The 71,866-nt window shown below is 41.1% G+C and overlaps 3 protein-coding genes across 13 annotated transcripts; 1 reads left to right on the top strand and 2 right to left on the bottom strand.

Moving 5' to 3' along the window:
* Window positions 1-10,009: 10,009 nt before the first annotated feature.
* Window positions 10,010-35,620, top strand: GNE (glucosamine (UDP-N-acetyl)-2-epimerase/N-acetylmannosamine kinase). The gene is made up of 12 exons (XM_082337041.1): window positions 10,010-10,063; window positions 17,803-18,011; window positions 20,420-20,871; window positions 22,029-22,181; window positions 22,651-22,863; window positions 23,551-23,638; window positions 24,735-24,945; window positions 28,530-28,659; window positions 31,583-31,804; window positions 32,822-33,004; window positions 33,656-33,772; window positions 34,487-35,620. The coding sequence occupies exons 2-12, from the start codon at window positions 17,848-17,850 to the stop codon at window positions 34,720-34,722; spliced, it is 2,169 nt and encodes a 722-aa protein (XP_082193167.1). The 5' UTR covers window positions 10,010-10,063; window positions 17,803-17,847; the 3' UTR covers window positions 34,723-35,620.
* CLTA (clathrin light chain A) lies at window positions 22,365-57,179 on the bottom strand. 11 transcript variants are annotated; one of them, XR_014230735.1, is made up of 7 exons: window positions 56,900-57,179; window positions 49,904-49,941; window positions 47,287-47,404; window positions 46,173-46,284; window positions 41,170-41,406; window positions 40,744-40,891; window positions 22,365-22,392 (listed from the first exon to the last, which is right to left on the bottom strand). XR_014230735.1 is itself a non-coding variant. In XM_082337050.1 (6 exons), the coding sequence occupies exons 1-5, from the start codon at window positions 57,108-57,110 to the stop codon at window positions 35,629-35,631; spliced, it is 591 nt and encodes a 196-aa protein (XP_082193176.1). In that variant the 5' UTR covers window positions 57,111-57,179; the 3' UTR covers window positions 28,357-28,375; window positions 35,584-35,628. The 11 variants fall into 11 exon arrangements, 9 of the variants coding, with proteins under 9 accessions (XP_082193169.1, XP_082193176.1, XP_082193175.1 ...); XR_014230736.1 differs by lacking the exon at window positions 22,365-22,392 and adding an exon at window positions 35,666-35,740; XM_082337050.1 differs by lacking the exons at window positions 22,365-22,392; window positions 40,744-40,891; window positions 41,170-41,406 and adding exons at window positions 28,357-28,375; window positions 35,584-35,740.
* Window positions 57,180-65,007: 7,828 nt separating this feature from the next.
* CCIN (calicin) lies at window positions 65,008-65,776 on the bottom strand (the record flags this gene model as incomplete). The annotated part of the gene is given in 5 exon segments (XM_082336215.1): window positions 65,008-65,094; window positions 65,096-65,320; window positions 65,571-65,618; window positions 65,620-65,697; window positions 65,699-65,776. Coding segments are annotated over 5 exon segments (516 nt in total).
* Window positions 65,777-71,866: the final 6,090 nt, after the last annotated feature.

Genomic DNA, 71,866 nt, shown 5'->3' on the forward strand with positions numbered 1-71,866 from the left:
CCAGCACCTCTCACCCCTCTGGCGCCTTCCATCGCGGAGCGTAGCCCCCGCCCGCCGGCGGTCGGAGGCGGTGCTTGCGGCGCTGGGCGGTCCCGGCGTGGCCCGGGCCACCGGGCCGCCGCGAGAGCGGCACCCGGGGCCGGGGCCTGGCAGCGGCAGAGCCGCCTGGGTAGCGGCTCGGCGCCGGGGACCCGCCGGCCGCCATGGGGACCAACGTGCCGCCACGCCGGGAGTCGCTCGTCCGTGGCCCCCACGTAAGTCAGCGGTTTCGCTCGCCGCCGGCGGGGGTCCCAAGGAGGGGGGCTCCGGCGGTGCGGGCGGGGGACCGCCTGCGGGCGTGCCCGCCGCGCAGGGGCTGTGGGAGCCGCCCTTTGTCAGCGGCTGTCCCCCAGGCGGGTGAGCGAGCCGGGGCGGCGAGCAGCGGCCAGGCGGCCCGCGCCTTTCCTGGGGGAGGCAGCATTCGGGGGAGAGAGCGTTCCGCCGCGCCCCTGCTTGCAGGCGGCCTGGGCGAAGGCAGCCCTGCGGGGGAGGGCGAGCCGGCACCCGGCGTGTGGTGAACCCCGGAGGGAGCTCCCCGAGGCGAGGATGTCATGGCAGGTGCCGTTTCCAGGGCTAACGCGGGACCCGTCTCTACCTCCGTTTCTCCATCTGGCATATGGCATTCGCGGCCGTGCCGGCCAACGTGCTGGCTATTTAGAAGTTCTCTGGAGAACGGTGCTAAATGGTTGCCCATTTGGGCCCATTCTTCTCGGGATTCTCTTTTCAGTATTAAGCCCATAGCAAGCTATGGGGAGCTGGTGACCTTCCCAAACCAAGTGCTCTATTCCTTGTCACTGTAACTTCCTTGTCTATTATCTGGGAGATGAGAGATTAGGTTTGGACTCACCAATGTTGGGGTACTACCTGAAGGGTGGTCTTGACAGGGTTTTAGAATTATTAATCCGTTTTATTTTGCTGATGTACCAGTGGCAATGAGGAATGGCCCCACCATGCCAGCTATTGTACAGGCACAGTGGGAAGAAAGGCACGGACCCCCAAAGGATTCACATCCGAGCAGGATATGGACAGGGGGTGGGAGAAGAGACAGGAATGCAAGCAGGGTTACAAGGGGGCTTGAGTTCTGTGGGGTAATTTTTTAGGTAGGTTTTCTCAGGAGGCATTCAGCTAACAAGTGAAGTGAAAGCAACATTGAGGGAAAGGCAGAGGAGAGGCAGGCAGCAGGGAGAAGAGGGACAGCAAGTCCAGAAAGGTCGGGAAGGTGGCACTGGAGAGAGGGCCAAAGAGCCAGCCAAGCCCGCAGGGGGTCATCCTTATTCCTTGCCAGCACTCACACTGCAGGAAGTAGTTCTGCTGATGCTGTTGCCCCAGGCTGTTCACTTTGCCACCTGTAGAGCAGGTTGTGTGGCTGCCTGTCAGCTGTTTTATGCTACCAGGGGATATGGCTCTCTGCATGCAGGGAGGGTGTGGAAAAGGCATCGGAGGTGATGACTGCCAAAATACAAAACAAAAGGTGTGTGCCTATTATGCAAAGAAACCCTGCCCCATTTGAATCTGAATGTCTTACCATGTCAGCTGGAAACGCCTCTTTCTCTGAAGTGTTTCTTTATATATCCTCCCTTTCCTCTTGCTTCCCAGCCAGCTTTGACTTCAGATTTGGCTGCAGGTCTCTGTGAGATCTGGAGGTGTTGAGAAATATCATCACCCTGGATATTCTCCAATGAAGGCTTCCACCTAGGACTCTGATTTAGGCTTTAAAGAAATGGATTTCCAACAGGCGCTGAAAATATGTCCATTGTCCTTATTTTTAAGTAAGAAATCAATTGACAGCTTTTTTTGCCCTCTTGTAGCAGTGTTTCCCTATGGTGCTCTAAGTCCAAATGTGACACCACTGTGTCAGTACATCAGATGCTAAGGAGTAAACCAACTTAGGGACAGAAGTGAAAACTAACAAAGCTCCCCATTCATATTAAGGAAATCAAGGCTTCTGATGGAAACTATAGAATGTTTGCATGTCCCCCAAGCCTTTAAATTAGAATGTTGGTACACAAAAACTAAATGGACTTTTTGACTTTGGAGCACTCTTCTACCAGAAGATTTCTCACCTCTGCTGCATTGCTCCTTTAGCATATCATACTTAAACAGTCTACCTGCAGCCTGGAGAACTTTAGCTAGTAAGAAGGTTGGCAGCCCGCACTAGGGGAAGTAATTAAGGAAAGGAGATCCCATCAACACTGTACTGCTTAGGGAAAGGGGATTTTTATGGGCTATGTAAAACTGAGACTAGGGCAGAGTCAAGGATCCCTGTAATCTTTTCCATAAACCAGCATGGTTTCATGTGGTAGAAGCCAATCATAGTGATTTTCCCACTAAGTACTTAGCTTTAAAAATACAAAATGTTGCTTTGAAAATCCTGTTCAAATTGGATACTTTTTGTTACAATTTCATTGTGAAAGATTAGGATGGGTCATAGAACTTATGAGACAATACAGGCATGAGAGCATGCTACACAATGTCAGTATTCATAACTGCCTCTCAGAGATACACAAGGAGGTTTCAGAAAGCACAGGAAAAGAGGGAGAGCCTCTCACAACGTGGAGTCTCACTAGCCAAATGGCAGGGATATTCAGGCTGAGTTTCTAATAATATTGCCTCAGCAGCCAGGCCAGTCAGAAAGTCATCTGTAACCACATGATTTTGAGTAACCTTCTACATCCTGGCACATAGAGGGCCTTGGGAAAATAGACTGCTAGTCTCCCAATGGTGTATGGTATTTCCCGGAGGGACTCAGGATAGCCTATGGACATGTGTGCTGAAGTTAGAACATCTATCGGGAGAGTTGCCCTTCCTGCAAAACCAGGGAATATTTTAGCAGTTGCTTTTATTTCTTTGTAATTCTGGACCATCTTTCATTAAAGTACTAAATCAAAGCTTTAATAAAAGAACATGGATAGCAAATCCAGCTGAGAAAGTTAGACTATCCTGAAAGTTAAGTCAGAATAACAGCTGATTCAGATGCTCTTCACATGACTTTTTTTCCAGATAAGTATCAAAAGGAAGGAAGGAAAGAAGTAAATGGCCATTTAACATGTGGGTTTTTTTTTTTTTTCTTTCCTAAATGTCATCCTGAACTCCAAAGATTTGCTCTTCATTATTTACAAGGTCCTGGCTTCCTGTCCAAGTAAAGCGCATTTACAGAAGGTTTGTTGGCTGAAGGCTTTCTATGCACTCTTTAGAGATAGTAGGTCTTTTAAAATTGTGTGCTTGTTTTTACTTTTCCTGGACTTTTGTTTCTTGTTTGGAAAAACAAAACCATTTCTGGAGATTGCTGGTAATGAAAATAGGGCTATAGATACTCCAAACAAAAAATGAGGACATTTTATTCTTTACCCAGAATTAAAAACAAAGACGTACTTTTGTGTAATGCTGATACAAAAAACACTGTGCTTTTGATTGGTATTTGAGCCTTCCATTACATCTCTGTAAGCTTCTTCAAATGAAAAATCTGAAATTGTTTCAGGAAATTATAATAGCCATGTAATAGTTTAGGATTTAAGATTGCTATAAAAGTCACATGATTAAAGAAGACATTTGAATAACTCAGCTAATGATAAAACATATATAATATAGGTGAGAGAGAGGAATAGATATGGGGGGGAGAGAGAGAGAGAGATTGTAATAATAATGTGTGTTACAAGCTTCCAAGACAGGAGGATTTAGCCTTTGCTTAGTCAACAGCTACAGCTACACTTCTTTGCCCATTTTATATTCTCTTTCTCTCAAAATATCCTCATCTGTCTTTGAAACTGTAAACTGACTATATGCTTTGTACTATAACCATCTTCACAATCACATTTTCTTCTTTCATCACATTTTTGTCTTAGTGCAGTTAATAGCCAAAGTAAAAGTCTGCAAACTACGCACAAAACAAATTCTTTTAATATGGAAAAAAGGTGGAAATACATGTTTATTATTATCATTCTTTAGTCCGGACATTAGATCTCTGCTTAACGGACTTTTTTTTGTAATTATGTAGTAGCATTAGTACCCCTTAAAATTAGAAATTACCAGTGAAGACATAATATTTCAAATATTTGTCAGCTGACAGTCGCATTGAAAACACAGCTGCATGCAAGTAGGATGCCATAGAGCCTCAGAAGGTATAAGAAAGATGTAAACACCTTTATCTTTCTTTACATCTTAAAGAGATGCGAGTTGGACAAGAAGAGCAAATGGAAACCTCTAGACCTGTTCATAACATAGGAGGTATTTGTTAATAGTGATAAGAGGCCAGAGTTTGATGCAGTATTCCTCCTTACTGCCAGCCATTTAACTTTCTTTTCAATACTGTATGTCAATTTTAAGTGGAAAAATTAGACAGTCTTGTCACTAAATGATCATTTCTGGCTCCTCCCCTCTATTCCTCCCAGCTTCTGGCCTGTTGGACTTCCAGCTCCAAGACAGCACAGCTCTTGCACCTTTGTTAGAGCTCACAAGCCTCCACAGACCCACATGCACAGCTGCTCCTCTCTGGGCAGACAACACAATCCACGCTTAGTCTCTTTGCACCCACTGAAAGGAATATTAGGGTCAGGACAGAGGGCTGCAAGATTAGAACCACAGCACCACTGGCACATGGTAATTTTGGTATCTTCCACCTTTAAAATTGTGATAATACAGCAGGAATGAAGCAGGAACAATGTAGGTTTAGCTTCCACTGCAAGCTGGATAGAGAATTAAGCTGTCTTGCAAACTTGTCTCTTTAAAGAAATGTAAACAACTTGTTATCGTGATAAAAACCCAAAGTGACCAGAAGTGAGAAAGCTTAACAGAACTTGCTTTCTGGTCTTTCACATATGAGAGCCATTTGCATCCAGATAACGTGGCTGTTTCTTCTGCATGGTTTCCTCGACGAAGTATGCATAGCAACTCTCCCACCTGTAGCTGAGGTGGAAACTGGGATCTGGTATTTGGCAAACTTGCTCACTGTTCTTACCTAGTGATGACAGCTTCCAATCAAGTTGATTCTTCTCTGGCTTTTGTCCAAATACTCTTGAGTATGTACAGTGACTCTATTCATTCCTGTTTGAACATACCCCAAGTTGTTTTAAGTAAACCGTGTTGACTGCTGATCAAGGGGTTTAGATGCACAGCACAGGCATCAGCACAGTAAGAGGAGGAATTCCATCACAAGAATCATCCCAGCCTAGGCTGCCATCATTGTTCAAGACCAACTAGTTTGAAGCCAGCTTGGGTATGTTGAACTGTGTCATATTCTCCAGTGGTTGTTAGATGTGTGTCAACAATCAGCAACAGCAATCATATTTATTCCAGCAGGACTGAACAGGAGTGGAGCTTCAGAAGAAACAGACAAACCATAACCTTAAGAGCTGTTAATCCAAGTAAAGAAAACAGACCCTTTTGAGGAATTAAACAGATCACACAAGCAGAGTGAATTACACAATGACAGCAAAAAGTGGGTCAGTTCCACTATTTTGTTTTTAGAGAGAAGCAGTGGGAAAGAAAAGTTTTGTGGTTTTTTTCCAGCTGAAATTAAGATAAAGGCTCAAATTGTTAGAGATTGAGTGAACTGAAGAAAATCCTGTTGAAGTTGCCAGCACTCTTTCCAGTGCTTTGCAGGAGTTTCAGATGGATACTCTCTCTCCCCCCGCCCCCAACCAAGAAATCCCCTAGAATGGAGGTTGCTTTTCATACCGTCCCTTTATCGCATCCTACAACTCTAGCTAGTTACTGGAAACTTGATTCAAATTTTATAGGATGTAGGCAAACGCAATTCTATCGTAAAACACCAGACATCAGTGTATGCCATCTTTCCAGTAAGAAAGAAGAGGCTGTTATAGAATATTGACAGCTCTAAAGAAAATCCTGTGATATTTTTTAGCTAATTCCTAGTTATTTCAATGAGATTCACAGCTCTGCTTGCTACCTGGGGTTTTGATGCACCTGATTTTAACATAGAATCACAGAATCATTTAGGTTGGAAAAGAGCCTTAGGATCATCAAGTCCAACCGTTAACCTAACACTGCCAAGTCCACCACTAAACCGTGTCCCTAAATGCCACATCTACACATCTTTTTAAATACCTCCATGGATGATGACTCAACCACTTCGCTGGGCAGCCTGTTCCAATGCTTGACAACCCTCTTGGTGAAGAAATTTTTCCTGATATCCCATCTAAACCTCCCCTGGTGCAACTTGAGGCCTTTTCCTCTCATACTATTACTGCTATTTGGGAAATGAGACCAACCCCCACTTTGCTGCAACCTCCTTTCAGGTAGTTGTAGAGAGCAATAAGGTCTCCCCCCAGCCTCCTTTTCTCTAGGCTAAATAACCCCAGTTCCTTCAGCTGCTCCTTATAAGACAGCTCCCTTCACCAGCTTCATTGCTCTTCTTTGGACATATATCCTCCCTGAGACAGGGAACGAATTTTCACATAGTTTTAGATTTCCTCTTCCTTGGCCAGGAATTCTGTGCCTAACAATCTTATCTACATGCAGGTCCTCTTTTTGTGTTAGCATAAGACACGGCGCAAAGATGTGAGACATCTGTGTTGTGGCAAGGAGGGAATAAAAACCCAAATTTCCCTTTGCATAGTAGGTATGTCATCATTGTCTTATCCTCCATCTCTTCCCTTTCTCTGAAACATCACATACAAGCTGCAAGCCCATGATGTGATACTGGCCTAGATAACACACTGCTGTGGTTGCTTACAGTTACTATTAACTGCACAGCTCAGCTGGTAGTTTTAACTGGGAAGAACAAACAGGAAAATGCAGGAAGGTAATAACTTGTTATGCTTTCCCTACTGTGTGTATTCTCCTTGTATCACGTAGTATGTGTTACGTAGTCTTTTCCTATAAAGGATATTCATAATGGAGTGCATTCACAGCAGCTGAGCACTGCTGTGCCAGAATTTTCAAAAGTTTTTACTTTGGCCGTGTCAGAAGGACCTGCTTGTCTGAAAGCACTATGACCCTTACCTTTAAAATTCAAGCTGCTTTCAAGTGTTTCAGGCTGGACAGTACAGAATTGACATGGACAGCTGCTTCTAGTTGCCTTTGAAAATCTTAGCCTAAGTTTTCACTTACTTATACTCAGCAACTGGTTTTGACACAAATAAAATTGATGCAAATGAAGAGTTAAGGGAAGAAGTAATTAAAGCTCCACTTCATGTAGATGTTGATTTAAAAAGACATATTCCTTTGCTTTCAGGAGGGAAGAAGTGCTTAGCCCCAGTGCAGAAGATCACAGTGCTACTGACTGTCCACATTATCCATCTCCTGGATTCAGTCATGCACTGACAAATCCCTTGTCAGACCACAGTTTTGCACCTTTCACCTCGTTCAGGATGGGTTTCCAAAGATCTTGAGACAGCTGCAAACCAAACCAGATGATCTTGGTCCTTCTGTTCAAATCTTAAGCAGTGTGACCTCTCTAGAAAGAAGTAAGCTCTTCATCTCCAGCATTTCCCAACACTTTGTGTATTAATGTCCATTTAGTCCCTGCTGGGCTGTTACCATTTCTGCATAGCTTTTTGATGAGGAGAGGGCCAATGAATTAATGTGAACACTGAGACCCTACTCCTCTAATGAACCCCAGTATTGCCTCATGGCTTAGCAAGGACAGGAGGCCATCTTCACAGTGTCATTAGAGATTTTGAGCAGGAAAGGGTAAGGCTGACTGGAGCAGGCAGATTATGGGCTGAGGCTTCTCCTGCCATCTTGTCTTTCTGGATAGCATTTGTCCCTGCTGGAGAGACTTGGGGCAGGGCTCACTCAGTAACACAAGATAAATTTCATCCTGTTTATGTAATATGTGAGGTCTGTGGGGGAGAAGTAACCAAAAGGAGCATAAAATTTCCCCCTTCTTCTGCAGCTTGTGCTGCAAGATGCTGAAACATCATTAGGCCATTTCTGGAACGACCACATCAAAGAGATGCACTGATGCTGTTGTAAGAATAATTAACTCTCAATGCAGTTGCTTCTAGCTGCATAAGTACTAGTATAATTCAGAATTTGTAAATATATACACTTTCATACACTCGTGATCAAATGTGATTCAGGTTCTTCCTCAGCATTTTGTTTCAGTAAAACCAGCTGTAGATATACAGGCGAGCTTATCATAACCTGAAAGCATTTACAGGAGACAATTCAAACTTACTTAGAATGACATTTCCAGAATGCACATAGGTTTTTAAGCAATATTGAATATGCAGAGAAAATCTGGTGATGCAGAGAACAATGAAAACAACTTAAGTGGGACATGAATTGAACATAAGTTGCCTTCCAGTTGCCATTACTACTTCTGGTCAGTATTTCAAGTTAAGATCCCTGGCAATTTGAGAATTGGGTGTGCTGCAATATTGTCAAAGCACTGAGGCTTTGAGGAGCTATGACTCATTGGACCACAGCTGTCTGAGTACTTTATGAATGTCACCATAAGATGTTCTTTCTGTCTCTCTTGGGAAACAGTCAATTCAGAATTTTAAATTCCCTAGGGCAAGTCTTAAAGGGTTTTTACTTTACTTTTTAAATTACATTTCCATAATTCCTATTTAAGATCTTTTTTTAGTTGAAGAATTCAGTGTTTGTTCCTCAAAGCCTTTCTAAACAAATCTTGGTAACCGCTAGAAAAGTCAACTTTTTCTCCCTAGTAAAGGACAGGAATGCAACCATCCCCATTCCTTGCATCTGTTTTCTTTTAGGTATGTCAGACACAGGAGTCACTGTTAAGACTAATTTTTCTGTGAAGTAGAGAGTGAAAGCAGAAGGGATTTGAGACATCTCAGGTATTCTGTGGATGAACAAAGATACAATTTGGACTGAAAAACTGTGTCAGAGTGCAGGTACCAAACAGCTGAATGTGGCACAGGCTTACTCAGCTGGGTGGTCCTACCACATTAGACTGTCAGGTTTCAGCCACACAAATATGAGATCTATCAGAGGGAGAAAAGTGGGTGAAGAATTCTCATTTTACTAGGATTGTGTGACACCAGCTACCAAAACATTTAATTAGGCACTTCCATAGCAAAATATAGTGGGCATAGTTTGCTGTTGTTACACATGGTGCTACGGTATTGAACCAGGATCAAAGTCACAGTAATCTCACTAATAAGAGACCACTTTGACCCCAAAACACATCCAGTGTGAAAAAACAAAACACATCTCGTTTACAATCAACGGAAACACACAGATGATCAGTAATACTTAACAGCTCGTTTAACAGCTTTCTTGATTGTGTCACATGCCAATTAAGTCAACAGGATTTAAGGAAATGCACATATTCTTGGCTGAATTAACACCAAAGTCATAGAACTCTGCAGCATGCCCAGAAACTCTTCATGAACTACAGGCAGGTGCTCTAACCGTAGAGAGCTATACTATAGTTTCTCACAGCCTGCAAGTTCAGGCAGCCTCCTTAGTCTTCTATGCACTGCTGTGGGCCGTTGCTGTCCTCACTTTGCATCTCCTACAGGCAACTGCACAGTTCATAGTTTTCAGACAGCCCTCATTTTAAAAGCTGTTAACATCATGGTAATTCCCACTGAAGCTGTAACATCATTCAACATTTTTAACTGTATTGCTCAGATGCGTATTACGTCAGCTTATTCCACATATAAACCAACAGCAAGAGGCTGTCCTCATGCAAGGATGTGGTTACTCGTTATGAAGGCAAACCAGCATATGACCCTACAAATACTAACACGGACAGCCCTCACGCTCAGCCTTTCGTCAGAGAGATGTCCAGCTCGACGCTGCTGACGGCTCCTGCCCCATCATTCTGAAGACGCCCGCGGCAGGAGGTGCGCAGTGCCACACCAGGAGAGACGGCTCCGGCGCCGCGGCTGGCCCCGAACTCCAAGGCCCGGAGGCAGCCCGCTCGCCAGCGGGGCCCAGCCGCCCCTCCCCCAGCCCTCTGCGGAGGCGGGCGGGGCGGGGCCGCCCTGCTGGGGGCGTGGCCTTCGTGCCGGCTCGGCCTTTGATGCGCTCGGCTCCAGCGTCTTCACTGCGGCCTCGGCGCGGGGCGAGGTGACCGCGGAGCGAGGTGACCGCGGAGCGGGGCCGCGCCGGCCCGGCCCGGCCCGCGCGGGGTGCCTGGGCGCCCGGAGGGACCGGGGCCGCTCCGGTCGTCCTGCCGGACGGGGGGCTCGACGCGGGGCACCGGCCAACGGCTCGGGGGGGCGGGGGCGGGAGCTCTGCAGAGCGGCCGGTGGCCGCGCCCCGGCGCCAGGGCGTCATCAGGCGGAAAGAGCACTTCCGCTGGGCGTGGCGGTGTCGCGCGGCGCGGCGAGCCGGCGGGGAGGGGGCGCATGCGCCCGCTGCGAGGGAGGGAGCTGGGCGCGGAGCGTGTGCAGCCGTGTGGGGTGGGGCACGAGGCGTCTGGGCCTGCACGGGGGGTGCGAGCGCGGGTCTCTTGTGGAGGCCAGCGGGAGCGGCCGTGCCAAGGCACGTATGTGTCTTGGGGAGATACAGAGTTCTGTAATTCCTGCAGATGGAAACGTGCGCATGAGTCTTTTCCGGGGGAATAAAGAGGATGGCCGTAGGTGTGGGTGTATACACGTGCAAATCGGGGAGAATGGAGGGGTTGTCCACAGAAAGGCACGTGTGCACTTTTGCGTGTTGGAGGTGTGTTGAGGGACTGGCCTTGCACACATGGATTTAACAGGCCCTTAGAGGACTTGACCCTGCACGCGGGTGTGTGCACACATGTATGTTGCGTGGCAGAAGAGTTTTCCATGGAGAGGTGTGTCCTAGTGTATATTGGGGGTGTACAGCAGGAATGGTACTTCGCAGGTGTGGAAGAAAGGAGGTATAGAAGGGCAGACCCTGGACTTGGGTAATAAATGTATCTGTATACTTCAGAGGTGTAGAAGGTGTGATCCCACGTGCACACAAGGAAGGGAGGCAGTGAAGAGGTTGATCCCATTCATGGGGGAAAATGGTGGGAAGGATTTAACACCTCAGCACAGCATAATAGGTGCACAGGGTGATACAAGAAACAAATATGCAGTGTGATAGCAAGAATACTTTTTCCACTTGCAAAGATGTGTTCAACGGGGTTGTTGAAAGACACTTGTATACGGTCACCTGCACAGGGCCACAGGAACAGGCCCTGGATGTGTGTGCATACAGGCGATATGGAAGCAATGGTACTGTGGGTAAAGGAGGGTGGCATGAATACACATACTAGTACGTGGTGTGGGAAGAGATTTGGGCAGAATAACCTACATGCATATCACACAGCAAAGCAAGTGGGAAGATCGAACGACTCCACAAGCACACAGGCATATGCAGAGTGTAGATATTGTAAAGAGGAGTATTCCAGACTCTTTGATTTTGAAAATCATCACTTTAGAAATGTGAATGTAGAATATACAGGTAGTATCATTTGTTTGTGAAACACTGATAAAGGGGTGTCTCATGCACTTGAGACTGCTAACAGAAATAGTTGCTACTTGGTTGTTGTAAAATCTGGTCCAGAATTCTCCCATCTTAAAAAGTCATTGAACCTCTACTAGTCTAAAAGCCTTAAGGTGGGATATGGAAGGGCAGTAGACCAAAACAAGTAGAGATTAATTATTTCAAGTAGTCCTTCATGGAACACTGTTTTATTTCTTCTCCTTTCTGCTGAAGGTTACTAGTCCCAGCAAGGTGGAAGAAGTAGACCTTGGAACAGGAAGATGCCAGACGAGAGAAGGCTGTGTAGATCAAACTCAGTATATAATCAAACACCTAGAAACTAATAGGCAACTGTTAGCGATTAATTATTTGTCAGAATTTCAGTGAACAGTTCTGAAAAGAGGTGATTAGCCTGCAAAATCTGTTAATAAATTCTAAAATCATAGTGGCAACAAGCTTAAAATTATATAGCTAGGACATTACAGCTCTGCTTGAAGGAATATATTGTTAATTATTGAAGGGACTTTGCCATTACTCGTTGACAATGAATGCTGTATGAAAATACAGAATTATTTCTGCATTTGCAGGCTCAGAATTGGTCGGAGTCAAGATGCTATTCTGTCTGTTTTTAAACTGTGATGTAGAAATACATCACATGTTTCTTTAGAAATCATCATCCAACCTAACCTGAAAAACAATAAACTGGTTTAATTAGTGGTAAATTTCCCCATGTAGTTAACACTTGTATTGGATTGTTAATAGTCCTTTTGCTAGGGTAAATATTTTGGTTCTTCAGAAAAATGTGTTAAAACTGACAGCAATAGAAAAACTGTGTCTGCTGCAAGGCCTGTGTGTGGCTTACTTGCAACTTTTTGAAACTATTGTGTTACAGAGGTTTAAGGCAATACTAAAAATAATTCTGCTTTGGGACTTACTGAAACCTAATGTTAACAGAAGTTGAAATGCACAAATAGCATGAATTGCTTTTGATTCTGGTCAGTTCATATGCCTTTGAAATATCTCTACATCTACCTCCAAAATTATTTCAAGAGACCATTATTGCAGTCCAGAGCAATTACAATTAAATGTGATCTGTGCGGCCAGAAAGACGTGTGATCTAGCAATTCAGTTTTGGTAGATCTGTAGTTTTGGTGAACCATGAGATTTTATTTTTTTACAACTTTCAGACTTACTATTTTAGGACATGGTATTTTCTGGATTTGGATTGAAAGGTTCTAGAATTTTAGACACTACTTGAAGATCAAGGAGGACACAAAACTATTCTGCTTCTTAAAAGCCTACTTTGCATAAATGAAAAGAGAACTGCTTTGTCAGAGGGGAAGTGATGGTTCTGATTCAGGAAGGTAACTTGGAGTAAGCAGGCTTTGGGTAAGCTAACTCTTGTCACTAACTTATTCTGTGCCCTTTTACTTTGGCTTCTCAGTTTATATAGTGTAGAATATGTGTGCAGCAGTGGGTGACTGAAGAGTCTTGTGAGAGGTTTGCTTCTAACTATATTAACATTATTCATGCAGTTTCAAAGACAAGCTTATAGGGATGTCAGAAGTGGCCTTCACATCTTGAACATGATTTTATTTGAATTAGTTGCTGTTTTTATGTATGCAATGAAAAGATGTCCTGCTCAGAACCATCTCCAAAAAGAGGCTACTTTAGAAATGAGAAAGCAGCGGTTCTGTTAGATCTGAATCTAGCTAATGTGGTTTCAGGTTTAACTCAATGATACAGGGAAACATGCTCTCTGACCTACCTTTATGCAGCATCTAAAATCCTGCTAAGTACTTTCTCTATATTTTCAACATGAGGTACTGAATTTCTTACATACATTTAAAATATTTCAAGCCTACTGGACAAAAAGAAAGACAAGATTAAATTAAAACAGACATATACACATGTATCTGCAAATGTTTTCAGCATGAGGAAATAATTAATTTGCCTGAAGGATTATCATCTGACCCTGATTAAGATACTACTTTTGAAGTAAGCTTCAAATGTAAATTCAAATGAAGGGGCTCAATGTAAACCAAAGAATATCTGTTACTTTTTGGCTAAATCCATAGAACTCAGCTTAATTGTCATGATAGTAATCAAATGCTGAAATTCCAGGCTGCATCTATTCTACTGAAGTTGGTTACCATAGCCATAGCTGCTTTGCTTGAGTAAATGAGAAATGCCATTTCTTATGAGCTTAGTCATGGCAGACGTCTTTGCTTTTTGCCACTTCAGTTTCATTCTGAAAGGCAGTGTAAACTACTCTCTCAGGAATCATGGTTGTTGGAGTTAAACTAGAAAAATCATCACTGCCAGTCATAGTTTTGCAGAGCCATAATGGATTGCAAGTGGAGACTAGAAACATCTCTTACCTTTGACAACTTGGGACAGATTCCTTATCACCATAACGTGACTATTATACCAAAACATGGTTTCATTATGTGTTATAAAACCTAAACTAATCTGTGTTAAAAATAGGGAAATCTGAAAAGTTGCTGGATTTTCTAAGTTTCGTAAGAGTGCGATGTTACAATAGCCTTTCTTTTAAAAATTTAGTGAAAAACAATAAATGCAATATAAAAGGGGCATGAAATTGGATGTCAGTATTGTCATGCTTGCATAGCAGTTTTCAGAAAGAGCTTCCCTAGCTGTCAAAAGCTGTAGAGAGATTGATACTGCTCTATCTGAGTCAGAGATAAGAAATCCTTGTGCATTAATCTGGAAGAAGTTTAATTGCCATTAAACTGGAGTAAAAATCTGACATAACATTAGACTTCATACCAAAAGGATGGTGCTTACTTAAAATCCAGTTATTTTTGGAAGGAGAACAACAAAAAACTTAGAAATAGCTGGTCTGATACCCTCTGCTACCAACTTAGTGGTTTCTGTTTGAAGAGAGAAGAAATTTGGGTTATTTTTGGGGAGTTACTGCTGTATCCTTTTTTAATAGGCTTTTAGAATCATAAAGTTGTTTAGGTTGGAAAAGACCTTTAAGATCATCATGTCCAACCATTAACCTAGCACTGCCAAGTCCACCACTAAACCATGTCCCTAAGCACAACATCTACATGCCTTTTAAATACCTCCAGGGATGGGGACTCAACCACTTCCCTGGGCAGCCTGTTCCAGTACCTGACAACCCTGTCGGTGAAGAAACTTTTCCTAATATCCAATGTAAACCTCCCCTGCTGCAACTTGAGGCCATTTCTTCTTGTCCTATCACTTGCTACTTGGGAGAAGAGACCAACCCCCACTTTGCTACAGCCTCCTTTCAGGTAGTTGTAGAGAGCAATAAGGTCTCCCCTCAGCCTCCTCTTCTCCAGACTAAACAATCCCCGTTCCCTCAGCTGCTCCTCATAAGACTTGTGGTCTAGACCCTTCGCCAGCCTTCTTGCTCTTTCTTGGACATGCTCCAGCACCTCGATGTCCTTCTTGTAGTGAGGGGCCCAAAATTGAACACAGTATTCAAGGTGCGGCCTCATCAGTGCCGAGTACAGGGGAATGATCGCTTCCTTCGTCCTGCCGGCCACACTATTTCTGATACAAGCTAGGATGCTATTGGTCTTCTTGGCCACCTGAGCACACTGCTGGCTCATATTCAGCTGGCTGTTGACCAACACCCCCAGGTCCTTTTCTGCCAGGCAGCTCTCCAGCCATTCTTCCCCAAGCCTGTAGCGTTGCATGGGGTTGTTGTGACCGAAGTGCAGGACCCAGCACTGAGCCTTGTTGAACCTCATCCAATTGGCCTAAACCCATCAATCCAGCCTGTCCAGATCCCTCTGTAGAGCCTTCCTACCCTCCAGCAGATCAACACTCCCTCCCAACTCAGTGTTCTCTGCAAACTAACTGAGGGTGCACTCAATCCCCTCATCCAGATCATTGATAAAGATATTAAACAGAACTGGCCCCAATACTGAGCACTGGGGAACACCACTTGTGACTGGCCACCAACTGGATTTAACTTCATTCACCACAACTTCTTGGGCCCGGCCATCCAGCAAGTTTTTTACCCAGCGAAGAGTACGCCTGTCCAAGCCATGAGCAGCCAGTTTCTCCACGAGAATGCTGTGGGAAATCGTGTCAAAGGCCTTACTAAAGTCCAGGTAGACAACACCCGCAGCCTTTCCCTCATCCACTAAGCGGGTCACCTTGTCATAGAAGGAGATCAGGTTAGTCAAGTAGGACCTGCCTTTCATAAACCCATGCCGACTGGGCCTCATCCCCTGGTTGTTCCACACATGTCGCCTGATGGCACTCAGGCTGATCTGCTCCATAACCTTCCCCGGGACTGAAGTCAGATTGACAGGCCTGTAGTTCCCTGGATCCTCCTTCTGGCCCTTCTTGTAGATGGGCATCACATTTGCTAACCTCCAGTCAACTGGGACCTCCCTGGTTATCCAGGACAGCTGACAGATGATGGAAAGTGGTTTGGTGAGCACTTCCACCCGCTCCCTCAGTACCCTTGGGTGGATCCCATCCGGCTCTGTAGACTTGTGTGTGTCTACATGGCATAGCAGATTGCTAACCGTTTCCCCTTGGATTATGGGGACTTCATTCTGCTCCCCATCCCTGTCTTCCAGCGCCTGGGGCTGGGTACCCTGAGAACAACTGCTCTGACTATTAAAGACTGAGGCAAAGAAGGCATTATGTACCTCAGCCTTTTCTTCGTCCTTTGTCACTATGTTTCCCCTAGCATCTAATAAAAGATGAAGATTCTCCTTAGCCCTCCTTTTGTTGCTAATGTATTTATAGAAACATTTTTAATTGTCTTTTACAGCAGTAGCCAGATTAAGTTCCAGCTGGGCTTTGGCCCTTCTGATTTTCTCCTTGCATAACCTCATGACAGCCGTGTAGTCCTCATGAGTTGCCTGCCCCTTCTTCCAAAGGCCATAAACTCTCCTGAAACTGCATCAGCTAGATTCAGATCTAACAGAACCACTGCTTTCTCATTTCTAAAACAACCTCTTTTTGGAGGTAAACTGGCTGAGTTCCAGCCGAAGCTCTCTGTTCAGCCAGGCTGGTCTTCTCCCATGACAGCTCATCTTTCAGCACACGGAAATGGCCTGCTCCTGTACCTTTAAGATTTCCTTCTTGAAGAATGTCCAGCCTTCCTGGACTCCTTTGCCCTTCAGGGCTGCCTCCTAAGGGACTCCAACCAGTCTCCTAAACAGGCCAAAATCTGCCCTCCAAAAGTCCAGGGTAGCACTTCTGCTGACCCCCCTCCTTACTTCCCTGAGAATCAAAAACTGTCATTTCATGATCACCATGCCCAAGACAGCCTCCAACCATCACATCACCCACCAGGCCTTCTCTGTTTGCAAACAAGAGGTCCAGCAGGGCGCCTTCCCTAGTTGGCTCACTCACCAGCTGTGTCAGGAAGTTATCTTCCACACACACGAGGGACCTTTGAGGCTGTTTCCTCTCCGCTGTATTGTATTTTTATTGTATTTTTATTTTTCTTTTTCTCTAAAATGTTTTTTTCCAATTGCTAAATGAAAAAAACAATGGCAAAAAGCCAGAAAGGCAAAATAGTAAACGGAGGATTGGTAAATGTTAAAAATTATTACATAGTTTAATCAGCTACTCAACAAGCTGTAGAATTGGATTAGAGAAAACGTCTTGTTACAGTAACTGTTGATGTTTCTTGTAAAAATACTGGGTTTCTGTGACATTTCAATTGTCAGAACCCCTTTTTTTTTCCAATAGCCTCCAAATTGCCTGATGATAATCATCATCCTTATTTGTCTACTTGTCTCCAAAAGTTGTTGTCTTATTGCAACCTAATATTGTATTATTGAATATCTTGATGTACTTTGGCCTGCAAAATAGTATGGAAGGGTTTAGAAGTCAATGTTTAACTCACTTTATCTCACCAAAGTGTGTTTAACAGATACATAAACTGACTTGGGCAAAAACTTTCTCTTTTTGTTCAGAGTCTGTCAGTGGATGTATCTTTTAGCACTTCGTTCCATTGTGTTGTTTTGGAATGTGAGATTTTTTTCTTTCATTTACTAAGGCATCAATAATTTTTTCATTATACAGAAGTTTCCATCTGAACAGGAAAAGGTCATTTTACTGTTTAATTACAGTTGAACTTCATAATACTTAAATATTGTTTATATAGAATTTTTATACATTATTTATTGAAATAGAGGTATTAAAATTAAGTGAGTTTTAACTAAAAAAAAAAAATCTGTCCTTTTCTAAAATCTTCTAATGATAGGTACAGTAAGGTATCAGTTGTCATCAATGGATGAGTTAGTATGTGTCCACAGTTCTGAGCTGCACTTGTGTATGCTGTTCGTGAAGTGCACCATTTACTTACTATAAAGAGTATTACTAATGCTTCTTTTTTTTTCCCCCCTATTATTTCAGGAAGTGTATTTCAAGAATCTTTCAAAACAGAAACAAAAGGAAGTCATGGAGAAGAATGGAAACAACCACAAACTCCGTGTTTGTGTTGCTACTTGCAACCGTGCTGATTATTCAAAATTAGCTCCCATTATGTTTGGTATTAAGGCAGAACCACAGTTCTTTGAGCTTGATGTTGTAGTGCTTGGTTCCCACCTGATTGATGATTATGGGTAAGGTGAATTTTTGTATCTGCCAATCGGTTTCTGGCGTGTTAGTCATGAATGTTAGGTGGCAAAATCCTTGTCATGTACACAACAAAATTTTAAAATTTTTGTTTAGATTTTATTTCATTTTGCAGCTCCTTCTGAGATTGCATGTTTCTGTTTTTTTCAACCAATCTTGGAATTTTAGAAAGTTTTGTGTAAATGGTGTAATTCAGGTCTTCAACAGGATCACGGACTATATGAAGTGAGAAACTCCATTCAGATTTCCCTAAGAACCTGGTGATTATCAAGTGAAAATGTGCTGCAGTTTTTAATTTTCACAGAGGAAAGATAATCTTCAGTCATTTTAAGTTGCAGCTCTTCCACTTTGCATAGTTATTGGAGAAAGTGCTTATATATTCCATATTCTAGGGGAATACTGTTCTTACTTCCAGGATTGTGGAGGAAGGAAAGGGTGGTTGTCTCTTTCTGACAAAATGAATAACTGATAGATGTATTAGATATGGTTTGGCAGGAGAGATTAGGGTCCCCTCTGTAACACTCTGTAAGTAAGCAGTCAGATCACCTGCCTGGGAGGATGGAATGTCTTGGTCGAAATCCCTTGCTTTGGAAGGACTTCCCATATCCTAGGTGAATATTCTCCTATTTGCTGGGGAAAAGGCAGAAGGAACAGCATACATATTCTTGCTGGGGTTATGGTGGTTGGTTGGTTGGTTTTGCTCAGGCTGCATGTACCAAACTGGGCCCAGTAAGTGAAATAGATAGGAAGACGCTTACTTTGCAAGTCAAAATCAGACTTTAGCATAAGGCTTGCAGTATATCAGCATTGTTGAGCTTTTAGAAATGGTATGCGTATCTTCAAGTAAAGACACGTTTTGGACTTTCCAACGAGAAATGTTGGCGCTTTATAAGTTAGGGTGCGAGGCAGTTGTATTATCTCAAACTACTAAGACAGGAAGTTCCACTGCTGCCCATTCTCAGTATAGTGCTCTGTTCGTTGCTTTGTACTGGATGTTGTTTCCATCTAATAACATGACATAGCAAGTTGAATTCAACACCACAAAAATAACCTGATTTAAAAAAACAAACAAAAAAACCCTCTCAAACTTCTTGCCAGGTTAGCATGTTGAATTCCATTCTGTCTGATTGAGGAAATAAGGTAATCCCATTTCATTTGCTGAAGAGGAGAAACATGGCCCTGATTTTTCTATAGTCTTGAACCCTTTGCTGTCTGCAAGACTTGTGCAAACTAATATGAAATACTACTTTTCCAGTTCCAAGGTGTTTAACCCCTGTCTCTCTGATGTAAGTCATTTGTAACACACAAAGCAATAGAGATTTTGATCTGACAAATGTTGTTGCTGTTAGTTGCTTTGTGGTAAGTATTCTTAAACCCTGGTACTGCTTGGGTTTTTTCCAGGACCTAGCCCTGCACTCCTTAATCTGGGGGATCCTAGAGAATTAGCGGGTCTTCAAAACGTATGTGTTCCAGTGATTTGAGTAGGGTAATGAACAGCAGCAGAATTCAAATGATAGTGATCCCGCGAAATGTTTCTTACTGAAACATTTGGAGGATAGTAAAAGAAACAAAATACCAAAAATGCAGTCTTGTTTGTTCCCTAGCTTTTGACCTTTCAGAAGGGAAAGAATTATAGAAGAAAAGAAAAGAAAGTTTTTTGAGATGAATGCTCATAGTAGGGAAAAAGGCAGGTCTATGAAGGGTATTTGTAAATGGAGTTGGGAATGTAATGCAGTTTATGCTATAAAAATCTGAGCCGCTTCACTCAGTCACATAAAAAGGACTTGCCTTTTTAAAAAAACAAATTACCTGACTAGCTACTTGTAGGAAAATATGCTGTGTCTTACAGCAGTGAGCAGAATTGAGTAGATAGATAGAGTTTTCTTTAGTTACACAGAATGGAGATTGCTTCTTTACTGGAGCTGGAACACTTTGCTATCTTTGCTATCTTTGCTATCTTTGCTTAGCTTGCAGATCGTGAGATTTTCATTTCCAGAGTGTGATTTAATGAATGTGATTTAATGTGCAGAGTGGATTTAATGAAAATTAAATCAGATTTAAATCAGTTTAAAAGTGTAATCCTTTGAATAAGACAGTGAATGTGTCAGATGGGTTGAAGACAAAATTGGAAAACTTCTGGGCGTTTTTTCTCTTATTTAACTCCTTATTAAAGATGTCTAGAAAAACTTGATGCTTGGAGTATGAGGGACGATCTTGATATGAATGAGAACATTCTGTTAAAATCTTAAAAACTACTTTCCTCAATGAAGGAGATGTGATAAGCAGGCCTTTGTTCAAACTCAGTACAACTACTCTAATATGCAGTTATTTTGTCAAGCTATGTTGCTGTAAAACCAATTTGTATTTACTCTAACCCTTTTTCTCTTGCCTTCAGTAATACCTACCGTATGATTGAACAAGATGACTTCGATATTCATACAAGATTGCACACAATTGTGAGAGGGGAGGATGAGGCAGCTATGGTGGAGTCAGTGGGCCTTGCATTAGTCAAGTTACCGGATGTCCTGAACCGCCTGAAACCTGACATAATGATAGTTCATGGGGACAGATTTGATGCTTTGGCCCTGGCCACATCTGCAGCCCTGATGAATATTCGCATTCTTCACATTGAAGGTGGGGAAGTCAGTGGGACCATTGATGACTCTATCAGACACGCTATAACCAAACTGGCCCATTACCACGTGTGCTGCACAAGGAGTGCAGAGCAGCATTTAATAGCCATGTGTGAAGACCATGACCGCATCCTTTTAGCAGGCTGTCCCTCATATGACAAGCTTCTCTCTGCCAAAAATAAGGACTACATGAGTATTATACGTGTGTGGCTAGGTAAGCAGTCTACTTTTTATGTTTTTCATATGACTTTCAACACCAGACAAACTCAGTAACTAGGTTACAGATCTGTGGGATCTGTTGACCAGTGGCTCTGAGAAAAGTACAGGAAAGAAACAGACGGACTTCTTGCTAGTCAGTTTAAGTTTGCTTAATTGGAGATAATTATCAAGCATCGACCTGCTGCTTCTCAAAAAATAGTGTATTTGGTAATAGTATCTAGTATTTCTTTCCTTCTACATTTTATTTTTCTTTTGATCTGTGTTCTACCGTGTATAGCTGGAAAGCTACGAATCTGTCCTAGTAAACACATCTGGTCCTTTTGCCAAATAAAAAAAATAACTTCTTAAATGGGTAATTTCTCTGAGCTGAACAATTAAAAACAGAACAGTCTTGCATGAACAGTTATTTTGGTGTAAAGGATGTATTTAAATAGAATCAGAGCTCTTCAGGGCTAATCTAAAAAAAATCAAAGGGAATTTATATTATGATCATTCTTTTGATGAATGCACTGAAACAGGGCAACATGTGCCAAAGGCTTTTGGTGTTTCATATTCATTTACTTACAAATAATTCCTGTAAACAATGGGGTTTTGTGTTTGCTTTTTATCTTTGACAAAGCAATCTCCTATATGGCACATCAGCCTGTGTAGTTGGAAGCTGGAATCTTCTTAGATCAGTAGGTGAATATTTTGCAGATAAACTTTTTTATCAAATGTACTAAAACAAGTATGACTGACTTTTTAAAAAGCAACAGGAATGAAGTCTTTGCTTGAGGATGGAGAATTGACATAAAACCTGAGCAGCTTCAGGGCTTTCATGTTATTCCAGATTTATACGGGTGTGAGAACATGCTCTTGACTCTGGTATAGTCTTGCAAAGTTCTAGAGGTAGGCCTGCAAGTTAACAGTTTGTTAGGGTTTAGGTAGTGGTTTCTAAAGTTATAAGACTTGCTTAGAGAGGCAAGTAACAAGCTAAATCCTAGTGGTACTCCCTTGAGTTTTATTGTAGCATTGAAATTTATGTGTTAGATATCCCATTCAGTGCCTTGACTGTTAAGGCTTTCACATTGCTAGTTTCAAAAGTATGTCCTCCCTTCCTCTTACTATTCTATGCCAATAAAAAAAAACTTTTCTTGGGCACCATTTGGACAGGTGAAGATGTCAAAACCCGAGATTACATAGTTGCTCTGCAACATCCTGTAACCACAGATATTAAACATTCCATAAAGATGTTTGAACTGACACTAGATGCACTCATCTCCTTCAACAAGAGAACACTTGTTCTATTCCCTAATGTGGATGCAGGTAAGTAAAATGCCTTCATGACAGAGGCACACATAACAGATTGTCTTTAAAGCATACTTTGGTTCTTATGGAGTGCTTTTATCCCAGAACCTCCAGCCAGATGGAAGTAGCTGGATGGTCTCAGCATCAGGTGTCCATCCGCTGCATCTCCATGTTCACATTGCTGGAGGACGTTTCATCTTTTCAGTGTGGGGAGGAAGATGAAGGGAAGCTGTGTGACACATGGAAGCACTATTAGTGCCTCTTAAATTAACTAAAAACTACAAAAAGATTTTTGCAGTGGATTTTGGGATCAAGCTTGGGCTTATGTGCCCAGCTCTGCAGCTTACACTGTGAGGATAAAAAAAGAACAAAACCAACTCAGACTGGGCAACTCAATGAACAGCTATTAGCTCCTTTGCATGTTTGGACTTCCCGTTTAACAACAGAACTTGAATCGTTTATTCTACCTCTCTTGTTTTTTCTGTAGGAAGCAAAGAGATGGTTCGGGTGATGAGGAAGAAGGGCATTGAACATCATCCCAATTTCCGGGCAGTAAAACATGTCCCATTTGACCAGTTCATTCAACTAGTTGCTCACGCTGGTTGTATGATTGGTAACAGCAGTTGTGGTGTCAGAGAGGTGGGAGCGTTTGGTACACCTGTCATCAACTTGGGGACACGTCAGACAGGAAGAGAAACAGGTACATGTTTGCTTAACTACTGTAATTTCCTCATGGTTCTCAGGTTTTTTTGTTCCACAGGATAAAGTCAAATGAATGCTTGACAGAGGCCATCTTGCAGTATCAGTGCAACATAATTTTTGACCAATTTTAAAGCTTCGCTGGCTATTCCTGTTAGTGTTGCTTGTGTGTTTTACGTAAGATAATGAGGCTTTTATCTATAGACATGTTAAAATATATCTCCATTTGCAGTGGATTCCATTGAGCAGAATAGGCAACTAATTGTTTTCCTTTATAGCTAGTTTGATGTTTGACATGTATCAAATTTTCACTTTAAAAAATATGAACTCTTCACCACTTCAAGAAGTGACTGTATTGTGGTATTTCACAGATATGCAGATAGGACACAAAGAGCCATTTACTTCCTGTTTTCATTCATGCATTTTAAGTTTAATAATAGAATTCTGTTGAAAGCTAATATTCTACTCTCTAGTGTTTTGTGATGCATGACAGTGTATCGTAGGAGTCACCATTGCTTTACTGGGAGCAAAGGGAGGCACATAACAACTGATGAAGAGCAACGTCAATCTGGCTGGAGTCTTTCCTGCCAGAGCAAACACAAATAATATTTCTTAATTTCTAAAGCAGTTCTTATCCTCTAATGTAATTTGAGGAGCTGACCTATTATGTTAACTTTTTGTCATCTAGGTGAAAATGTTCTTCATGTTCGTGATGCTGATACACAGGATAAGATTCTGCATGCTCTACAGCTGCAGTTTGGTAAACAGTATCCATGGTAAGTACATTCATCTTGCTTCATTGGAGGAGATGTTAAAGCAGTAGAGTAAAAGGCATTTAGTCTTGAGGTGGTTCATCATATTTGATTGGAGTGCTTTTAATGCACTAATCTGAGGTTACAAATTATTTTTCATTTCACATGCCTCATTCAGATTCATAGTGCAATGTCTGGTGTGCAGATTAGTATTTATAGAGCAAAATGGTACTCGTAGTGTTTTGATATAACTAGTAATTTAACATCCAACAGAAAGTCAAGAGGACAAAAGTCATATGCTAGCTTAGACTAGCATGATTAAGAGAGCTTGTTCCATAGGAGCAGCATGGGGGAGGACATCCTGTCTGCCTACCCCTGACTTGTGCCTGAAGGACACAGTACTTCAAAGCTGGATTGACCTCAGGCATGATATGTAGCAAGTCCTGACTGCAAGCTTTCAGGGGAGCTGCAGGATTATAGCAAGATGCTTTCTGTTATTCTTCAGCCAGACAGTATTGACCCTCACTTCTTTAACGTATAAGTTCTCACAAACTTCAAGAGATAATATCTGTCTAATTAAGGACAAGAATCAAAAGTGTATTTCTTAAGAACCTCAATAGAGTAAAAAAACGGAATTCTGTAATACCAAATGTCTGACACCATGTACGATGATATTTTAAAACCAGACTTAGATGTTGCAAACTGACATGAATGTACCATTTATTGTTACGTAGTTGTCATCTGTGTGATAAGTACATCTTGTCTAGACATGTAGCACATACATAAACTTTCCATAATTTTAGAGCTTTATTATGTGGGTCCTTTCATTAAACTCTTTTTTTTTTCTCTTGCATCATTAGCTTTCCAGTTTTCTACATTCCATGTTTCGTATTCCAAAGTGGAGCTAATGCCCAACTTGCACAATCTGTTGTGTCATCTTCAAAAAACTGACACTATCTACCATATTCCATGACAGACTCAAGTAGTGTGAGCTGCAGTATTGTCATAGAAGCAATATATTAATTTTATAATGACACAGTGTTACAGCCTTCTGTCATACAAAGAACTTTATAGATTGCAATATTATTTCCAATTAAATTGATTTTTTTTCATCTTATAGCTCAAAAATATATGGAGATGGTAATGCTGTTCCAAGGATTTTGAAGTTCCTCAAATCTATTGACCTCAAAGAGCCATTGCAAAAGAAATTCTGTTTTCCTCCTGTCAAAGATAATATCTCTCAAGATATTGACCATATTCTAGAGACACAGAGTGCTCTGGCTGTGGATCTAGGCGGAACAAATCTCCGAGTAGCAATTGTCAGTATGAAGGTAAATATTCTGTTGTGCTTTTAGATATCCTCTGCAAACTCCATTGGGCTTTGTGGCTTTGTTCCTACAGATGATGCAAAAGAGCTCCGAAACAAAGCAGTCCTACTGCCTTTTGCTGTTGGGGGGTAAAGTAGATTTTCCCTCATTTGTTGCACTTCTCATACAGTCTTGAAACAATTTGCCTGCTGGTTTGCTCTTCCAAGGCTGCTGTTAAACTAGCAAAGCCCATTTGCTGGTGAATGGTCCTAGCTGCTCCCTCTCTGTGGGAGTCATACAGACCTTGAAAAATAGGACAACTCTCAGATGTGTTGGTTCCCTGTAAAAGGTGACTCAGTTCACCCTGCAACTTTTTATATGTCAAGCAAAAAAGGAAAAGGCTCCAAGAGCAGTCTTTTTACTTCCCCGCTGCTTTACACAGCCATGCAATGGACACACAGAACCATTTTGAGCAACAACCAGCATCTAGCAAAACAATTTACTGACGGAGAGTGGTGGGTTCATGGTGGGTGGGTTCAGGATACAGAATTTTGCATCTCTTCTACCAGGAGAAGAACAGCCAGTAATCAAAAATTCTCAGTATCTTCCTGCATAGAAGCATAATCAGTAACATAGTACTGAGCCTCAGCTGGAACAATGTTCACTGAAATGCATCACACCACAGAGATATAGATCAATTGGAGAGAGAATCAGCAGAAAAATAGCAATAATTGTTACAGACATGGAAGACAGGGAAAAGTTGAAGTAACTAGAATTGTTTAGTCTGGAGAAGAGGAAACTGACTGGGGGAGGGGGAAAGCCTTCAGATATGTGGAAGACTTTTGTGAAGAGAAAAATCAGATTCACTTGTGCATGAACAAGTAGTAAAATATTAAAGCAGCAGAATGGAAAATTATTTTGAAGTTTTTCTTATTATCCAGCTTAGCTGTCAATGCAATAGAAGACTGGAATAGATAGTCTGGAAGGGTATAAGTGTCTTCATTACTGAAATACTAGGAACTGGTGTAAAAAGGTCTCTTAAAACCAGCTGAATTATAGTTTGTTGATCTTGTATGGAAAAGGGTGGTGGATTTGAGTTGTGTAATGATCTTCTAAAATTCATATTGGGGTTTTTGGTTTGGTTTTTTTCATTATGTTGACTGTGTCCTTTGATGTATGAAAAAAGGTGCTTGATGGTTTAGTACTATCATCAGAGTAAGTAGAATTTGATTATCCAGCTAGATGTACATACAGCTAGATATACATACACTAGAATTCATAGAGACTTTAAAGATTTGAGTGAGTTTTGTGTCTGAAGTGCCTCTCTTCCTGTAAAAGTAACCCACTTGAAATAGGTTTGAAGTTACAGCTTTGTAAAGGCTGTATGGAGAGATGTTCACATTTAGGGATACTGTGTGATTTAATGGTCTCCATGCTTAGAAGTTCCTCAAGCCATTTCTCTGGTACTGGCACAGCCGGAAGCTTTCCTTTGCCTGTGTCATAGCACTAATAAGTATGCATTGCTTGCATAGCTTTGCCGTAGACAGCATATTACAAATGTTTGACAGCTACCTTGGAAAGATGAAAGTTCATACTTGGCAAACATAACAAAAACTGAAGTCTTAAAAAACAGCAAGTGAGGCTACCAAAATGGCATCAGTATCAGTCTGGTGCCAGATCACTTGCAAGGGCATCTTATAGTGAAACAAGTAAATACACCCATGACCATCAGCTAATTATCCAGATCAATTAAAAAAACACAAAATTTCTATTTAAACTTGTGAGCTTCAAGCTTATGGGTTAAAAATTACTTGGTGATGGTGTAAAAATATTTGAAATAATTCTTATCCAGGTTGATAAATCAAAGGATAGTTAGGACTGAAGAATTTTAACTCATTTAGATACCCATCTTCCTGTTTGGGGGAAAAATTCCCATAAAAATCCTGAACTCTGCAGCACTTAAAAGATGTGAATGAAGCTCATCTTGAGAAGTCTTTGGCTTTTATTCTGAACAGTATTGGATAATTACTCCTACTGTTACACTGCATACTTCCAGATAACTAGATCAGTTAGACATAGTTACCCAGAAAGAAAAGTAAGTTACCTGCAGAAAGATGAAGGGCTCTGTAAATTGACCTGATATGGTCCAGAATTTTGGCATTCATTTAAAAGGAGGTGTCTGGCAGATCTTCAAGGTCTTAAAGAAAACTTGTAAAAGTATAATTTTTTTAGAAGTAAAATTGATACAACATTTTCTGCCAACACAGCCAGGAAAAAATAGAAATTTAAAAAATCCTTTCCATTTCACAGAGTGTAGCTTGAGGTGGCATTTATGAAAGTTGAAATGTTAGCAAGTCAGAGTGAAAAGGATCAGACTTTCATAATAAAAGTTACACAACAGATGTAAGCATTTAACAGGGAATGGCAGAGTTGAAGGTGTAGTTTTCTTTTCATGAAGAACTGAGTTTTCAAAAACTCCTTTTAAAAGCTGTTGTGTCTGATAATGTTTGCTGCAGCCTTGTCTTCCAAAATAACTTCCTCTGATTCCCCTCCCCCTCGAAACCAAAAGTGAAGAGGAAATATCATAAAAATCCCCAAACCCTATTGCTGATGTGATGCTGAGATGGTGGGATCTAATACTCAAACCATTGATGTCTTGGAATTTTCTGTTACTTTGGCAACAGTGACTCAGCCATGTTGCATATAGACTGTCTTTGTTACTCCTTTTTGCTTAGTTGTATTAATACACTGCTGTTCACTTAGATATATTGTAGCATACTGAGGATATAATACGGAGAATAACATCACTAAGCAGCATATCTTCTGCAGCTTCCTGGCCTAATCCTGCAATATTAACATCACGTTAAGTTCCTTACTACCCACAGATTCAGGCATGCATAATGAATGCTTTCATTACTACTGCATGACTCCTAGGGTTGAAAATAATCCCTTCCTCCTGGACCCTCTGTCCCCTGTACAACATACATCACAGTAGATGGTGCCCCAGAAATATTGAAGCGGCTCAGAAGTATAATTGCTCAGAAGAAAAGTTATTCCTGAAAGAATAGTAAATTTTGCGTTAAAATCTCTAGCATTTCTCTCTGGCTGACTGTCCTCCTGCTGGTAAAAGAGCAGTCTGACACCATGCAAAACTTTCATGTAGTCAACCTGGAAACATTTTCTTCTTCAAGCACTATGGGTTTTCTCTACTTTTTAGCAATTGTTACTCTCTTACCTTTTTTTAACACTTCATAGTTTTGAGCTTAAGTGCATTGCTTTATCACGGTTTGCTTCTAACAACAGTTCCAGTAGTTCCTGTGATACTTCCTTACACAGTCCATGTGTTCCTTACCATATTTTATTTCAGACAGGGGAGGCTGATTACAGAAGCAGTGTAATGCCTAATCTTGCAATCTTGTCTCCCACAGTTGTCAGAAATCTTGCACAGAACAGCCTGTAGAACAAAGATCTAAGGCGTGCATCTGTATTTTTTTTAAAAGACAGAAGTTATGACTCCATTTTCAGGTTGACCTGTAGTTTAAATTGAAGAGAAATTTCATCAAGAAGTACATTTCTATGGGGCGTGTTTTGTTGTTTTTAATTTCTAGGGTGAAATAGTTAAGAAGTATACCCAGCTCAACCCTAAAACTTATGAAGACAGACTAGAATTAATTCTAAAGATGTGTGTAGAGGCTGCATCTGAGGCAGTAAACGTGAACTGCAGAATTTTGGGAGTAGGTAAGTTAACAAATACTAATTTTGTCTCTTCCTCTAAGTTTTTCAACATGAAATGAAACCACTACTGATTAATGTAAAACACCTTTTTAAAACAGATCTTGTGTATTTTAAGCTCTTAAGTTATATTCTTAACATAAAAACTTTTTTAAATGTTTGTGAAAATGAGAAGCTGACTATAAAGGCTGAAGTTGCCCCAGTCTGTAACAGCCATGAAAGCAATCTGCTGAGTTATATCTAAACTGTATCTAAAATGTGCGGTATATAGATTTTATGGATTTTGAAGCTCCCTGCAGTCTCCGAATTGTGAGTCAGATGCTTAGTGTATATTGAAACAGCTCTTGAAACAACTGCAGCTGAGTCAAGGTTCCTCTGTTGTCTGTAAGCCTTTCCTTATGGCTAGGATCAACTGTGCAGCGGAATCCTCAGTTACACTAGGGCAGACTAAAAAGGCTAAAATGTTAGACTAGATTTGCAGCTAACAGAGAGGAAAGCAGCCTTTTTGTTTATGTCTGGTTTACTTACACTGTAGTAGAGTTGCAAGTTAAACTGTGTGTTTATACCAGACAGGACTTCTTCAGTTTCATGATAAAACAACGTTAAGTACACAAAACCATAAGAAGAAATATGTCAGACCTTCAAATCAAATCAAATCTTTCAGACTATCTGTTGGGTCATACACATGACTTAACCACCCAGATTATTTTATTGTGTCCAAATGCTAAATCTTGAAAGCCTCATAGTTCCTGTAGAAAAGATGGTAAACTCTGCGGTAGTCGCTATTGCAAGTATCTAAGAACAGTTTACAGTCAGCTATGTTTATTAGGATAATGAAACCATAAACTGGTTTATAGAGGTTTATATATGGGGAAAAAACTTCCCTTTGTTTGTCATTTTACAAGATTTACATTTCTATTTATTCTTCAGCCCCCTTCCTTCTGTGACTTATTGCTTACTATTCAATTACTGAATAATGAGTGGAAAAGCTGTGCTACAGAATAAGAAATTTCTTAGCTGGCTATTTTTGTTAGCTGCTCTTTGCCTCATTCAGACTCATAGTTTGAATCAGAATACTAGCTGAAAGTGAAAATTCTCTTTAGAGAATGACATATAATTCCTATAGGAATAATTAATGTATTAGATTCTAGTAATTTTGTTAAGGCTAATAATTGTAAGATGGAGAGTTCCTGTAACTTTGGAGAAATTTTTGCAAGACTGAGCAGAAGGAATGGACTTAATTAATCCTGGACTTCTTTTTATTAGTTACACTGGCATTCTTCCAGCTATCATAGATAAGGGTAGAAGTAATAACCATGGGAAATGAATAAGGAGAAAGAGGTACTAAGAGAAAGCAATGAAAAAAAGTGTTTTCCTGTTTTTAGTCCTATAAACTGCTGTCAGCACTCACTAGCTACATAAGCATAACTTCGATTGAAGAACTCCCACTAATACAAAACAGGTTTGCAGAGTAATTAAAAAGTAGGACTGTGGGTAAAAAAAAAATTCAACATCTATTTGTCTTCATGATCAAATAAGTCTAGATTGAAACACCTCTGCAGTTAGTTTCAATTTTGGGTTTTTTGTTGGTTTTTTTTTCACTGAAAACAAAACATTTATATTAAAAACAGCTTTATGAAAATGAGGGAAAAGTAAAGGCTATCAGGCCCGAAGAACACTAGCAGCTGTTACTGAATTAATTTTTTTTCACTTTTACAAAACACAAGGAGACTCAGATCTATACACAAGTGTTACATAGAGGTACTTGTCAGAGCTATCTATTTACTGCTATTAGGCAGTATTTAAGTCACCTTTCTGGAGCTGATAGTAGAGGAAAGAGGATGAAGACATAGATTCTGCTAATTCCCATAGCTGTTTACATCAATTACAGAATTATGGCATTTAGAAAAAGTAGACATGTTTTACTAAGCTATTGCTGAGTTAGCAAATAAGTATTAAATAAGGTTTTGTTGTAATAAACATTTGATTCTTAAAATCCTAGGGAGATTCACAGATTGACATTGGGAATGTCATTTCTATTAGATACTTGCTGACAGGTTCTCAGATTATTTGTTCTTTAAAAAGTCAGATTTTTGGGGGTCTTACAGCTTTAATGTTCAATTCAGCTGCTTGTCTTGTAGCTTTTGTGCTGCTGTTTTGTATTATAATGTTAACCCTGAGACACTCTCTTCTGAATATGTTTAGATAAGTGACACAATCTCTGTACAAGAATAATAGATAAAAATGTTCAAATTTTGTTGTCTAGAGCTAAATACCTCCATAACAGAGTGGCCTACTTTTCAGAGGTCCTGCCAGAGTCCATCAACTTTGGAAGCTTGTCCAGCTAGAGAAAACTGGTTTGGCAAATAGTGCCTATTATTAGCCATTATTCTGTTCAGTAGAGAAATCTCTGCACACAGTGATTTGATTTTTCTGGAGGTTTTTTTCTGGAGTGTATTTTCACTACTCAAAGTCCAGTAATTATTTTTAGTGATTCTAAATCTTGAGAGTTACAGCAAATTTCAGGACAGTTCTGCTGTTCCAGGGTTTGAACAATTTATTTTGTACAGTTTGCTATTGTATGTCTTTCATACATGACTAAAAAGAAACACAAGTATTAAGTGATTTGCTGCAATCTTGCTTGAAGTAGGAACATTAGCTCTCTGAGTAACACTAACCATTATCCATCTAGTTATTCTTAAGATACCAGGTGCATTGTGATTAGAGCAATGGAGTTCTATGAATTATTTTTACATGTCAGAAATTGCACTGCCAGTAATACTTAGAAATTTTTACTTTCACACTCTGCTTCAAAGCCTAGTATTAGAAATAAAAATACTTGTCATTGTAAAGAGAAAAATAGATCTTTTACTTAAAGTATTACACAGACTTAGTTTTGATTTTTCTTTCCTGTATTTGTGGGACTTAGGTATTTCCACAGGGGGACGGGTAAACCCTCGAGAAGGAATTGTGCTTCACTCTACAAAACTCATTCAGGAGTGGAGCTCTGTGGATCTCAGAACTCCAATATCTGATGCTCTGCACCTGCCAGTCTGGGTGGACAATGATGGAAACTGTGCTGCTCTAGCAGAGAGGAAATTTGGTCATGGAAAAGGAGTAGAAAATTTTGTAACACTCATTACTGGTACAGGTGGGTATGTTATAGTTCAATGAAACCCTAAGTCAAAATACCAGCACCATCATTCAGAGACTCTGATGATCTTAAAAGCATAAACACCACCACTGTGCCTGCAAAACCCTAATATATTAGGTTCTTAAACCAAAAATCCTTTTGCCACTATATCTATTTGTTTCTTTTAGGGTACTTCTTAATTTACTCTGGCAAATGAAACATTTTGCATAGTATAAGCTTCCTGATAAAAGAAGTTCTGCTGATAGAGCTATGCAGACAAACCATTTTTTCAAAATAAGGAAAATCTGAGCCACTTTAGCTGGAATAATTTGGCTTTTTTCAGCTCTATAACTTAATTCTCTTCCAGCTGCAGAAATAAAAGCCAGATCAGGGTATGTATCTAGAAGATAAGCAAGCAAATATGAGAGATGATGCTTATTATATTTCAAATGCAAACGTGGGGTAACTTTTTTCCATTGTTAAGTATATAGTTCTTTAGAATGGTGGCAATAATAACTAGCTATAACTAGCTGATGAATCCCCACACAGGGACTGGGAAGGAGCAGCAGAGGATTGCAGATTTAAGTGTTCTGGCTCTTTAGCACACAGGTTTAGCTGTCTAAATACAGCATTACATCACCTCCTCTGAAATGCAAAATTTTAAGGCCACTTGGAAAGGTTAGTTTTGTGCATAGAGAGCATGACTCACAAACTTAAAAGATCGGTCATAGTAGTTCAATACCATCCATAGGCTTTTTAAGAAAGGAGAAGCATTATATACCATTTTGATAGATACATGAATAGGAGGGAGCTATGAGCTTGCTTATTAGGTGTGTCAACAACGAACAGTTCTTCAATAACCAGTAATTTTTGATTTCCAGTACAGAAGACCACTGATGGTGCATATTTCATCTTGTCTGTATTAGAATAAGCAAATGTCAATGTCCTGAAGAACTGGAGCCTTTAAAAACTGTATTTTATCTTTTTTTTTTTATTATTTTTTTTTTAATGGTAGAAGTTTTCATATCTTTGCAGGAATTGGAGGCGGAATTGTTCATCAACACGAATTGATCCATGGCAGTTCTTTCTGTGCTGCTGAGCTTGGGCATATTGTTGTATCTTTAGATGGACCAGAATGCCTGTGTGGTAGCCAAGGATGTATAGAAGCATATGCCTCTGGAATAGCATTACAGAGAGAAGCTAAGAAACTGCATGATGGTATCTATATACTTTATTTTTGAAAACATGATTACTAAATTGCAGTACAGGGAGAAACTTGCAAAGATGATATTAAGAAAAATAGACCCACCATCTTTTTCTAGGAGATGAGAGTAAGTGTACAGGATTCCTGTGTATGGCCAACCTAGGAGCTGCCACTACCTGCATAGTACAATAAAGTTCTTTTTCAGTGATGGCAACACCCACACAAGCCACGCTTGGAACCACTGGTCTCAAAATTACCAGAAGCATGTAGTAGAGTTTAGTCTCTCCTTCTTAAGCATGCTGTAAGGTAATCTGACAGGCATTCTGTGAGGTTTGGTTTCACAGTGATTGTCTTTCAGCAATAGCTTCTCAGTCTTAGATAAGTTGAAGAACATTTTTATTTTATTTTATTAACTTTTGGGGCTGACAAGACTAGTGAATTACCATACTATAGCTGTTTGAGTTTGATGCCCTGCTTCTACAAGTAGTTCCCTGAATAATGTGGATATGACTGCTTTGGCTAAACTCAGGGTTAGACAGATTGCTCAGGATTCAGGCTTCAGTGTTTGAGTAAAAGAGACGTAAAGATCTGCTGTTTGTCACCCTCAATTTCTTGACTCCCCACATCACCATGTTTTTCTCTTGGCTTCTCTCTTCTTCAAACAGAGGATCTGCTTTTAGTAGAAGGAATGTCAATGAAGAAGGAGGAGGTTGTTAGTGCTGCACATCTCATTCAAGCAGCTAAACTTGGGAACACAAAAGCAGACAGCATTCTCAGAACAGGTGAGAACATAGCCCAAAGTGTGAAAACCTCCCAGAATTAGATTTTTGGGGATACAGAAATGGTAATGCACTGTAACACTACAACACAACTCTACACGTTGAGGACCTCTCTGTATAATATTACTAATGGTAATGAAATGTTAAATATAAATGTTGGAGGAAGTGTGAGCAGAAGTGTGTATTAAAAGTCTCTGTTCCGATAAATGAGAGGATGAAAAGTTTCTGCAAAGACCAGTTTAAAAAAGTGAGGTCTCAACATTCTCATATTGGAAAATTTGGGGAAATTTCATTGTAGGCAAGTGAATGGCTAGTCTGAGCAAGCAAAGGCAATTTACATATGGATATTTTACTGGTTTACTAGCTTTAAACACAGTCCTCTTCCTCATACATAGCTGATAGCACTAAGATGGTACAATAATGCTTTCCTATTTTCCCTTAGCTTACAAGAGTGGTAATGCATTGCTTTGTCTTTCACATCCATATCACTACATAATGCATTATTGTGCAATAAAATTGCCTTTTTTTCTTTTACTTTTGAAAGAAAAATTAATGGCAAACTCATATTGTCTGGTAACATAAATTCAAAACTGCCTGCCGTATGGAATAGAACACTTTCCTGGCAGTGTCATTTACTGCTAACAGACCTATTTCAACAACTGATGCTTGGACTGCTTTGAGTATTCTACTTAATTTCTTTTCATTTTATGTTTTCAGCTGGGACAGCATTAGGCCTTGGAGTTGTGAACATTCTGCACACCATGAACCCCTCTCTTGTGATCCTTTCTGGAGTTCTAGCTAGCCACTATGTTAATGCTGTCAAAGATGTGATAAATCGACAGGCTCTGTCCTCTGTTAAAACTGTGGATGTGGTGGTCTCAAATCTAGCAGATCCTGCTCTTCTTGGAGCTGCTAGCCTGGTACTGGATTATACTACACGTAGAATATACTAGGTACCTGGAAGAATTACAGAAATGGACTATTCAAATTCCTAATGGGTGGAGGGAATACTTTACCCAAAATTTTTCTTTTATGAGAGCAGCTACTGAATCAGAGTAGTGTTCTGAATAGTTAGTGACTACTTCAGCATTTCCTAATTGAGGTATTATCTTTTTATATTTTTCCTAAATTTCATCTGATTTCATAGGAACTAATGTGCAATTCAGTTGTTTTTAATCACCTCTGTTGATAAACCCATATGTTGCTTTAAGTGCAGCTGAATTATTTATGAGCATATCTTGATGTATGGTAGGAAATATGTGTATGATGTGTCAAATTAGAGTGAACATTTGGGGATCCATATCTCATTTCCCACCTATGTGAAATGAGAAGTCTACAATGTGACCAGCTTTTCAGTTTCCAGGCTTCCACCCACGAAGTAAATACGAGGTAATCACTAATAGCAGGTAGTAATTTCAGTGGGTGGAAACGAGGGAAGCTGCCTCTACAATCAAAAAGGCTGCATCTCGAAATTGTGGTTCATGAAGGACTTGGTGAAGACAGTTATTTATTACATCATCTTTAGAGGGTGGAGTCTCATTTTAGAAGCTTTGCATATGAAGGAAAAAGATCATGGTCTAGTGAGCTTACAGCCTGCAGAGCAGTCCAAACAAACTGGCAAGTGTAGCAGTAAGCATCTTTGTCTTCTGGCTATGGCCAACAGTAAATTATCTGAACTTTATTGTTTGGGATTTTCTCAAGGGACTTAGTCTACTACTTTGTCTGCCAAATTAGCAGAGAGGGGACTGTTTATCCTTTGGTAGCCAGTTAGCTGAAATTCAGCTATGTGGTGCATCTGAGCATAAAGACTCTACCTTTCAAGAAACCTCTTCCACTGCAGAGTGACATAGTGCATCTCCTCAGCAGTTCTTGTGGGTGCAGGTACACTGTTCTTTTCCTGTATTCATGATCAGCTTGCAGGATGGAAAGTAGAATGTGAGCCTCATCCTCACCTTCAAGACATTCAGAAGCCTGGGAGCAAAGTATGTCAAATACCAATGAAGGTTTGCCTAGGTAAACCATGGTTTATGTTTCTTTAACTAGTCCTTCTTGATATATAGCTCTGTCTTTATTCAGCTGCTTTTTAGCACACTTTAAAGATACTGTAGTAATGACAACTATTTGACACAAGGAGAAACTGAAGAACAGACCCATCAGCTATCCCAGAAAGAAGATACCTGTGGAGGAACAGTCACAAGACCATCCTCTGGCCTGCATTTAATGGCCTATTTTGACATCTGACTCAGCCACCATTGATGATATTCTCAGAAGCCCAGTAATGTACTAGTACAGGGGAATAAAAAGGGCCATTTCCACACTCGAACTTCTCCTCCAACCAAAATGAAACAACCTTCTGAAACCACTGCCCTGTGCTGTACAATAATCATAGACTGAATAGCTGTTTGTGTAGGGAACCACTCCACTGGCTAATTCTGGGATATATACAGGTTGCCTTCAGTTCATCCTCTCCTCTACAAGGACTGAGAACTCACATATTCATAACAGACTTTAGAAACACCACCAGATCTCCCTCTTGATATATCCAGGAATAACTATGCAGCCTCTATACGATAGATTTTCTCAGAATCAGCAAATACTGGCTCTTAACCATTTGCAAAGTTGTAGTAGGTTTTACATCACCAGGGGTTCTTATTCCTATGTGTCTTGGTTTACTTGGTGATTCCCAGTAACTTCAATATCAGAGCAGTAGCTCCATAAGCAGGTCACGGAGAAATCAGCTGTGCTCTACAGTGACAGTAGTTTAGGTCAGGAGTAACAATATTGAGGTTCTAACAGAGAGGAGCCCTGTTATTTGATCTTTCCATCCTCTAGCATCACAAGGAATGCCTGACTAAAAGTGGGACCAGGCTTTTGCTTTCCAGATCTCCTGAAGCTAGGGTATTTTTGATCTCAGACTCCAGATGTGTTTTTTCGTAGCAGCTGAAGGGAGGGCGCAGGCATAGGGAAAACAGGAAAGACTGAAACACATTTGAAAAGTTTTGCTCTAAACACCTTTAATGTCTAGTACTGTTAAGAAAATGGTTCTTCAGATGTTTTCGAAAATGTTTTTTCTGTCAACTGGACAAGACCCTGCTGCATATGTGCAGGTGGTGCAGAAGTCTTTGCAGTTTTCCCTGAGAAGTTTGTGGGTTTATAAAATGAAAAAGAATTAAAAAATCATATTTAATAGCATAATAGTGATTTTAATTGTTTGTTTCTCCTTCCTCCCCTGTTCAGAAACCTCCCTCGCGCTTCAGGCACTTTATTGCGTACCAGAGGTTTTATGGACACTGGCTCCCAATTGTATTCAATCCCAGGGGCAGCTAACATCAGATGTTCACAGAATATCTGCAGTACTGTGCTATCTGGTTACTGTATGCTGGCACTATGTCCATTTAGAGCAGTCCATACCATGAAAGTCATGGGCTCCAGTAAGGGCAAACCAGCCTTTGTATCCATTACTGGGAGGGAAGAAGGGGAGTGAAAGCACAAGACCACAGCTGAGCTCTCTTTCCCCAGCTATTATCAGCATTTCAAAGCCTAAAGAAGCAGTGCCTTCTCATTACCTGCATTGGCAGCATCTGCTAATACTACCTGTTGGAGGAGGAGGTTTGGTTTTGCGGTCCCTGGTAAGTGCATATGGTATCTTAACTGTGCTGAAGCCTTAGCAAGAATGCCACGGTCCAGCCCTTTAGGCAGAATTGCATTCAAGAGCTTGGGTAGGAGGAGACCCTTCATGGACATGCATGTTTATAATCAGCATTGCATGAGCAAGTATGAGCAGTGCTTAAACAGCAGAGTACCAAAAGGTTGTAAAGTGATTTAAAACTGGAGTTCTTAGCGCTGTAGCTTATAATTCATGTAACCAGTGTAAGACCTCTACCAGTCCCTATACCACATTGCTTCTCATCCTTGCACCTGGTGGAAAAAGACTGCTTTGTCCGTGACAGCTCTGCCAAAGCATAGAAACCCAACTAGCCAGGACTTGGGACCACGAGGAGGCCAGTTGAATTTTGCTAGCTGTCTTTTTACAGATCGTTGCTGATGCTTTGCAAGCCACATAGCAAATCAGATCAGCATCAAGGTTTGAGATTTCTTTTTGGTCTCCTGAGCAGCAAGTTTAGTTATTCAGTATTTTGAGTCTTTGATCTGCCATCCAGATGCTCAAAATTAACAAGTGCTTCAGCCTTCTGGTGGTCTTGAAGCACTGTCCTTCCTCTATTTAAGTGTATGAAAATTGTCAGAATGACATATTACCAATAGAGGCACTGTCAAGTTTGTATCACAGAAACACATCAGAGACAGTAAGGTGCAGACAGTTTATACTCTGATTCCATCTGCATCAGTGAAATCTGATCAGTGAAATCTGATCCTTTCAAATGCTGTGAAGAGTTTACAGGCATTAGTAAGGGTAAAACACCTGGACTGTACACCCCTTGGACCATTCCAGATAATTGTGTTTGGAAAATGGTTTATCAAAGGCACATCAGAACTAGTGCTTTGGCAGCTGAAGTGTAGGTGCTAAAGCCATGTATTTAGTACAGTTGTTTTAGTCTGGTACCAAGCTATGTTTACTTTATAATCAGAAAGCAGATGCTTTGCACTATGGGCACATAATGTGTTTTAGTAACAAGTAAAAGTGCTCAAGAGATTCTGAAGAGGACACAGAATGCCAAACTTTCCTTACACCTTGCTTAAGTTTGCACATCCAGTTTTAGCACTGCTGGGTTGGTTCATTTGACAAGTTCACACAAAACAAGACCAAACCATATACTTTGCTGTAGTGCTCAAACCACCCACTGCTTGTACATTGCAGTTTGGTATAAAATCAAAGATGGCTGCTTTTCAGACTGAGCAAGGCAATGAGAAGACAAGTAATACTGCCAGTTCTTTCTGCTGCTGTCATAATTGAGGGAAGCTTTTGGGTTCACAACCCTCCTTCTGACCTCACACAGGTATCATCAGTTTTATCCTTAACAAATCACAAATTACTGTTAGGCTGTTACTGCTAGCTGAAGAAAGCTTTGCATGCTTGAAAGCACACATTTTTTTCCATTAGTCTAAAAAGAGGTAACATATCTCCACACCATTTTTGCCTTGCTTGTACCATTAGACCACCATTGCTGTAACTCTATCTGCAGGTGTTCCAAATACTAGGTCTTCCAGCTTTTTTTGCATGAAGCACATTACACAGAAATTTTAAATGCAAATAAAGTGCCAAATTTCTGCTTAATTAAATGGAAATTGTATGAAGACTGTATTTAAGGTAAAAATTTGAAGAAGTATCCTGATTTTTTTTCCAAAAGTTCCTTTATTTTTAATTTCACTTGCCTGTGATAAGTATGGATACAGCACTTTTTTTAAAAAGCTAGTAAGATTTTACCTCATCCATATCTCATGCCTTGAGCTGGCTAAAATTTCTGCACGTGGTAACCAGCTGTGACCAGTAAACAGCCACATGAAGCAAGAGATTAAATGTGTGCTTGTAACTATAGCCAAGGGCATTGCAACACTGTAATCGTATGTAATTGTCAGTGAAAGTTGTATTACTGATGGAAGATCTCATGAAACACTCCCCTGTTGAACAGTGTTGAGTAGCCCTTCCCTTCTCAGACTGGAACATGAGACACTTAAATAGACCACCCTCTATGACGTCAGACCACAAAGCTCTGGGTTGTCAGTAACCTTGTAGCATCTGAGGATCCTGCAGGTCTGGTGCAGCCCCAGGCACGCTACCACTCAGTGCCACAGTGTGCTGCTGCAGCATCACCATTCTGCAGAAGAACAAGCTTCCTCATATGACAGGTACTACTGGAGGAAACCTCTTTTGGCAAAAACAACAGACATCCACCTCGCCCATTCTAATATACAAGCCAGTAAACTATACATTTCCCTCCTTACCAGCTGCTCAGAAATAAAAACATCAGCTAGAAACAGGAAAGCCATAGCATGTTGGTTTATGGCTACTTAAAACTAATACCCATGTTCCTCAGGCTAAAAAGATGAAGGTGCAGTGCTGTTGTTTTCAGGCTTCCTGCTTTCTAAAGAACCCATGACCTTCTCTCCATCCCCCTTCTTCTCTACAAATGCTCATTATCATTTTAGACTGGCTGGGTGCTGGCTGCCACCTGATCACAAGCTAAACAAAGCAAGTTCTACACAAAGATATATTCAGCAGGAGTCTGCAGCTTCTCTCTCAGTGCTGCATGAGATCTTTGTGCACACACACCTGGGGTTTTATTTGAAGGATAGGAAATGTCAGGGTTTTTTTTTTTTTTTCCAGATTCCACTGACTGACTTAGTTTTCTGCATCAGCTACATGCTATGGAGATAAGCAGCAACAGTGGGAAGTTAAGGCCAGTAAACAGAGGAATGAGTACACTCAACTAGGCCAGATGTAGCACAGAATACCTGAATATAAAATTAAGGCAGAAGACAGAATCTACAAAATCTCAGCACAAGAGCTAGAGAAGGTAACCAAAATCCACAGAGCTGCTTGTTAAGTGTGCCAGCTAGATGGTGTACACAAAAAAACCCACTGCAGACACATTGTTAGCCCCTGCAAACCCAGCTTATAAAACACTGCTTTAACTTCTGCAACATTGCTTTGGCCTTGAATTTCAGAGTGTTTGCCCATTTTCTTGGATTGCAGCTCATGCACAGTAAAACGTCTATGAGACAGGACGATGTGGTGATTAATCAGTTCCATAACTCAGCATGCAGGAACCTCTCTAATCTGCTGATCTTTCAAACTGCAGTAAATTCAAATTAACATTTGAAATGTTGTATATCTAATGCAGTGGAATTTTCTTTTATTAAATTACCAATTCTAAAAGAAGTGTTTATTTGTAGAGCTTTGGGGCGAGTAGAAGACTGGAAGTGTTCAGTCAAGGTGAATGCATGATTGGTCAAGGCTAGCATTGAGTATCAGTATTCTATGGACTTGCTCTGTGCTTCAGTCCTATTAAACTCACCTGCAGTATCCCTGTGCAGTTCAGAAAATATTTTCCTGCTTTAATCTTCCATGGAATTAAGCTTCCAGGCCTGTAGTCTACTATATTTTCATCACCACTCATCAGTAGCTTCTGAATACATTTGCAAACATGAGAACAGCTCCAGTCACTATAGACAACAGTAAGGTACAGCTTAACTATTGAAGCCCAACTGGCAACCATTTATTCAGTATCTTATCCACCAAAGGAACACAGCTGCTAGTAGGACAGTCCCTGAACCTTAGTAAGTTTTAATCTGCATCTGCAGCCCTCTTCAAACTGCCTGAACTAACCTTTCAGCTTGTACACAAAAGGTATTGAAGTAATTCTGCTACACACTAGTTAAGCTACTGTTATCTTTGCTAAAAATGGTGAAATAATGTACAAGACTGAACAGACTGTTCTTACCAGACAGACAGCTAAGGTAAGTCTCGCCAGAGCAAGGCTAGAATATAGCCCCTGTGAATGCTGGGTGAGATCAGAGAGCCAGGGAAGCAGCAGAACAGATTTTCTGGATCAGTTTGTTTCAAATCCAACCACCTTGGCAGACAGAGCTTCAACCCAGTAGATAGGCAGAAATAAGACAAGTCTTCCTTTCTCTTGCTCTCCAAATCTCCAGCCCACCACCCTGGTGGGAGAAAGTGTCTGCAAGAGTCAGTAAGGACAAGGACACAGTTCAAAAACCCCAAAAAAGCCTCTGCACAACAAATCTTTGCATATGAAGCCAGCATTGAATAGACGGCAGAATAGAATATGCAGCAGAATGCCAAAGGCTTTAATGACTCAGTGCCCTGTACTGTATTTCTAGCCTAAGATCTGCAGCTGGAGTGACAGCAGGAAACTACACAAAACTGCTTACCTGCAGAAGGCATTGTACTCGATTCTGCTGGAAGTGAGTTAAGCTCCTTGACAAGCCTGCTGCTCCAGTTTCCTAGAGCTTCTATCTTGTGTGATAAATTGGATAGGGAAGCAGTTTTTAAACTAAAGCTCTCAAGAGCTTTAAGAAAGCTTATTGGAGACAAGCAGGACAGCCTCTCAGAGACCAGGAGCATTGCTGGCTGGTCAGTCACCAGCAAGGTGAAATCACTAACAATTAAGAGAAATGTTTGCTCACATTCAATTCAAACACATCCCATTGAAAGGAAGCAGGAGAGCTTCTTAATTCATCCAAAGTCAACACATTTTGCTGTTTAACAGATCTTTAATATCAGTAATGGGGGAAGTGACATCTCAGTGCACAAAAGCACAGAGACTACAGTTTTGGAGGCTCTCCCATTTGAGACACAGAAAGGAAACATGAGGAAGAACATGCAACAAAACAATGATCAGCTCTAGATATATCATGAGTTTTGGTCCAAAAAAAACATTGAAACAATTAATCCAATTACTGCAAACATAGCATCTCTGAGTAAGGTTAAGATATTGCATTTGTAGTGTTTCCATTGTGCTTTCCTTCAGCGCACCAGCGGAGCCTGCTTGAGTGAGATGAGGACTGAACGCATGCGGGACACATCTTTTGCCTGCTTACTAGACTTGGGATTAAAGTCACAGAGCTGAGCCACACGTTCCCACTCAGTGCCCGGAAAAATGTCTTCTGCATCATTCACAAAGGCTTCTTCAGCTGCCCTAAAAGCAATGCAATGCACCTTGTGTTAATGCCCAACATATAAGGCACTCCTTCCATCTTACAGGATGCAGTTTCTTTCAGCATGTTTCATAAGAAATGTGACCTGACAGCTGCTTGTGGACATTATGGCTACTTAAGCTCCCACAGCCCCAACCCTGGAGATGAAAGTAGGTTGCAGTAGTATGCTACGCACAAGCAGTGCAGAGGATTGCTGTGTAAAATGTTGGAATACAGGTGTTTGGTTTTAAGAATAGTTATTGAGTCTTTGCCTAAGGAGTCACCACACAAACTGCCAAGAAGTAAGGTACTCCTATGTAGGCATTTTACTTACAGAGGAAATGCCCAAGTCTTAACTAGTTAAGTCTCTGCCACTTGATGGCTTATATTGGACACTTGCCAACTAGAAATTTACAACTCCCTGCAAGCATGTCTTAAAACAGATTCCATCTGAGCATTTAAATCAGCCCCAAGGCCGACAGGCCATCATAAAACTATCTGCTGATGATTTCCAATGCTGTAGTGAAGCAGCATGAATCAAAAGGAATTTAAGTCATGAATCCCATGCTTGTGGGTGCTATAAACTAAAGCATATCTTGGCAGAGGGGATGACTCATCTGAGGTTAGCTCACAGGATAAACACATTTCCCCGCTCTCACCATAAGGAGACTTTTTACATTACATACAGGTTAGGGCCAGTGGCTTCCCAGATGTATCCTTATGGCATTGCTATGCTGCCAACAGCATTGCTTCAATGCATGGATAACATGCCAGCATCTAGTTCATGTGAACTGTGGGGCCCTGGTAGCTGCCTGAGTGCAAGAGCAGTAAGCATTAAGAGATCAAACCAAATCCATCTACTCCAACAAGCAGTACAGAAAAAGCAGTGAAGATGACTCTCCCATGAGGGTTCAGCACTGTTCACAGGGATGATAAGGTTACAGACACCACTGAAGACAAGGGTCACTACAACACTGCTACTTTATGTGACATGACACTTTTAAGGGGCAGTGAAGATTTTTTTTACTTAACTGTTCTAGGCTGTAGCAAGGATGATTTATGTTTGTGCTTAAAGGTGAAGAGAAGAAAAGAAACAAGGAGAGAAAGTTTAAGTCAGATATAGAAAATGAGAATGAGTTTAATGCAGATGATCAGCTGGCTGAACATGCACTAGTAGCTTAGCCACATTCAGGAAACAGGCTGCCAGTTTTATTCTGCAGCACTTATGCTGCACATTTGCATTGGATATATGAAAATAAGGGTTTTATTGGAAAAGTCTATCAAAATCAACTCCAGGAGACTTCAGAAAAGTCAAACACCACCTGTAAATCCATCATTTCACAAGTCTTGGTTTACATCCACCTACAGTTAAGTAATGAATTCCACACTGGACCTTCAATATTAATGTACTCAAAGCCACATCATGGCTCACCAATACACCTTTTAAAGGTGTCACCTTAGAATCTGTGACATGGCCATCTTTCAATTCAAGTCTATAAATTAAGGGAAGAAATTAAAAACACATGAACAAACCAATGAATATTGCAATTCTTCCACCCCACGGAAACTAGCATACTCATTGGAGCTTGAAAGTCATGGCTGTATGCTTATTGATCTATTAGGCTGGCAAAATGTCTACACAGGGCTGCTCCTAAACGTTCTCCCAGCAGCTAATGCTGATTTTCCAATACCACCTTCTTGTGGTTTTCATCTGTTCTCTAATAGCATCCTAATTCTATATGCATGCACCTCTTCCACCCTGATTCATGGCAGGTGATACCTTTCCACCTTCCTTGGCTTGCAGAGCTTTATGTGCTAGTATTGCTTGAATATTTTTCTGATTATATAGACAAATGAGCACAGATCAGGAGCTCAATACCTATTACAGAGAATGCAGAATTAAACAGTGCTTCTCTGTGGAAGTGACTAGGACTAAATGCAGCATCCATGTGAGACTGCAGACACTAACCCACATACCCAGCAAAGCATCTGGCTAAGCAGTGTTCACTGGCCTGGAAACAACTGTAAACCCCTACATCTAAAGACTACTGAAGTAATTACCAAAATTCCAGTAGTATGTATATTACATGACTTAATCTGAAAGTGCTCGATGTTGTACAGTGTATGAGATCCTTACAGGAAAACTGCACTTAATATTGCAGATTAGAGTCCGTCCAAAAAGTAAAGGCTATTTACTTATATACTTATACTGCCCTGAAATAGTCAGAAGTCACCTTCAGACATTCAGCACTATTTCTGATCCTCCTCATTACCTAGTTGACTAGCAAACAGAATTAGTAGTTAAGCAACATACACATAACCAATCACGTCAGCGAAGGGTTGTTTGTAGAAAGCTTCATCTGCCACCCTAGGTAGTAAGTAGTCCAACAGGCAGGCAAGCAGGCAGGAGAAAAGAGGTAAGGATGAGAAGTACAGAACACAGCTGAAGGCAGTTTTAACAAACACATTAACCTTGTATCACCTAGACTTACTGTAACAGGAAAGGAGCTACCACATGAAATGTATCAATTAAGCAGTTGATTCAGACAGGCAACACAAAAGCTCTGCTACATCCTAGAAGCTGGGAGCAGCTAGTTTAGGACTAGAGTCACAGTGTTAGCATTAGGCTACTTCCAGTGGACAGAAACTACCATTAGGAGAGAGATCTCCAGGCTGATAAGAATGCTAAACACTCCTTCTGTGCAATGCTTGTTAAATGGACCCTAGGCCAAAATGCATAACCCTGCACCCAAACACTGGCCACAATAAAGCTATTGGAGTATCATGAGTTCTGGCCACCAATTAGAAGAGTGCCAATCCTGTTTCCCTTTCTTCGCCCAACCAAAAGACTGTACCTCAGTGAACAGAAGTGTCAAATCCATAGTTTTGGAGGAAGTGTAGGCCTCCTTTCTTCCTTTAGTAAGCAGTAGAGTCTACTTAAGACTCCACTTACTCAAGACAAATCTGCTGGTCATTTTGATAGGAAAAACACTGTTTCAAAAAAGCAGCTCTTTTCTTGAAGTCTGTGGGTTCCCAAAGTATAAAGCACCCCTGATGATTACCTGGACAGAATGATACTGGCAATCCTAGGCCAGAAGCAGAGATCTAAGTGGTATTAAGTCAGCACTATCATATTTACTTTTATGTAGCTTGAAGTCCAAATTCCACAGGGAACCAATAAGTAAGCTTACTAGACTAGCAGCCAGGTCATTAGTTTCTGCCCCAGGGCCCATAATTAGACAATTCAAACCCAACATAGACACAGTCATCATTTAGTTCTTCACTAGCAGAACTGAGTCAGGTTATTTCTCAAATGCTTCCAAAAGGAGCAGCCAAAGGTTTTAAGATATCTAATGAATTAACTTGTAGCAAAGACTAAGGAGAAGGTCACTTCCATGTGTTCTAAAGATAGCAAGTAAGATTGCTAGTCTCAAGGTAGGTAATTACAGTCACTGAAAATCTGTGTAGCTAGTGGCATGCAAACAAGTGGGTAGATTAAAACTTTTTCTGGCCACATTCAAACTTTGTGTCTTAAGGAATCTTCAGTAATTCTGGTTCATTATCTTAATGCTTTCTCTTGCTATTCTTGGACATTTAATCTAGTTTCTACGAAAAATTGGAAAGACAGTCTGCCACTGGAGACCCATTTCTTAGTAGGAGAGGTTACTTTAATGATGTGAAGGACTAGTGCCTTAGGACATACTAGAAGTACTCTAACCTCTTTCCCCCATTACTTTCATATCCAGTACCATAACTCTTCAGATGGCTGGGGCTGGAGAAAACTTACCTGTTGCTTGCTTTTGTTTTCTGGAGCTTTTCATCTTGCCTTGCATACCACTCCTCCAACTCCTTTATTGCTTTCTCTTTCCATTCTCCTTCCTGCTTTCGTGAGTTCGCATCTGAAGATTTAAGAATTGATTTGTCAGTCATGTTTGTTCCAGGGGGACCTTGCTAACATTTCAGCTGATGGCTCAGGGTGCACCCTAGTGCAGACAGTTGCGTCATCTACTCAGGTAAGGGTTAGGAGATTTCCTGATTTAGGCCCTGAGAACTCTAAATACCATGAACATTCAGAGGATTAGCTAAATAAAGTGCTTGCAGTCCACTTCAGTTTAGGATAGGCATCTGTAGACTAATTCAGATTCGGTAAGTCTGTTGGCCTGCAAACTGTTCAAAACCAGACACAGTCACCTTGATCTGCTAGTGCTAGAACAAAGCTCAGTTAAGCCTCTGTGCTCAGACAAAGTGAGGGAGCCTGGCACTCAGCATGCTTTTACACCCCGCCTACAGTTCAGGACAAGCTCATCTGCTGTAACTAGCCCAGAAGAGGATCAACAGGCTCAGCTCTATCCAGAATCATGTTGTACAGAAGATTCTGTCCTAACAACTTCAAGCAAAGCCTCCTCCATAATGTAAGAGGAAAGCATACCAGTTTGTAGGCTCTTAGAAGCTGTCCACAGGTAGGTATCACTGCATTTGACAGCTGTATTTAGTTTAGTTACTAGTCCATTACTTAACTTAATCTAATAGCAAAGATCTCTGTGACAACAGATGGCCTCAGCAATTACAAAATGAGCAATCTTTATGCTTTGAAAAAAGTGCTGATGGCTGCAGTATTTATTCACTCTTTTCTGCTGATAAAAGCTGTTCATTTTCTGTCAGCTTATTTGTAAGTAAAGGACAGGCCACATGAATACTCTTAAGGTTCAGAAAGCCACTTGCTTTCTGACTCCTACACCGGTATTAAGTCTGCTTACTGGAAGACTCATCCAGACTTGCTGCTTAAACTCAAGCATGATAGATTCCCAAAAGCCAGAAGCCCTTGTTGAGAATTCTGCTGCTTAAGAAGCTGCCACTAAGTTACCCACAAGCAAGAACACTACTACAAACACCCTCCTTACCAAGTTGCTCCAGGCGCTCCTTTTGCTCCTCTCTCCACTTACGAATACTCTCCGGTTCAGACTGTAGTCGATCTACTTGGGATATGGCAGCATAGGAATCTGTTGGACCATTACTCTCCTTAAAGGGAAGGAATAGTAACATCACTTACACATGAAAACTGAATATTTCACATAACTGCCTGCAAGCTACATAAAATTAGGAGCACATAACACATTCAGCTGATGTTGTACCACATTTCCGCCATTAACATGAAAAATGTCTTGCTGCAAATTACAGCAGGACTGAAGGAAATTAATACAGGATTGCCTCTAGCAATCAGGGATCAAACACAAATTCAAGTTGACTGGGAAGTCAAAGTATGCCAGAGTTCTACACCTGAAGAAAGCAGAAGACAATGCCTAGCATCTCACTATGCAGTTGCAGGCCTAGAGATCCTCCAGTTCATTTCACCTTAAATATTTGCTGTGAAAGTAATTTCTGATTTTGTTATGGCTTTGTGCATAGGAGTTTAAAACATTCTAACTTACTTGTCTACTTCAGAGACATTTGAGAACTTAACTGGTATTAAAAGCCCATGTCCTTTAAAGACATCACAGAATTTGGATTGCTGTACATAGCTGTCCTGGTTTCAGCTGGTATAGAGTTCATTTTCTTCTTAGTAGCTGGTATAGTGCTGTGTTTTGGGTTTAGGATGAGAACAATGTCGATAACACACTGATGTTTTGGGTCTTGCTCAGTTGTGCTTACAATAGTCAAGGACATTTCAGCTTCCCATGCTCTGCCAGGTGCGCAAGAAGCTGGGAGGGGGCACAGCCAGGACAGCTGACCCAGACTGGTCAAAGGGCTATTCCATACCATATGACATCATGCTCAGTATATAGGCTGGGGGAAGAAGAAGGAAGGGAGGGACGTTCGGCATGATGGTGTTTGTCTTCCCAAGTAACTGTTACGCATGATGGAGCCCTGCTTTCCTGGGGATGGCTGAACACCTGCCTGCCGATGGGAAGCAGTGAATGAATTCCTTGTTTTGCTTTGTTTGCCTGCGCAGCTTTTGCTTTACCTGTTAAACTGTTCTGTTTTATTTTATTTCAATTAGTAAACTGTTCTTGTCTCAACCCACAAGTTTTCTCCCTTTTACCCTTCTGATTCTCTCCCCCATCCCACCGGTGGCGGGGAGTGAGCGAGCAGCTGTGTGGGCTTAGTTGCTGGCTGGGGTTAAACCATGACAGCAGCTTAGAACACAAGACACTTTTCAACATTTAAGCATCAAAATAGTGTGAGTGCTAGCATACTTTTTACTATACAATAGCTCAAAGACTTACAATGAATAGGGCTATCATTAATATATCAGGTTCGCAAAGCTAATGAATATTGTGCTGTTTGCCACAGAGGATACTCCCAAGTGCAACAACTTCTATTTGTTCACCCTACTCTTAACAGACCTAAGAAATACGACTCCTGACAGTACCAGATGGACAGCAGGTAATGACAGATTTGGCTGCATCTTGCCCCTCTTTGGACCTCCTGTAGCCCTTAATTAAGGAATAATGCAAAGAGAATGAGCTAGGCTGGTGCAACAGCACCAGACTTCACATTCAATCCAAAACAAAATAAATTGGCCAGCTGCAGGGCCAAACTAGTTACAGGTAGCTAAAACAAAAGTTACATATAGCCCATTCAGTTTGCTCTTCATCATTAAGAGGAAACTCTATCAACCAAGGCAGCTGGTCACTTAGAACTGCAAACACAAAACCAAGATATTTCATCTACCTTCTGTTGTATAAGGAAGCACAAAGGGCCAGTAAGATACAGTTTTCCCAGTCTCACAGCAATGATGAGGATACAAAAATGTTAGCAGCAGTGAAAGCTGTTTGTGTCTTCACAAAGCTCAATGTTCACTTAAAACTCTGTGGAGAAGTAGCTCATATGCTGCCTCCTTCCCAAGCATTCATTTAATCAGGGCTATCCAGCCAACTCTAATACCAGGCAACGACAATGCCTTAGCCAAATTTGTGTGAAATTCAGTTACAACACAGTGATTGTCTTAGCATGCCTTATTCCTCCCTGGCACTAATAAAGCAAGTATCTCGTCCTTTTGTCATTACCATGGCTGACTAATATGCTTTCATACTATGATTAAACTATTTAGCCAGCAGCGTAATTTCATGCAACTTTCTGTCACTAAGAAGTATTTTCAGTTAGCTCCTTGTAAGACCAATCTTTGTAAGACAACAAGGACACATGAATTATCCTTAAAGAGCAAGCAATTCAGAAAATTCCTTTAAGCTAGATAGTCAGAGCATGCTTTCAGCTTATTAGACAGTGGTAAGTCAATATTAAGTCATACCACAGAGCCTGTCAGTCTCCTTACAGTGGTTATGTCCTATTAGGCCATAATTCAAAATGGACTGCGGCTTTAAGTTGCCTCTAAGTTCAGAGCAAGGGCATATTAAGAGCATTAACAGCTTTATGAGATGAGCTATCAGAATAGAAGTTCCTCTTCAGAGAAGAGATAAAAGGAGATTAGAGACAAGAAATCAGAAGTATTAACCTAGATTAAGGTAAAGTTCCCACAGTAGAACAGCACATTCTAAGTACAGAACACTTCTATCTTACCTGATAGACATCTCCATTAACCACTCCATCAACAGCACCTGTAAAGAAGTGACTGTAGTTTAGCCATTTGAGAAAAGACAGAACAGCCAAATTAACACAAGGTCATTTCTTCATCATGAGAACATGTTTCAGACTACATAAACAGCAGAGCTGATGCTGCTGAGAAGCTGCTACAGGCAGTGTTCTAAAGTTACTCCCATTTTCTCCTCCCTTTCTTAGAAGCTGACTACTAGACAACTGTTCAGAAGTTAAGAAGCATGGCTCTCACTGTTTTAGTCTCCACCTGGAAGATTAACAATCCTGCAGCCAACACTTAGTAATTCTTATCCTAGTTTGGTTACCTCCTAATTCCTAATCAACTCAAAAGATAAAACTAACATTCCTACCAAAGTTATCTTTCTGCTACCTTCTGTGATGACATGTTTGATAGGTTCCTACTTCTGCTGCAGTATTATTCCCTCTGAAGTGACACTGGCAGTAGAGCCTCAGGAACAGGATCAGCTAGGAATCTTTGCCACAGAACCCTAAAATTTCATCATACAAAAACACAGCCATAGGGAACACATGTCAGTTGTGAGACAAACATTTGAGTTTGTGCAACTATTTAAATCTCCAGACTATGCAAAACACACAAAGATTGCCAAGAACTGCTAAATCTCAGCAAGGCATCTCTCTGAAACAGGGCTACGTAACATCTCCGTGCAGGATATAAACAAGTCATGTTACTACCTTTGTCTCACCCATAATGCTACCATGGATAAACTTTTCACACAGAAGTGTTTCTGCCATGTTAATACACTCTTCAATGAAAGAAGAGACTGTACAGAAGTCACCTAATAGTAGGCAGAAAACCAAGTTATCTTGTACCACCTTCTTAAATAAGATAGCTAACTCACCTAAAACTAAGAGATTTATGCTGCTGTATCCTCTATTTCTTTGTGGCTATGTATGCCCCGAGCTTCATGCTGGCATTAATGGCACACAGGAAGCTCTTCATACTCCTTTACCAGGGAACTAGGCAAGTATTATTAAGTCCTTATCCCTGAGCCCTGAATAGCAATTATTAATTGTATTAGGTAGAGGACTGTAAAGTCATCAGTTCAAACATGGTAGTTAGATAAGTTAGAAGATACTAGTCTCCAAGAACATAGTTACTAGCTTCAGTAGAGGAAGACTCAAGTTAACAAAAAACTAGCTTTTCAGTTATGAGAACTTAGTATTTTATAACTAGACTCCTGTATCTGAAAGATGGTAGCTACTTTGTCTAATTGCTACTCCTCTGCAAGTTACAGGAGCCCAAAGGAACTGGTTTGAGAGGCACATAAAGCTAACAGCATCTGTCCGCTTCACTGCAGCTACCCTGCACATCACATCATCGGTCTGGAAGCTCCCTCAAAGCAGATTTGTAGAGATCACTGCACACACACTGACTTGGGCAGTTACAGCTACGATTAACAGTTCTACTAAATAGGTTTATGAAGACTAAAGCCCACAAAGAAAACACGCTTACACTTCACTTTCCTTCAATTTAAGCCCATCTGCACTACATACACATGCTGCAGCTGTTCACCTTGTTTTGACAGGGCTGGAATTAAAAGCTAAGCCAGGGTCTATAACTCATATTGACATTAACAGCTTGAATAAGCCAGCTGCCCACTCTGCCTACCTTGGAAGAGCAGAGAGCAATTCACATGTTTGGACAATTGAACTGGAGACACGAATTTATGGCTACAACACCCAAGAGAGGCTAGCCTTTAAATATATGTAATTCTCATCTCCAGAAGGCAGGCAGTTCTTTCATGAGACACACACCTTGGGAAGCACTGACTCACCAGCTAGGTGAGAGGACTAATAAGTCTTGAAGATTCTTCCAAGAACTGTGATAATATGATTAACTTTTCTTGTTGCACCAAAAAACATTCATTAAGGTCTTCAGTAATCATGCTGGTAGTCTGCTGAGGTAAAAGGAACATTATCATTGCTGAGGGCTGCAGCTGAGATACAACAAATGTGTTTGTCTTAGGGCCGCTTTTCTTCTGTGTAGAAACAGCCACTAACTGGTACAGAGCTAAGTATTTCCACAGGGCACTCAGGTCAGATGCATTAAAAGTATTAAAACAAACTTCCCATCTGTTTTGAGCTCCCTCGAACTTGTGATTAAGATGCAGAGTCAGCATGCTGACTGAGCATACTGCAAGCAGAAGAGGAAATGGCACTGTACTAGCATGCTGTTGTATGCCAATACAAGTATGCTAACTGGAACCAGACCAATAGTAAAATGTCCTCTCATTTCAGCTCTCCAGTCTCAATGTGTTTGCTTCTGAACTTAAGATAAAGCTTTATTTCTAAGGATACTGTTGCAAAGAACATGTCCAAACATCTACAGTTCTGTAACATCCGCTGGCAATAGGGCAAGAATGAACTTCCACACAGCAACCCAGACAGTTTTTAGAGTCTGGAAGCCTGGAAGCATAAGCCATATCAGCTATCTTGCATTCACAGGAGAGAAACAACAGCCAAGCTTGCCAGGTACAGACAGCTAGAATCAGTGCCCTCCACAGGTACTAGAGCTTACAAAAGAAAGGGCTTAGTAGCTTGAAGATAAGTACAACAGTTTTGCCACTTCAGTCCTACAAGTCAACGTATGGCTTCACGTGCTTATCACAATGATTATCTACTCTGAAGGTACTACTTGCATTAATACCAGACTCGGTACTGATTGGCATAAAAGGAAGTTTGCTTAGCCTTGTTCAATAGCCTCTCTGAATTCTTACTCTCAATGCACAAGAAGACAGCTATCAGAACAGTCAGAGGCAGGACTTTGCAGAGGTAGCTCTTCTAACACAAGTCCAACCATTTCCTCATACATGGATTAGTTCCTCCTGAGATCTTCCTATCCGGCTATGCTTTGGACAATATTCTCATGCAGGAGAAATGAACTTCAGTATGACCATACATAAAAGTATTTTTAATGAGCTACTTTCAGCATCTCTTTTAAATAATAAGTACTCTACTTCTTCATTGATACTTTGAGTGAACTAGTAGCTATAGTTAAAGCAACAGAAGAACATAACCAAGTTTAACATATTCTGGCATAAGGTTAAGTAACTTCACCACTCAAGGCCTAGTTTCCCATCCTTTTTCTTTTGGGTATAGATCATACTTCCCCTTCACCCACCTCTCATCCATAAGAAGATGAGAAAGAATTTTCTCTGAAGTTTTTGTTTAGCTAGGTATGCAAGAAACTGAGGAAGAAATAGCTTTTCTAGCCATAACTTATTCTCATGTCTGTGTGCAAAATAAAGGCAAGCAGGTCAGGAAGAGTGCTTCTTTCCTGTGTTTTAGTTCTAACCTGCTGTTATACCAAAACCCATTAGAGTTCCCTCATTTTCAATACAATCAATAGGCTAGTACTAGACCACACCTTCCTCTGTCTCCAATAATGCTGCGCCATAACTGCTTCTGTAACTTCCCAATGGATGCAGTATTCTCTTGTAAACAGAAAAATTGTTTTTTCTGCCATAAGCTTCATAATAATGCAGTATCACCACAAGACAGCAAATACAAGTTAAACAGATACCATCCCTTTATTATATCTTTCTCAGAGCTACCTTATGGTGCTCTGAAGCCTCAAGATACTGATTGCATCGCAAAACTCAGAATAATGGCTGTTCAAACAATTAAAAAAAAAATATCAATAGTCACAAACAAGTAACTCTTTCTGTCTGTGGTGCTAACTAGAGAGACAGGAGGAACCAATTCTTTCCTAATCATATTTTCAAGCAAATTGATATTCAGTCCCTGAAAGGCTATTAAATGTGGTTTATGGACAAAGCACCAAATGCAATTAAGTTTCTTAATTCCTAGAGAAGCTCATGAGCCTCTTCAGAAGATGAAGAAACATCGTTCATTCAAGTTCATATAAAAATGACAGAGCTTGAAAAGGCAATGTTTGAGACTAGACAGCCTACATTAAACTTGCGTGTATTTCCATGATTGTTAACATATAAAACTGCTTGTCTTTGAATGTAATTCTCCGTAAGAAGCTACTTGACAAGCTGTCACAAGGTTTTTATATTGACATACAGGTTCTAGAACCCACACACTTCAACCTGAACACACTCTCTCCTGCTCAGAGGATGCAGCACGTGAACTGCTATAACCTGAAGACCTCCTATTGTCAGACTGGAGAGAACTGAAGAATTTGACTGTAAATAAATGCAAGCATTGATTTATCACTGAAAAGGAAATCTCATAAAAGACGAAGCTACTGATAACTAGGCAACAGCACTGTATTACTTGACTTATACAGTACTTCCTGTTTTCTGAAGCAGCAATTATGCTTCATCTTTTGGGAAATAAGACTAGTTTTCACATGCCCAGGAAACTTGAACAGGATAGCTATTTACATAATAGCTAGCTGGCTTACTGGTTCAGGCCAGTATTCCAACCCTGACCACGGCAATATGAAGTGATGCGAGTCAGACACGTGATCTTGGCAACATTCTGCCATTCCCCCCATACTCACCCAGTATCCACCATTACTACAATTAACAGAAATATACACTGATACCAGTTTCCTGATATTGATATTAACAGTTCATTAATTCAGTGCTGTCCATGTAGTTGTCTAATCTTTTTTTAAGAGGCTGCAGATTAAAAACTGCTTGTTGTATGAGAAAACATGTTACTTTCAAGTGTATTCAAGAAGTTGGTGACTGCTTCTCACAATATTTGAAGTTAAGATCTTCAACCTTCAGTTGACAGCTGCCTGAGTTATGACTTTTGGCCCAGTATTTAGAAAGAAAACTTATCTAACAGACCTGTAAATAAGAAGTTCAAAAAGGTTACGGTTAAAAAAAGTAAATCCACAAATCCTTGGTCATGATGCTTAAGGATTTACATAAGAATTTGTATTATTTCAAGAAGAAATTTGCATTCACCTATTTAACTTAATTACAAAACAGTTTAATAAACTAATACGCACTAGAGACTAGAGCTGTCTGATATTTGTTAGGATACTGATCAAATGCTAAGAAATCTGAAACACAAATGGCAACAGAAGTCATTAGTTCATTTGTCACCATGCCTGAACCAGTACATTTTGCACTGCTGCAGTCTGCACTTTTTAACAAGGAGGGAGTGAGTACAGGCTCCAACAGTCAATAAATGGATGTTCTGTTAAAAAAATGGGACCAACAAAAGTCCACAAGCACAATCTGCTATGCCTATTTAACAGGCCAGAGCATAAATGCAATCCCAGTGCATACAAGAAAGCAAGACGACATACAGATCACACCTAGACTTCCCAGATCCTTAGATTATATTATCATATTCATTATTTTATGACCCTCTTTCTAGAGAAAGTTCTCCAATAACAGTTTTGCATTCCATGACAAATGAACTTATGTGACTTAAGAAAAAACTCTTGAAAACCAGCTTAAGAACTACTTTCACATATCAAGCCAATCCAGAAGTATTTAACAAGTTGACTTTTTGACAAGGAATCACTCTGCAATAGCCACACTGCATTCATGTAGAGAAGGTATGGATCTAGCTAGTTCTAGCACCCTGTGAGAAAGGCCAATGTTAGAACTTTCTCCAAAGAAGTTAGTCTTCAAACAGCTACTTTAATGTTCCAGAGCATGTTTGGAATGCAAATACCATATAAGGCATAATGTTTGTCTGAGGTTTCTGAAAGAGGGGGGGTTGTTCACTGTGTCTGTTTCTGCATTATACATATAATACGGAAGTCAAGTTATGTCTGATACCAAAACAGGATGGTATTCTGATAGCAATTATCCTCCCGTTCTAGTGATTGAGCAAGTCACTCTCCTGTAAATACCCTTTTTACAGGAAGTATATAGTCTGTATGTTTTGAACTTCATGAATGAGCTGACTCTAAGGGCACGCTACCGCTAAATAAGCACTGGAAGCAACAGGTCTCCGTTACTCAGTTGGAGCTGTGGGCTTTATTCCAAGAGATAGTATGAACCTGCATCCTCGTACAAAAGATATGCCAGTAATTTCAGTAATCAGGTTGCATAATTAAGAGTTAATTCTAAAAATGTTCCAGCAGTGAACTGGGGAGCAAAGTTATTCAACTTAGTCTGAAGAAGAGCGGCATCTTCCTGAAGCAACAAAGGAATGTCACATGAAAGTAAAATATGTTCCTATGGACCCATTTACAAGTACAAGCAAAGTCTTCCAAGAGTGTTGACACATCAGTTAAGCGCAGCATCATCCTACATTCACAACTCCTTTCCACTTAGACTTCAGTTAAAAACCCCAAACCTTTTGTAGTCAGAAGTGTTCATTCAGGGCTGCTTTAGCTACTGTTAGACTAACTGAAAACAAACTAACCTCTAGTTCCCAACATACACAGCCACCCTCCTCTGAATGTAACACTGTGCTCTGCAGTGTCGGTTTTCTCACATTCAGTACAAAGGTTACCAAGGAATAAAGGCTAGAGGCTTAGTAAAATTAAACATTAGCTCAACCGCTAGCATACTTTAAGGTCACTGCCTCTGAAGACAGAAACACAAGTGGCAGAACAACATATTGACTTATCCTGCTTTCAGTGGATCTTCATTTCAGGCAGGCTCCTGGATTAGATGTGATCAGAGTTACTCAGCAGTGTTCTCAACAGGCTACACTTCAGCAAGCCTGGGCACGCAGGCATCTTTAGAAGATATAAACTATAAAGACCACCCCGTCTGAGGGAGCAGGGATATAACTTACACAAGGCAGAGCACACCCAGGACGACCAAGATGGCAAGCCTGCACGGCCCAGACCTAATCTCCGGACCATCCCCAGACAGTCAGGCCCCACTCGCCGGTGGCATGTGCTCGGGGCTGAAAGCGGAGGCGAGGGCCCTGCCAGCACCGTCCCCTCCCGGCCACGGGGCCTCCGAGGGAGAAGCAAAGCTGCGAAGCCCCGCCAGGCCAGCACCCTCTCCTCCCGCCCCGCCCCGCCCGCCGTCCCTCCGCGCGTACCCGAGTCGAGGCCCTCCGGACCCTGCAGTGCTGCCGGCACCTCGCCGCTCTCCAGGATGCTGTAGCCCTCGTCATTCTCGATGCCCGCGATCTCGTTCTCCTGCTGCGCCAGGAAAGCGGCGGCAGGATCCTCCTCGGCGCCATCCAGCGCCCCGTTATCGGCGGCGGCCGTCGGCTGCTGCTGAGTACCTAAGAGCTCCAGGTCGGCCATGGGGGCGAGAAGCGGCGGAAGCAGCAGGGTGCGATCGGGAATAGCTTCCGTACCTCCGCCTACGCCAGAAATCAGCGCGGAAGGGGAGGGCGCCCAGCCTATGCCAAATGAGAGTCGAGCATCGCCCAGCGGCAAAGCCAATCAGCGAGCGGCGGCGGCGGGGCTGACGGAACTCTCCGCGTGATGCCTTGGGCTCGAGCCAATCAGCGCCAAAAGCGTCATTGCGTCCTGGGGAGCGCGGGGCGCCGGGGGGCGGGGCGTCGTGTCGCGTAGCGTCGTTGCGGGCGGGAGGTGGTCCGGCCGCCCGCCGCCTCCCTCCCGCCAGAGCTGGCGCGGAGAGGAGCCGGGCGCGTGGCCTGCGGCAGCGGGCGGTGGCACCCTGAGGTCCGGCCTGGGGCCAGGCCTCGGGCTTGGCCTCTTGCATACGCAGCGCCCGGCCCGGCAGGCCCGGTAGGTACCGAGAGGCCTCTGCTTCCGCGTCAGGCATAGACCAGCATTTGGTCTGCGGCAGGGACTGACTCTCCGTTGCATTTCTGTCAGAGCACCCCGTTAAGTGAAGCTGTGCTGGCTTCCTTACAAAGGACCGGTGCTCCTCTTGAATCTAGGGCAGACAAGATAGTGATCCAGTGTGAACGCCAGTGCCAACACAACATTGAGCCACTGGCATCTTGGAGACAAATCTGAACCTGCAAAATAAGTCAATAAAAACATCAGTTGTTTTCTGTTCTGATTTTGTGTGTTTTCTGTCTGGTAATGGGAAACTTAAATTAGTGTATTTTTGAGTACCATGTATTATATTGACCATATATTGACAAAAGTGTGTATTTGAAAGGCAATGCTTTCTGATACACATGATTTTTTGACAATGTTACTTTGTTCAGTTTCTGTATCTGGTTTATCATACAGATCTGCAAATAGTTTATTGGCACAGCAGAGAGCAAGGGGAGGGAAAAAATAATGATGTAGAAAGAAGAAAATTACACTGGTAGCTCTTAAGCTAGTGCAGTTCCTGCAAGAGATGATACTTGTTAAACTCCACTTATACGTTGCCTATAAGTCTGAGTGTATGTTTCATGGTATGTTAGAGGTATGCTGTCCAGGCTTATGTTATAATTCCACTCAAACGTGTTTCAGAAGGTGGAAAAATTCAGAGAAAAGTGTAACTCTCTAAGTCAGTTGTTTCCTATGTGAATTTAGCAGTGTGAGGTAAACTGCATGTTGAGTTACACTTTTTTCCCCACTGTCAACATCATTTGCTACAGAAAAAGGAGCAAGCAAACTCATGCGGCATTACAGAAAGCTGCCTTCGCCTCGGTCAGTTAAAACATGCTGGGTTTCTCCTGTGAAAACTTGGAATCTAGCATGGCAGGAGGCCAGACTTCCCTGAATTTTGTCTTCTAGGAGAAACACAGCAAGGTTATTTACTTTAAATGATCTCCAGCAGCCACTGGAAAACTAAAGAATTAAGAATAACAGCAGTAAGCAGGCCCATAATTCACAGCAGGAGGCTATATAAAAATGAAACACCATCATGAAGTGTATGCCATGCTCTCACAGAAACTTGCTGACTTTTTCCCATAATATCTTCTAACAACACACTCCAATGTGCATTTTCATCACTCTTCTTTCCTTATATGTAAACAAAAGTGGAATACCTCACTGCTTCCCTTTAACAGTGAACAGTGAATTTTGGATGACAATGTAGTAACTTCCTCTTTTGCTCTTCCACTGCCTCTTAGCCTTGCAGGGGATTTCTGATGACTTAATGCCACAAACACAAATAGAATATTGTGACTGAAAATGAAAAGCAAATCTGTTTACTTGCTTGTCTTAAAATTGCAGAATAGGGATGAAAGCATATGAAATATAAGCAAAAGTACAAGTTTGCAAATGGCCCAAGAAAATTGGTATCTGTGTTCCATCAGAATGGGTAACCTAATGTTATTGGCTTTAGATGCAAAGGAAAATACAGTGAGTCATTACATCTGTTTTGATGATGAATTCCAAAATTTGTATGTGATCTGTAATTCAGGTGCACTGTGAAATCCTTTTGCACTATCAAAGCTATTATTTTTTTCCTGCTTTCTTACCCTGCAAAAGAAGTCAAGATACCTCCTTTTCTAAAGGCAGATGTCAGTGCTTAGAGACCACTAGAGAACATAAGAGTAGTACCCTTTGTAATTCATCCATAGTGGTTTGTTGATCTGTCACACTGAGAAGAAGAGTTTATTACAGGAATATTACGTGAGTAAACCTTCATGGAAAGACTAAAAGGCAATCAGACTACAAAAAGACTTTCAGGATGGTTCTGCTTCTCTCCATTCTTTGAAAGAGGATGGCATATAATTCCCATTTCTAGATGTACTCAGATCTATTTTAGAAGTAGCTTAAAAAGATATTTTCAAGCATTTACAAAAATATGGGATTGCAGTTCTGCACTTCCAACATTAAGGAAATCATTGCAAAAGAGTAGGGGAATTTTTTACTGACTCCTTCAGAATGTTTTTGATGTAAGCAATTAAAAATTTAGTAGAACAGATGTTTCCAGAGCAGAACATTTAAATGCAAGTCCTTCCAACTCTCTGGAAGCATGCAGATGAGAAAGGCATTGAACAACTGACATCTGGACATGAACCACATCTCAGGAAATCTCTCTAACTAGAACCACGTTGCACAAGAGCCAACAGTTAACGGCAATTAGAAGGCGAAGGCACATAATGGCTAGGGTCTGGTCCAGGTCCATTGAAATCAATTAAGAGGTTCCCTCAAACTGCTGGTGGCTAGGGACCTTCAAGCTATAGACAGAAGTTAACAAAAACTAGCTTTTTAAGAGAACCTAGTATTTTATAACTAGACTCCTGTATCTGAAAGATGGTAGCTACTTTGTCTAATTGCTACTCCTCTGCAAGTTACAGGAGCCCAAAGGAACTGGTTTGAGAGGCACATAAAGCTAACAGCATCTGTCCGCTTCACTGCAGCTACCCTGCACATCACATCATCGGTCTGGAAGCTCCCTCAAAGCAGATTTGTAGAGATCACTGCACACACACTGACTTGGGCAGTTACAGCTACGATTAACAGTTCTACTAAATAGGTTTATGAAGACTAAAGCCCACAAAGAAAACACGCTTACACTTCACTTTCCTTCAATTTAAGCCCATCTGCACTACATATACACATGCTGCAGCTGTTCACCTTGTTTTGACAGGGCTGGAATTAAAAGCTAAGCCAGGGTCTATAACTCATATTGACATTAACAGCTTGAATAAGCCAGCTGCCCACTCTGCCTACCTTGGAAGAGCAGAGAGCAATTCACATGTTTGGACAATTGAACTGGAGACACGAGTTTATGGCTACAACACCCAAGAGAGGCTAGCCTTTAAATATATGTAATTCTCATCTCCAGAAGGCAGGCAGTTCTTTCATGAGACACACACCTTGGGAAGCACTGACTCACCAGCTAGGTGAGAGGGCGTGAAGGGTCTTGCCCTTACTTCATACGCATATTGACAAATGTGTGCTTTCTGCTACAAGGCCTCCAGTACCACAGCAAGCCAACACTGATTTCGGTTTACCATGCTGATTTGTTGCCATGAGAACTTAACTGGATAGAGTAAAGAGGAGATGCTGCTGGTATTGCCTGCTGTGTTAAACACAAATGTCCCAAGATGAGAGGTGCAGCTGCTTTCCAAAGAACGCCCAGAAGTAGAACGTAAAGTGAGAAATTTAATAAACTAATAAACATGTGGTACAGTGCTGCTACTTTTTGTTGCTGTTAGAGCTCTATCTCTGATCATCACAGCAGTCCTTAGTATTCAAGTAGAATCTGAATAAGCAGAGGATAGAGATTGTTCCATGCCTAAGGGAAACACAGAGCTGCACAAAGATGAATGAACACAGCAGAGGGACAGACTGTCAGAGCAAAACAGTAGGAAGTAATATGGCAAGAGATCAGGGAGGAGTGGTATAAAGAGGCAGGTTTGCAAATAGGGGGACAAGATACTTGAAATAATATGAATTACAGAAGCAGCAATACCATGAAGGTAAAGTCTTGGGAACATGAGATTGTGAAACCCCATTTTGAATGGATTGAGTGGGGCTAAAGGACCCAGAGAAGAGAATACAATGTAGACATTTTTATAAGGAATTAGACATTAAGAGTGGATATTTTTTATCAAAAGAAGTGGCAGGTGAGTCACAGAAGTGTTTAGGCTGGTTAGCCCAACCTGCTTGCTCAAGCAGAGTCAGCAAGAGCAGGCTTCCCAGAATTGTCTCCAATCTGGTTTTGAGTATTCTTCACAGATGAAGACTGCACAACCTCTCTGGACAACCTGTTCCTGCATTTGACCATCCTCACAGTAAAAAAGTGTTTTCTTCTGTTCAGATTGAATTTCTTCTCTTTTTTTATTTTTTTTTATTTTTAATTTCTGTCCATTGGCTGCTGTCCTGTCACTGGGCACTACTGAAAAGAGCCTGGCTCCTTCTTAATTTTCTCCCATCAGGTATTTATACACATTGATAAGATCCCCCTGAGCCATCACTTCTCCAGGCTAAACAGTCCCAGCTGTCTGCCTCTCCTCGTATGGAAGATGCTTCAGTCCCTTAACCATCTTGGTGGTCCTGCCCTGGATTCACTTCAGTATGTCCATGTCTTTCTTGTACTGTGGGCCCAAAACTGGATTCAGTGCTGCAGATGTGCTGAGTACAGAGGAAGGATAACTTCCCTTGACATGCTGGCCATGGTCTTCCTAATGCAGCTCAGGATGCTGTTGGTAGCCTTCATCGTGAGGGCATATTGCTGGTGGATGGTCAGCTTCTTGTTCCCAAGGACCCCAAGGTCCTTCTTTGAAGAGCTACTCTCCAGTTGCTCAGCCCCCAGCATGTACTGATGCCTGGTGTTATTCTTAACCCAATGCAAGACTTTGCATTTCCCATTGTTGAACTTCATGAGATTCCTCTCTGCCCAATTCCTCTCTGCCTGTCAAAGTCCCTCTGAGTGGTAGCACCCTCTGGCACAACAGCCACTCCTCCTCGTTTTGTATCATCAGTGAATTTGTCAAAGTGGCACTCTGCTCCATCATCCAGGTCATTAATGAAGAAGGTAAACAGTATTGGCCGCAGTATCAGTCCCTGAGGTATATCGCTAGTGACTTGCTTCCAACTTGACTTTGCGCTACTTATCACAACCTCTGGGTCTGGTTGTTCAGCCAGTTTTCAATTCACCTCACTATCCATTCATTTTACCCATACTTTGTCAGCTTATCTACTAGGATGTTGTGGAAGATAGCATTAAAAGCCCTACTAAAGCCAAGGTAAACAACATCCCACTGCTCTCCATTCATCCAACAAGCTAGTCAGCTCACTGTGGAAGGTTATCATGTTGGTTAAGCGTGACTTCCCCTTGGGAAATCTATGCTGACTACTCCTGATCACTTTCTTATCCTTCCTGAGATTGGAAATAGTGTCCAGGATTAGTTGCTCCATCGCCTTCCCAAAGATTCACGAGAAGCTGGTTGGCCTGTCGTGCCCTTGATCTTCTTTAATTGCCCTTCTGGAAGATAGGTGTGACACTTGTGCTATTCCAGTCTTGAGGAACACTCCCAATTGCCATGGCCTTTCAAAGAGTATCAAGAGTGTCCTCCCAATGACATCCGTCAGCTTTCTCAGCACTTGTGGGTACAAACCATCAGGCCTCAGGGACTTAGGCATGTTGTTTGTTTAAGTGGTCCCTGAACCAGTCCTCCTCCACCCAGGGTAAGTCTTCCTGGCTCCAGACTTTTTCTCTGGTTGAAAAGCCCTGGGATTCCTGAAGGGTAGGATCATTTGCTTACAGCAGACCTAATAAGGTGCTCCAAATTTACTCGTACCCCAAGGTGGAGTGTCTGATTTAGGTGCATACAAATCCAGTATAGAGATAGGTGTCTTTCTGATAGTGAAACAATAGCATGTGGCTCCCCATGGATCATATTTCCTTAGAAGCACAAGGAAAACTAGGATTGGTTTTTGATACCATTGCCATTTGTTTTCTTAAGAGCATCTGCTTTTCTGAAAGGAGGAGGCAAAATCAGAGGAAATGCACAGAGAAAAGCTAATCCTATAGCATGTTCCGTGTCCATAAAGATGGTGAGGGTCAATATTTTTGTGCTGTTATGAGAGAGCTATATGAAATAAATAACAAGGGAGAATGTGCTTATAAGGTCCATATTAGTTCTTTGTACAAAACCCATAAATTATCAGGAAGAAGAAGCAATATGTATGGACAGAAGAAAAAAATTATATTTGCAGGCATTTCTGGAACACATTTGCAAGTCCGCTGATTGATTCCCCTTTTCAGGTTAAAGGCTCAGTACCAGGAGGAAAAAAAATCTTATCATGTAGAACAGCTGAAGCCTGTAAGAAGCCCCAAATCCCTGGCCTATTAAATTTGTTTAATCTACTCTCCTTTGGCATCCATACTAACAAGGAAGATGACTGATGTCAGTGTGAGGCCACTCAATCGTCTTTGAGAAGTCATGGCAATTGAGAGACTTCCTGAAGACTGGAAGACAGCAATTGTCATTCATATATTCAAGAACAAGTTCACAGAAAAACCTTTTGTATTTTTCACTAGTGAAAGATAACACAGAAGTCCTGATTCTGCAAAGCAGTGATATGTATGTTTGACTTCATAGTTTCTTGTCCTTTTAGAATGCCCTGCATGTCAAGTTCTTCCATCCAAAGGAAGACTTGTCAGCCTGCCTGACAGAACTGACCTGAGAGAAAAAGTAGTTTTCCACAGAGGATAACTTCCTAGCATGACTGGTCAAACTGATTGCAACTGTGTAGGTAGTAAGTCCCTATCTTTCTGTTCTATGAGCTCACCCTCATCTTCTCTGACATAAGGGACCTATTTAATTTACAGCAGAAATTGTAAATTCCCCCAAAACTGTAAGAAGTATTCAGTGAAAAATTTCCCTTCAGTGGTATATAAAAAAAATTAATTCACTAAATCATTTTCCATCAAGTTTTCTGTACAATCTCTATTCTACGTTTGTTCTACAAGATTGGATTCCTGAGGCTCCTTCTTCACACTACACTCTCTGAGTCCTTCACTATCACTGATGGTGGAACTTCTGCAACTCCTAATGTAGTAAATCTAATTGAAACATTAGCAAAGAATCTAATACTTCTTCCATGGACTAAATTCCTGTTGGCTTCCTTAGAAACAATAAGCAGTGGCCTTTTCTTGGTTTGATTTGTAGACACAAAAGCATTCCATGAGGTGCAGAATGAGTACCTCACCTTGCCCAAACTCAACACAAATCACAAATGCCCAAGAAGAACCTGGCTGCATAGAAACAGCTCATGTAAGAAAGCTACTACAAATAACTTTTTCATTCTGAGTCTATTTCTGCTGTAAACTATTTTTTGAAGTGTAATGTTTATAAATTGGTTTAATTGACCCTAAAATGAATGACAGCCACTTGAAATAAAGGGATTGTTGAAGTACATGCTGAGTAGAAATCACAACTTACTGCATACTGTTGCAAGGTAAGGAAGTCAAGTGAAGAAGGTTTTGGTACAAGTGAAACGTTATTCTTTATTGACAGGGATTTTTCTTTTTACCTTTCCAAATCAATTGCAATTTTTAGAAGAACTTTGAAAGGTAGTTTGACTGTATGAGAAACTGAGTAGTCACGAACTTCTGAAGGATTTGCTAGAATTTTCCCATTTCCCTCATTTCTGGTGTAGTCAGAAGGTATTTGGACTGAGAATATTCCTGAGGTCATCTTTCATCTGTGTAAACAATGTCTCCATACAGGAGGGACCTTCTTGTGGTCTCCAACTGAACACACCGCATGCAACAAATCTAAAGGGCAGATATTTGGTAATATCACAACCATGTTCATGAATTTGCTCAGTTCTTTTTCTGCAAGTTGATATCCAAAAATTTTTTTTTGGAGCTGTGCATACTCAGGATGTTTTCCTGTGGAAAAGACAACAATAGGTTTATGGCTGAATTCAATATGGAAGGTGAGGTATTGCACCACTTTCCCTGTCTGCGTGTCAAAGTAAACTACCATCTGAACATACAGGAAGCACCTCTTCAGCTGCATTGTCACAATATAAATTAACTTGACTTTTTTTCCCAATGTGATCAAGGCAGCAGCATCCATGGGAATGCTTATTTTCCCAGTCAGAGTCCAGTTCTCTTTCCTCCCATCACCATACTGGCAAGTATTGGAGACCTATTTCCTTGCATCAGCACAGTGCCCAAGGGAGTACACCACTCCTCCACAGGTCACCATGATGTGGAAGACCAAACGTATAGGCACTACCTCAGTCCAGGAACTGTTTTCTATGTCATGTCTCTGAGCTATCTTTGAGGTAGTAATCTGGTCTGATATTCCTCCAGTGACACTAACTGCTAATGTTGCACCAGGAGCAGCTGCTTTACATGGCATCTCTGTCGGTTTCAACCACATATAAGCAAAACTCAAAAGTATAAGCAAAACTCTCATCATTAAAATCTTACATCCTCTTTCTGGCCTAAAATCATTACAGAGTCAATTAATGACCCCTTCCTCTGGAAAAGAAAGCAGTCTTCAAGCACGTTCTTGCTTTCTGTCACTCAAAATCATTTCCATCTGAGCCAGAGGGCCAGAATGGCTGTTGAGCATCAGCATGTCATGGCTAGCAGCCACCAGTGTGTTGGCTGAGACCCCCAGGTAAGTGGATATAGGCAAAAATATTATTGGAACATGTTCATCTTTCTTCTTCCTGAATTTCACTTACTAGATCAGGGTCAGGAAAGCCTGGTTGTCATTCTGTACATGGAGGTCATCCTCCTTGAAGAGCCTGCCATGTATCTGACAGGAACTGAGCATGAGTTCTGAAGTACCTGCAAGGACCTGCATAGGCACTGTTCAAGACCTCTTTAAGCTCACATATGAGCATTCACAACAGACAACTTTTCTCCACAAGGGACCTGAGGATCAAAACAGAGCTGTGAGGTTTCACGGTATCACACTTGAACTACCTTGCCACTTTCAGCAGTTCCTCCATATTATTTTGATATGTTGTTTCTTTTCTGTGAACTTCATCTTCCCACATTTAGTCCTGCAAGTCCAAGCCAGAGATGATAGTATGAGCTTTCAGACACCACTTGTTATGGTGAGATGCATGGTGTCATAAAATACAGCTACTAGAACACAGTACACTACAGGTATTTAAGTGTTGAGGGGAAAACAATCTATCAGCGAGGGCTATCTGTAAAGTTCTAGCATGAAAACACAGAACGTCAAATAAGAGGCAGAAGGAAAATAAAATGAGGGTCTTTTCTCATGAACCTCCTTTCTTAACAGTCTGGAGTACAACAACTAGAGCTATATGTACCGTGTCAGAGAAAATCAGTACTGCCCCACAGTTGGGAGCACAGGTTGAACACGGACAAGAGCAGGATCTGGCACAGTGTTGGCAGGGACTGTGCATGCTGGCCTCCCAAGGAATTAAATTTATTAGGTAACTGCTAGCAGGAAATACTTCCTGTCTTCTGTTTGCCAAGTTATCTACCTATATTAGGAATTTGAAAGGCCACATAGGAGGAACCCAAACTGCACTCTAAAGATGCACACAAAGGGAGTGACATCTGCTAGAATGCTACTTTGTACTGCCTTGCAAAACTGACAAGTATCTTTGAGTGGTGGACAGAAATATGGCTAGTTTAAGCTGCTCAGACTCTCTCATCTTTACCAGCCATCATATGCATTTCAGCTGGCCCAAGAATGCAAGGTGATTTTCTGAGGTAGGTGGTATGATCTCAGTCTCTCCCCTCCATGCTCATTCCATAGAGGTATTTAACACCATCTGTTCATAAAGAGCAGGCCCAATTGACCTTCACCTCCAAGAGCAATGGTGCACAAGAATTTCTTTCCCAGGTGCTGGAAGCCTGAACTGTATGTCTTCCTATCCAGTTATGCTTTGGACAATATTCTCATGCAGGAGAAATGAACTTCAGTATGACCATACATAAAAGTATTTTTAATGAGCTACTTTCAGCATCTCTTTTAAATAATAAGTACTCTACTTCTTCATTGATACTTTGAGTGAACTAGTAGCTATAGTTAAAGCAACAGAAGATAACAAAGTTTAATATATTCTGGCATAAGGTTAAGTAACTTCACCACTCAAGGCCTAGTTTCCCATCCTTTTCCTTTTGGGTATAGATCATGCTTCCCCTTCACCCACCTCTCATCCATAAGAGGATGAGAAAGAAGAATTTTCTCTGAAGTGCTGGAAGCCTGAACTGTATATCAGGACCTGAAGATGTTGTTCATTGTGCCCACTGATCTGTTGGAGACAAGCATCTGGATCCAGATTCAAGATGTGCCTCTCACAGAGGGAGTGAATGCAAATTGGTGAGAACTTGTGACTGAAATCTACAAACCAATAGGGAATGGGTTCAGCTATGACCTCAGCCCACCGATTGCAGAGATGAAGCAGGTCTGAGGTCAAGCTGTGAAGTCAGCCAGCCAGCCCAGGAAGCTGAGGTGCAGACTGGACGCCTACAGCACCACTGAGGCAGGACTGACAGCCCTGGGGCTAAGCTGACTTGGGACTACTGGGCCCATGGACCCTGACACTAAGTATTCTGTTTACTCTTGCTGTTTTGTGTGTCACCCCAGGCTTTCTGCACCACATACTTTTCAACTGCTACTCTGACAACAGATTTATTCATTTCTGTCCTATGGCTCTCCCTTGAGACTTTTACAAGAGTATACAACAAGAGTGTACAACTTTTTAAAGTAATAATTTACTTTTACACACCTCTCAGCAAGGAGAGAGAGAGTTATTCCCCCCCGCCCCCGCCCTCACTTTACAGAATGTACACTCCTGACTCTTCTGCCCCTACAGAGTAGAACTGAAGCGCAACAAGAATAGAGTGGACAGTGTCTGTTTATTCCCAGTGCCAATTTAGAGATGCCAAAGACCAGGTATTTTATATATATTGTGTTGGTTCAGCACACTTCTCCTACTGATTTGTAGGTGTAAGAATTCAACACTTCTGTAAACTAAATCATAATGCCTTGAATAAACCAGCCATAAGATAAAGAATTCAAATTGGCAATTAGATATGAAAAGCTCATGTTAGTGATTTGCCCAGTATCACTCAGCAACTTGGCAGCAAATACGGGGCAAATCAGAACTGATTCAATTTAGGGACCAGCTTTTCTCTTCTGTAAAGCTTTGATCACTGTCAGGCTGCTATCTTCTTAAACACAGAATATACAGACTCTAGGACAGTCACCTCCACTATACTTGGTACAGCCTGGGGCAAGATTCCTTTTGGGGGGATATTTTGCTGACTGTTCTACAAGTATGCTAAAAGAGGCAAAGATGATGACTGAAAAACAATCTTAAAACTAGCAGCCCTTACCTTCTGAGGTTTTTATAGCTCTAAACGTATACTTTGTGTCATGGCCCTAATTATGTGCTCTGTCAAATTAAAAAACAGTGTGTCCCAGTGATACACACAGGGTTGGAACATATAGATCTCTGCTCTTTCAGCACAGGAAATAACTGAAGGAGAGAAGGCAGTTGTGCTGAAGAAGGGAGAAAATATGCTGATGGCAGGCCTCTGGTTAAATTCAAGATCTTTACCAATTTTGAATGTGTTCTAATGGATCACAGCCCTTCACCTGTGACTTTTTAGGAAAAAGATGATGTTTGACATCATCTGTTCTGTATCCTTCACTGTCTCTCTCCTGTCTTTTTCTCATGCAGACTCCTTATTCCTAGTCCCATTTGTCTCATATTACTCATCCCACTAGCGAAAAGCTCTTTGAGTATCATGACTCAGTCCCCTCACCTGCTGTTTCCAGCAGCATATCTCATGAAAACAGTCTCCTTCAAGTTCCCCTGTCCCACATCTTTCAGTCCAGCTTCTTGCGCTCCTCAGATATTGGGCTTCACCCCATTCTCCCCAGTCCACTGACCCAGTATCATCCAGTGCCACTCTTTATTCTTTCACTATTCCCTAGTTTCTCCTTATATCTTTTCCCTTCTGAATCTCTTCCCACCTCTGTTACCTTTACTCACTGATTGTCAGTCACAATTGTCTTGCTCACACCATCCCAGCCACCCACTCCAAATACGTGGTCTTAGTTTCCGCCTTCTGCCCTGTGGAAGTCATTTAAACAGCCATTTAAACTCTACAGGATCTGGTGACAAGATAAGTCCGTCCATTACTGCAACTTATTGAACTGTACCACATCTAAACTCATTCAAAATACAGAGGCTTGCTTTCAAACTTGCAACAGAAAGGTGCACAGAGCAAAAGGGAAACATGTTGGTGATCTTGATTAGTCAGAACTTGGGTGGACTCAAGTTAAAATGCTGCACTGAAATAGAGAAAATCTACAGAAAACAAATTCTTGCTGTCACCACAAGGAGGTATACTACCTGTGACTGGGCCTGGGTGGCCCAGTAAAAATGATACTGCCATTGCAAGTAAGAAACCTAATGCTGGCCTTGCAAGGCCACAGAACTGGTGGGCTGTTAGGCTTGTTATCAGCTTGTGCAAATTTGCAGTGCAAACTGAAGCTTGGTACCAGGTGTCTTCTGTTACGATGTGGAGTTTAAGTGTCGGATAATACCAGAGACCTTGAAAATATGTGCACAGGATGAAAATGGAGGCCACAAGACTGTAAACATCTCACTGGCAGTCAGCTTCTGGTTATTGAAGAATTATAACCTTAAGAGCTGGGAACACTGCTTTAGACATAACAAAGAGGACAAAGAAGCAGTCAAACAACAGGATAAGTCAAATGGTGTGACCAGGGGAAATTAACACCCACCGACATTGCACAGCATATAGTCCAAGGAAAGGAAACCAAAGATTAAAATCCACTGAGAAACTCAAACATTTTATAAATAGACTAGATCTTGATATTCAAAAAGAATTGCTGCCAGAAAATGGTCATCATCATCATGGAATTCTCTTCCTACAAACTGTGTCAGAGCTGCAAGCACATTACCTGCTTCAAGGACCATGACTCTTCAAAGTTTTTTTATCATGCCAGCCAAGCTCCAGGACTGCATAGAAGCCTGTTTGTGTCTGAGTGCATATATTACATGCACTTCTTGTCTCAAGCTCTGTAATTTCCAAATAAAGTTTTACTGCATGTAAATTCAATTTGGCTAGTGTGACAACTATCAGAGTAACAACTATCACACTCTGATCAGCCCTGAAGTGGTCAGGCAATTGGACTAGATGATCGTTGTAGGTCCCTTCCAACTGGAACTGTTCTGTTCTGTTCTGTTCTGTTCTATTCTATTCTGTTCTGTTCTGTTCTGTTCTGTTTTATTCTATTCTATACTATACTATACTATTCTATTCTATTCTATTCTATTCTATTAAGTATACTTCTCATTATTGTGCACAAATATATCCACAAAATCTCCAGTGTGAGATGGTTCTCCCACTGAAATAAAAGACAAACCTCCAACAGAACCAGGGTTTTAGACATCATGCAGAGTTTCACAGAATACAATTTTGGAACTGGTGTTGCTACACCTTCATCAGGACGTAGTATAAAACTGCCTGAGTTGGAATAGTTCTCTCACTGTTCCACAGTTTCTGTACTTTTATTATTTGTTTCTTGCTTTTGTGCTTTACATTAGAATTATATACGTATAGCTGCATATCCTCTTACCTCCAATTCTATTGCTTTAATATAGTATAAACAAAAGCACAGGGGCTCAATCTTCTGTCGTTTCAGACTATGATAGGCAAAATGGTATTCTGCCATTGTAAAATTATTCCAGAAGTTAATTATTTGTGGTCTGGAGGCATCTTTCTCCTGCATCTTTACCTGATGGTTAAAAAAGGAACTTGCCTTAAGAAAGAAGGGTGTGTCTGTTCTGTGGAGCTGGTGGTAAGCATTTGTGTAGGAAGAACCTAGAGCAGCTAATGAACTTTGAGGAACAAGTTGGGGCTTTGCACTGCAAGCCATATTGTTTAATTGAGAAATGTCTCATAGGCAGGTATAGTACATTAGAGTGTAAACTAAAATTCAACACATTAGAGACTTGCTTCAAATATTACAATTAAGAAATACTTTCTTAATGAACTGCTCTTTCAATTAGCTAACTTTTGGGGGAAACTTCATCATAATTATTCTCAGCATTTGTATGCATTCTGTATTAAGGTTACACTCATAAGTTGTTTTGCACAGCAAATAATGAGTGAAAGGTGTTTTAATAAATGGTTAGTTAATTTTTACAGTCTTAAAATTCGCCAGATTATGGTATGGCTTTCAACCCTATATAATTCCTGAAATTATATTATTATGGCCCATTATGGGGTATATTAGTAATACCTGCAACATACTTTTAACTTTTTATTCTCTCTCTAGAAACTGTTTGTAAACATACAAAGTATGTATTACCCACTACACAAAATGTAACCATTTTTGCAGGGACTGTATTTTACTCAGATCTCTTTCTGTAACTGTGGTTCAGTGCCCCTAAATAAGCTATGCCTGCACTTGTATCCACCTGTGACTGTAGTCCATGTAATTGACCAGTAAAAATGGCTAATACAGGTTCAGTTATCATGAAACTTTCCTGGCTATGAAATAGCCTCCAAATTGACCTGTTTCTAGAGAACTCGTTGTTTTTGTATGGGTAAACACATTCCTGCTTTTTATATTGCCTGCAATACCTAAGCAGACAAAGCAAAAAATGGTATTTATAGTGTGTCCTCTTCCCACCAC

Source organism: Platalea leucorodia, assembly GCF_965183815.1.
Source record: "Platalea leucorodia genome assembly, chromosome: Z".
Lineage (NCBI taxonomy): Eukaryota > Metazoa > Chordata > Aves > Pelecaniformes > Threskiornithidae > Platalea > Platalea leucorodia.

Bases quoted from the DNA above. Each gene is read 5' to 3' on its own strand.
- GNE (XM_082337041.1), top strand. From the start codon at position 17,848: ATGGAGAAGAATGGAAACAACCACAAACTCCGTGTTTGTGTTGCTACT. The intron at 31,805-32,821 runs GTGGGTATGTTA...ATATCTTTGCAG, and splicing joins AACACTCATTACTGGTACAG to GAATTGGAGGCGGAATTGTT. The intron at 33,773-34,486 runs GTGAGAACATAG...TTATGTTTTCAG, and splicing joins AGACAGCATTCTCAGAACAG to CTGGGACAGCATTAGGCCTT.
- CLTA (XM_082337044.1), bottom strand. From the start codon at position 57,110: ATGGCCGACCTGGAGCTCTTAGGTACTCAGCAGCAGCCGACGGCCGCC. The intron at 49,942-56,899 runs GTACGCGCGGAG...ACTTCTTTACAG, and splicing joins TCCGGAGGGCCTCGACTCGG to GTGCTGTTGATGGAGTGGTT. The intron at 46,285-47,286 runs GTAAGGAGGGTG...TTAAATCTTCAG, and splicing joins GGAGCGCCTGGAGCAACTTG to ATGCGAACTCACGAAAGCAG.